The sequence below is a fragment of the Siphateles boraxobius genome, unplaced genomic scaffold (assembly GCF_051911475.1).
Source record: "Siphateles boraxobius isolate OS27281-9 unplaced genomic scaffold, OSU_SipBor_1 6, whole genome shotgun sequence".
Lineage (NCBI taxonomy): Eukaryota > Metazoa > Chordata > Actinopteri > Cypriniformes > Leuciscidae > Siphateles > Siphateles boraxobius.
This window is the reverse complement of record NW_027509186.1, coordinates 23125908-23197996: the sequence shown is the minus strand read 5'-3', so window position 1 is coordinate 23197996 and position 72089 is coordinate 23125908.

Genomic DNA, 72089 nt, shown 5'->3' with positions numbered 1-72089 from the left:
GCTGCAAATCCTTCAACTGGATGGATGAACGTCCGCAGCCCATTCATCATCGCTCTTATCCCCTGCCCTCGCCGCTGTTTTTACATCATCCTGTAGTCAACTTGACAAGTGATGTCCCAGTCTCCCTTTCTCTCTTTTTTCTCTCTTTGCTTTCTCCCCACCCTCTGTCCATATCTCTGTCCGTCCCTTTCCCTTCTCCAGCCTGCACCACTGGGACCAGTGCGGCACTGTCCGCTGTAGCCATAAAAGGCCTATAAAAAGCTAACACGGCAAAGAAAGGGTAATGATGAAATTTAACTGCTTGCCTTGGCGCACCTGGGGTCTGGTGTGGCCCGGGGCCTTAAATCGCTTCCCCCATCGTTGCCACCGGAGGGCCCAGTGCACTGAACCAGAACTGCCCCGCCGAGGTCAATGCCACTGCAGAGAGGGATAGTTATTTCGTTTTAAAGATGTAATATAGATTTTGTGGGATCTCATTTGAGCCTGAATAAAAGAGCTGGCCAGAGGAAGTTTGAAATACAGTGGACGAGAGACTCTCCTAGAGAAGGACAGTAACTGTAGTGCTGTTTAACCTGCAGAAGGGCCGGATGACTGCTGGGATTAGCATTGCATGCTGGTGCTTAGACTTGGCCTGTGTTTATATTAGTATTGGGGAAACTGGCTTGAAACTGGAGCTTCCCAAGCTATTCGTAATTTGAAGTTAAACTATATATGCGATATTCTCAGAAAAGACTGGAGAACTTGTCAGCAAAACATTAAAGACTCGCTAAAAAGTCATTTTTGACGTGTAGTTAAAGCAGTGAAATAGTATTTAAAATTATTTACGTAATAATAATTATATTTAAAAATAAAAGTTCTATCATATTTTAATCACCCTCATGTTGTTCCCAACCCATTAGACTTTCCTTTATCTTTGGAACATAAATGAAGATAATATTTGTAATATTCTCTCATTACTTTTGTTCATCCAATTAAATTTTTGATCAACCAACAATTTCAAACTATATATATATATATATATATATATATATATATATATATATATATATATATATATATATGATGAAAATAATATTAAAAACATGTCTGATGAATGATGACAAATGAATGAAAGTCATACAGGTTTGGAAAGACTTGAGTGTGAGTAAATAATGACTGATGAATTTTTATTTTTGGACTATCCCTTAAAGCTACACCGTAAAACTGCCATTCTTAATGAATATTTCTGTTTTTCAGTTAAAATATTTTAAAATACTATTGTAATTCTTTAAATACACCGCAATTTTTAAACAAGTTTTTAATGTATATTTAAATATTTTTAAAAATATTTTTAAAAAATATTTAAAAATCCCTAAAACAACAAAAATGTATTTGGGAAACAATACTGCAATTTCAGAGAATGTATCTTCGTATCTTTCAGATAATGTTACATTCTCTATAGAATGTATCTTTCAGAGAATGTATTTTTAATTCAAGTAGCCTATATTTTGTCTTATTCCACTCCAAAAGTGAAAAAAAATTACAAAAAACATAAAACCTATGAAAATAAATCCTAATATATTATGCATTGTTTCTTTTCAAAGTCATTAAAAAGTTTATTTTAAGGTCTTCTTGTAAAAGTGTAACTATAGTACGGAGTCATTTGAATTAACAATATGTGCATACTGTATAATTAGGGTTAGGGTTTGGTTTAGGGTTGGTTGCATGTAATTAAGCATAATTTACTATTATTACTACAGTAAGTACATGTGACATGGACTGTAAAATATTTATGGTTACTTTTTGTGGTGTATTTAAAGCTGTCTTGCCTTACTTTTCTGTCACAAAAAAATCACTCAAAATTGGGTGTATGTACTGTACACTAAATACAAGTGATAAAAAACGAAACAATCATATTCCTTTCAGATACAATCATAAAAAACAGCATTTTTACGTAGCATAGCTATATGCTAACAGCAACCAAATGCAGCAATTATGTGAAACATTTTGTAAAATACTTGTTTCATATGAACTGTCCGGATCAATCGGTTCACTAAAAAGACTGAATAGAGAACACTGTCAGAGTGAATTTGATTACTCAGCTTGGCTACAAAGCTGTGTGTTCAAGCAATGTGACAAAAAAAAAAGGAATGAACCACACTGCTACTTGTTGGCAAAAAGTAGCTTGCTACCTAAAAAGCATCTCTGTTTTGAAAACAGTTTAACTACAATCACGCTACTAAAAATATAGTGTCCACTCTCACATGTATACAGTCATACACTGGCTGTATCTGTCCATCTCAGCATGCCTGGCGCTGTCAGGGCATGACTATTTTCAGTTCAGTGACTGACTGGCCCATGCCCAGAGCTCAGTCACATCCCTGAGTTGAGATCCTGGCAAGCTATTGTCCAGGGCTCCGCCTCCCACCTGTCCCTGGCTACGACACAGGCCCTTCTCTCTCTTTTAGCTCAGAGCCTCCTGGCCTGCCGGCGTGGAAAATCACCCTTTGATGGGCCGGCAGAGCTGGCAAAGGAAGCAGCCATACTGCAGAGATATACGAGAACGAGAGAGAGAGAGAGAGATAGAGAAAGAGAGAGAGAGTCTAAGTCCAGGCTGCATTGTCTCCTGCTTATGGAATGTTGTAATCCTGGTAAACAGCTATTGTCATCCCCCATTAAATTTTACTGTTAATAAGTTATTTTAGGGTGTTTAAATTGTTCTTGTATTGTAATAAAGCATTACTATTTTAGTAGTATAATCTGTAGCTAGTTTGCATCCAGTGTAATATAAATTCAAGTCTACAGTATATTTTCTTTATTTTGAGTTTATTTTTAACACATGGCAATAAAAAATGAGTCTGAACATCCATTTAAAAAAAGAGTTTGGGTCCTGGATGTTGCTCGATGAATACAGCATTCTAGTTTATAATATAAAATATAACATTCATATACATGTATATGCAACTGTAGCTAAAATAAAATGTAACATTTATTTTGAATATTTCATTTTATTTAAGTAAATAAACATGTTAACATGTTTAAAAACATGTTTTTATGGTTTAAGATTGAGTTAGTGATAATAACCCTGAGATTTTGTTTTTGTGGTAATCTTTACCTTAAGAAATAAGAAACTATACAGACCATTTAAAAACACAGTAAACTAGACCACCCATCAGAGCTACGCGTGTGGGGTTGCCCACGACAAGCCTATTTACTGCTCTTGGAAATGACTTATTACTAAAAGGATTATCATGACACACATACAAACACAAACATGGTAATCCTCATTAAAACTTGGAAAGCCCCACCAATGCAATCCAACTGATGCCCCTGTAGGATGTGCTACGAGTACGGCAGCCAAAACACAACAGTCCCCATCAGCCAGGAGACATCAGACCCCTCTCATCCACAGAAGTGCTGACTGTAACGGGACGGTAAGGAATAGAGGCAGTGGGATACTGAAGGAGGGCATGCAGGAGAGAGATAGAAAGGAAGCAGGTGCTGGAGGTCCAGAAAAGAGAAGTGCAGAGAGGAAGAAAGAGAGAAAAAGAAACAGAGGAGGAGACAGAGAAATGCAGCCAACGTGGTCGCGGCAGAAGGGCCCCCTGCTTTTGATCTGCCAATTCGAATGTAATAACAGATAAATAGACAGGGCTCTCTGGGATACAATGGCAAACAGCTTGGGCCTGCCAAGGGAAAGAGAGCTAATGCTCTCCCTCATACACAGCCCCTGCGGCAGGCCTGGCTCTCTCAGCCCCACTGTCACACTGAATGATAAAGGAGACAGATTGCTCAGAACGGCAGACACTTTGATACCCAGCAGCTCCTGAGGCGCAGCCGGAGTGCCTCTTTAGCCATTCACAAGTTAATGTGCCAATTTGTTTTCCAGCATGCCTCAAGGAGAATTTATGGCGATGGACTGAGAGCAACGAGTAAATACTAATAAAATGCTCTTTTTGCGGCAATTTGTTTAATTGGCCACAGTGGGGATGGGCTCGTTGAGCTGGAGTGAGATGACCCTGAGAAGATGGCTCTGCAGATGTTTGCCACATCTCTCTTAACGGTGATCTAATCGTCCACCCGCGGAAGCACTTATCACCGCTATACGCGTAAAAGCCTGAGCTAAACGCATACACGTAAATGTAAATAAATAATAAAGAGAAAGTATGGAGGACAATTTTTGACCTTAATGAGGACATAACGGAGGGATGCTTAAACTTTTGTTCGGTGTCCTCCGATTAGCCACGGAGCAAGAGATTTGGTGTGCAAGCTTCTCTTAAAGCTAGCCAGATACCAATTAAAGGCCTCTTTGTTCTGCACATTATCTCTAGTTGCACTGTAAATTAGGCATGCAGATTGCAAAAATCAACTAATATTGGATAAATCTACTACACCTAGCTTGAGGGAGTCTGTCATTTACATAAAAGAATTAAGCATTAGTCCTCCATTCAATCTTGTTCCCCAGATTTGAATAAGCTGCTAAAACCATAATTTTAATTTTACTCCTTCATACACACACGCACACGCACACACACACACACACACACACACACACACACACACACACACACACACACACACACACACACACACACACACACACACACACACACACACACACACACACACACACACACACACACACACACAATATATATATGTTTATATAAAATTAATATTAATACTTAAATTTATAGTATTTTTTATCATTATATAAATGTTTTGTAAAAAAATGTTTTATATTGATACAAAATAATTCTATTTCAGATAAAACATGTTTTTTTGAACTTTCTATTCATCATCAGAGAATCCTGAAAAAAAATTATTGTGGTTTTCACAAAAATATTAAGCAGCAAAAATAGTTTTAAACATTAATAAGACTTGTTCCTTGAGCACTAAATCGGCAAATTAGAATTATTTCTGAATGATCATGTGACACTGGAGACTGAAGTAATGATACTGAAAATCCAGCTTTACTCAAGCTCGGCTATTTTAAATTGCAATGATATTTTATCAATATTACTGTTTTTTCATCAAATTAATTCCTCTGTGAGCATAAGTGAATTAATTAAAAAATGTTAAAAAAAACATTTACAGACTATTTTGATGGTAGTTTGTGATCTTTGTGAACTGATCCATTGGGCCAAAAAGTTCCAGTTTTGTTTAATTGCTCTACAGAACAGAATCCCAAAACTGCTGTGGCTTATTTAAATGATTTTTAGCAAATTGGAGCCGTCTTCTTTCTTTCCCTTTTTGTGTCAGTAGTGGTGTACGTCTTGGAGTTCTGGTATGCGTTTAGTACGTGTCTCACTGTTCAAGCTGAAACTCCAGTGCCTGTAAGAGTTTTTCCGAAACCTCAGAAATCTGGTTGCAACAGTTGATCGCTTTCTTTTTCTGCCCCGTCCAGGTAGTGTAACCACTGTTCCTTTAACTTTGAACTTGTGAACTATGCCTCCAATGGTGTCTCTAGGAACATTTAGTGCCTTCACTTTTTATATTCTTTTTCTTGTTTGTGAAGGGTGATGATATCTTCTCTTAACCTTTTGGATCTTTCTTTTGACTTAGCCACATTTCTAACATGCAGTCAAACGTGACACCCAACAAACCTAGCCAGTTCAAGTGGGTTCCCCAAATTCAACCAAAAATTCAACTTTTATTGACTTCTGCAGTCTCAAAATGATTCAACTCCTGAATACAATCCCTCACAACAGCACAAGTCTGCAAAACAGGTGTTGTCTCAAGCACACCTGATGTAACTAATAAAGGGCTTCATTAGTTGCAGCAGGTGTGCTTGAGCTAGAACACATTACATTTCTGAACTGGCTAGGTTTGTTGAGTGTCATGATAGACTGCACGTTAGAAATAAAGTTAGGAGAAGATATCATCACCCTTCACAAACAAGGAAAAGAATATAAAAAGATAGTGAAGGCACTAAATGTTCCTGGAGACACCATTGGAGGCATAGTTCGCAAGTTCAAAGATAAAGGAACAGTGGTTACACTACCTGGACGGAGCAGAAAAAGAAAAAAACTCTGTCTACAGTTAAGCTTAGTGGTGACTGGTGATGCTCTGGGGCTGATTTGCATCCTCTGGCAATGGAAACCTGCAGCTTGTGGAATGTTATTAATTTAAGTATCAGGATATCCTATGAGAAAACCTCATGTTGTCAGTGAGGAAGCTGAAGCTTGCGTGTGTGTGGACCTTCCAGCAGGACAATGATCCCAAGCATACCACAAATTCCACCAAGGCTTGGTTGAAGAAGAAGTCCTGGAAGATTCTATAGTGGCCATCACAGTCACCTAACTTGAACCCCATAGAAAATGTGTGGTGGGATTTGAAGAAGGTGGTTGCAGCACGCAAACACAATAATATTACTGTACTAGAGGCCATTGCTCATGAAGAATGGTCTAAGATTCCTCAGAAACGCTGCCAGAAGCTGGTGTCTGGTTATACATCTTGTTTACAGCAGGTTATAACAGCAAAAGGGTTTTCTACTAAGTACTAAAGTTGCTTGCCATGAAGGGGTTGAATAATTTTAAGACTGCAGAAATCATTCAAAGTTGCATTTTCAGTTGTATTAAGGGAAACCACTTGAATTTTTTTTTGTGTGTGTTGAGCTATCTCAATTACTTTTGTTTAATTTGTACATTACAAAGAGCTGAAAGTCTGTATACGACTGTGTGTGTATACACACAGTATACAGCATATATATATATATATATATATATATATATATATATATATATATATATATATATATATATAGACAAAGTGTACCTTGGAAAGAATATGTTTTAAAGTCAAAAGGTGGTCACGCCACCAAATATTTATTTGATTCAGTCAAGTGATAAAAAAAGTTTTTTTTTACAGTTTACCCTAACCTAAATCAATCTACAAACAAACAATCAGATCCACTAAGTACAAAATGAAGCCGAAACACACAGGAACAGCACTGCCAAACTGTGGTCTAAAAAGTGCAGAGGCCTGTGGCGCTGTGGAGAGAGGTGTGTGGGCTCTGATGTCAGCGCGGGCCCCGAGCCTGAGTGTGAGAGGTGTTAATGGGCCCACGCAGGGCCACAGCTGAGCACTGGGCTCAGTCTCGGCTGGTGCGCTCAAGGTCGAGGATTATGCCACGTCCTGTGACCAAACAGATGCTTCTGACAAAACACATCACACCAATAGAGACTCCTCCCCTCCTGCTGTGAGGCCTCATTCAGAGCCAAGATGGAGGAGAGCAACCACTCTTTTCAACGTCTCCCACCTACATCCACACACACACACACACACACACACACACACACACACACACACACACACACACACACACACACACACACACACACACACACACACACACACACACACACACACACACACACACACACACACACACACACACACACACACACATATGCATCCCAATCAATACGGCACACTGATAAAGGCGGGAGAGTAGCCGCCTCTGGCCAGCAACATGAGCCGCAGGGCAGCCATGGGCTATTCTTCACACACACAAACTGATGAAACACACTCTCGCCACCTGTGTAACCCCACAAAATACTGAAGATCTGAAGTGACTTTAAAGGTTAAAATGACATAAGCAGGAACAGTTTGTGTATTAAAGGGATAGTTCACTCAAAAATAAAAATAAAAATCTGTCATCATTGCTCACCTTCATGTCTTTCCAAAAATTATATTTAAATATATTATTTTTCCTGAAAAAATCTATTTCCTGTGCCAGAAAAAAATACAGCTATGATTAAATAATAAACTGTATTATGTTTATAGGCCTGTTTAAAAATACTATACATTGATTGGCCCCTAAAAGGACTAATTCACCCACAAACGAACATTCTGCCATCATTTACTCACCCTCATGTTGTTCCAAACCTGTATGACTTCTGAACAAAAGGAGATATTTGAAAAATGTGATGATTAATTAACACTGCATTCAGAGTAAAGTATTTTACCAGATCATGCTTTATCAGTTCATCCACAATATTAAGGTTGCTAGAACAATGCTTGACTGTTTAAGCTATAGAAGAAAGCTCAAAGATTTTAATTACAGGTTTTAGTGGCCACCTCTAAACAAGGCCATTCTTGTCTTATTTTTTGGGGCCACAATGTCCCCGCAGGGATCTGTGGTGATGCAGGCCACAGCGGAGCATGGACAGACCCAGGGGAGGTGTGCCGTGATGGGGTAGGGTGAGAGCAGATGTATAGATGTGGTATACCCAAATGACAAGCCCGTTGGACCCATGGCAAGCCGCAATTAATGACCCATGCACACATTACAGAATGAAAAATGCCCACTGTCCAAGTGGTGCGGCTCTGCTTGGCAGCTGGAATTCTTCATTACTCCAGATCTGCCATGTGCAGGAAAGGCTGGTAGACATATTACAAAAAAAAAAAAAAAAAAAAAAAAAAAACCAAACCTACCATAATCCTGGCCTTTTAACTGAGCCTTTCAAAGTCAACATTGGTTTATTGTAATGTCCCGAGTGGTACTTTCATTTCACTACAGTTTACAAATTAAATGCTGCAAAGTATAATTTGCAACATATTCAATTACTCAAGAATCAAAATACTATGGATTAATGCACATTTCCAACACTTCCCGATTTTATAGTATAAACATGAATGTTTCGCCAATCATTTTTACATATTCGGGTCTTTAGCGACCCTGAGCTATATCTAACACGGATGGATCTCTACCTGTCACGATAATATAACATTAATAATATAATATAATATAAAAGGATATTTTGTCACTTTTTGGAGCTTTTTATAACATCATCACTATCTTCGTCAGAAATAATTTCCCAGTACATTTAGCATCTGAATCATATCATATTTCCAAAACTATCATTTTCAACGTCGATATTTTGATAGCTGACAGCTTTTTCACCAGATCCACCATCAAGTGACAGTGACATTAATAATTGATTGCTTTCAGTACTTGCTCTGCAGTAAATTGCTGAGCCAATTAAAGTTTTGCTGATGATACCTCCTATTCTTTTGTTTTCTGCCTGCGGTAACTATCTGTGACGTGTCATTTCATCATTGTGTATCAGACATTGCTACCTTGTGGGATAAAGGTGAATTTCACTTATTCAGTTATCAAAAATTCAATTATTTTTGTGCAGAACAAAATATACTTGCACTGTTACACAACTTGGGTCGTTAGTGACCTATGCAATTTTTACACAAAAATAAATGGGAAACAGGCGTTCTTTTATATATATGAAAAAATTCTTGTTATATTGTTTATAATGAATTGATTTTGAGCAATACTAAGAAGGTTTATGTCTAACTTTAAAAAATGAATGAGCAGGAGAGTAGTGAATGACGTCCTGGGTCACTAAAGACCTAGAAGGTATGCATTTAAGGGATAAACAAGTTTTTTATAAAGTGTCAATTCTCAAGAACATTTATATTGTATTAGTATATTGTTATATTGTATAGTTCTGTTAACAAAACAGAAATTGTAGTCACAGATAGTTTTTTTATTTTTAGGATCTATAAGTAAAACATTTATAATTTGATGGATTTTCTTGAATGAATTAATTATAAAATTGTATTTTGCTTGGTAAGAGGTGTATATTCAAGTGAAAGGTGAAGATAGTGTTTTAGCTTAGCATTAAGCTATTTGTTTACATGATAAACTACATGACTTGATGTATTGCTGTTAAACAGAACTTAAAGATGTGTATAAAACAACATCTTTTACTAATCGTATTGGGATTCTTTTCACATAATAAGAGCAATTATTTCACTTGTATATACTTATATACGCAAAGCTAAAGCATTACATCTAAACATTTTTCTTGTAAAAATACCAGATTCTGCATTAAGAACACAGCCGTGGTATTTGGCACTATAAAGTGATACTGAGGTTATGAGCTTTGACAGGGAGTCATTTGAGTAATGTGCACAAAATACACTTGTATTGAGTGTATTGAGATGAGTGTTTCATGGTGGGCCGCCATCACCCAGGCCAGGTCTGTGGAGATGGACTGGCCACCGACTACAGAGCTCTCACTAGTGCCAATACAAACCCTTCTGACCTAGAGAGTAAATTACCCAATCGATCGCATTACCGTGAGACCAAATCGGTGACAAATTTCTCTTCTAAATGCTCACATTTAATCATACACAACGCCTAGTTCACAATGCCAGATCATTGTGCATCCTATAGAACATATGTAACACTGTTATGTGACACAAAAGAATGTAATGTAAAATAGTTGTGCATGTGCATTATCAACCTCTTTAAAATAAACAAACAAACAAATAAATAAATAAATAAGCGCATAATCTGGAGATCTAAATTGAATACAGTGTGTAACTGCATGAAAAATCACATTAAAAGAGCTGGCTTATCTTATCAGTGCCATCTCCTATATCAGGAGAGGATCGCGTTATAAACAGGGACATGCTGAGCCACCACTGTTCAGGAATGTTCCTCATGAAATTCAAGGCTCTTCAGGAAGATTCCAATCACATTCCCAGCATCAACAATAAACTTTTAAAGGCCCAGCTGCTCCAGGTGTTAATTGGCATTTATGAAGCTAACAGATCCTTTTTTATTTAGTGACCAATTATCTGATTAGAGGGTACGTTAATTATCAAATTGTGAAACGTTTGATGAAAAATTGCGCAATTTGTTTAAAAATTACTGTTCGGGTCACTTTCAATGTGATTTAACAGGAAAAGATAATTACAAGTAAATTATCTTTCTAAGGACGTCTTATTAAAAGTTAACTAGTGTTCGATGACAATTATTAAGACCTTAATTAAATATAGATGATTGTTTGGCAACTGAATCTATCTTAGGCTATCACAGTTTTAGCTTTGTATTCTGAGTAGTGACAAAGGGGTTATGATACAAGTTTAATATAAATGCCATGGGACTTTAACTGTTTAATAATCTTGAAATATAATAAAGGGCACTATACACGGAAAAATGTACCATGTCATTTTACAGGAAATTTAGCTCCAATAATTTACAAAGTTTCCTTCTCCTGCATTGACAATTTACTATATGGTTTGTTAACATAAGTTAATGCTATATCTACCATAAAACAACAAACAATGCTTTTAATAAACAACAGCATTTATTAAATAACTCTGGTTAATGTTAATTTTGGCATACACGAACACATTTTTAACATTTCAAGTGGCATAAATTAACAGTACACTGCAAAAAAGTATATTTTTTAATTGAAAATGTATAACTTCTAAAAATTCTACAATCATAAAAACAACAAATTTATTTGAGAAACAGCAATGAATAAGATATTAAGAATTAATTTTTGCATTTTCATTTAATTTAATTGAAATGAAAATAAATAATTTTAACAATTTTAATTGGAAACTTAGACAAAAATATTACCTGGGTTTGTTGCGATTTATGTATTATGAGGACCAACACAATTAAAAACAACCACAATCCATTTCATATCTTGAACAATCTTAATGCAATATGCATCTATAGAAGTTTCAAATCACTAATTCTTGCCATTCAAACTGTTTTCTGAAACTTTTGCGTATGTGTGTTTTTGTGTGTTTTCATGTCAGTGGGTTCACACAGAGGGACACAGGTGGCTCAATCTCCACTGGGCTGAGGAGACAATTTGTCAAGACCCCTTGCCATGATTAACCTCCCTCCACATCAGAGCGAAGAAAAGTGGAAGAAGAGGAGGAAAGCAAGATGGAAGTGACAGAGAAGGAAGATGAGAAAAAGGAGAGAGAGGAAGAGCGACAAGCAGGGAGAGGGAGATTTAGGGATGGCTGAGGGGAGCGGGAGGACACGCAGTTGATGCCCCAGCGACTCTGAGTGGGTCGTCTCACACTCACATTTATCCCTCAGAGTTCCTCATCCGGATCCTTTCCCAGGACACATCCCACAGCTCACTGCCCGGGAGAAGTGTATGAGCACAGCTGAGGCGGCCTCCCCTCTATGAAGTTCCCAGGAATGGCCCTCTTTATCAGTTGAAAACACATTCATCAAAGACCTCGTCGAGCGTCTGAACGAGTGGTTATCCGAGCGTTGCCCACCAAAGTCCTTTCACTCATTTGTTTGTTTATTTTCCTGAGATAGGGATCCTTCATTGATCTGGATGGACCCTCCCAACCTCAAAGAGCAATAACCAGCAATAAAACAAGCTTCAAAATTTATATAAGCCAAGAATTGGGGGGTGTGAAGTGAAGGTTCTTGGGTTGTTCAAATTCACAGAAGCTTAAAAAAAGGGATAAACCATGTGGCACTGGCAGTGTTTGGAGAGTTTAACAAATATCTTTGCCCCTCCGCCCTTGTCTTCCCTCCTCCCTCTTCCCAGGATGTACATGGAGAGTGAGCAGCGTGGATTAGAGTGTCAGTGCACTAGAGCAGAGATGTGGAGGGAGGGAGGGAGGGGGGTGGGGTGGAAATAGAAAGGACACTGGCCCGGGCCCCGTCAGTCCATTAAGCAGGGTGTCTAACATCCCATTTCCCTTGCACTTCCTCCCTCCTAATCCCTTTATGCGAAACTCACTCAAGAGTAAGCATGTGTGAAATTGAGGACTTTCTAATACACATTGCGTGGCCCAGCTTGGCCCCTGCGGCTAGAAGGGCATTGCTGGGGTGGCTTTATAAAACTGTGGCAAGCAGAATTATATCATAATCAACAGTGACTTCTCCAGCTATGACTTTCAATGGCACTGACATCTACACCGGGGCATATCGGCCACTGTGCATTAAGACACGGAGAGCTGAGCATAAGGGGGACGGGTCACGCTTACCGGAGCTTGTCCTCAAACCTTTAAAACTCGCTATCTCGTGAATGATGTGTACAGACCAAACTGATCAAATGAAGTCATTGTTCTTTAATCAGCATTTCTCAGAGACATAAGCCATGTATGCTCTGCCATAGCTGGACAAGTCGCCAACTCACCGGGGTTGAAAGAATGCCTCTTAAAATGAATTGAAAATTGCTCGTTTGAACATTGTGAAACATGTTTAAAAAAACGTTGATGTTTGAGCCTTAGACCGATAAGAGAGAGATAGATAGATAGATAGATAGATAGATAGATAGATAGATAGATAGATAGATAGATAGATAGATAGATAGATAGATGAGAGATAGATAGATAGATAGATAGATAGATAGATAGATAGATAGATAGATAGATAGATAGATAGATAGATAGATAGATAGATAGATAGATAGATAGATAGATAGATAGATAGATAGATTGATAGTCGAGTGGGGTGTGGCCAATTCAAATTACAACTCGTGAATTCATCATTTTTGATTTTTGCCCAGCCCACCTGCTCACATCATCCACAGAACTACTCAGCACTCCACTATGATATTCTGAACCATCATGGCACAAGCCTCATTTATAATATCTGTCTTTACTTGACCAGTTCCACTCCCTCATAATGGTTCTTTGCACAGCCACTCGACAGCAGTGGAGTCCTCCATTGATATTTGTTCTTCAATTTGTGTCATGAGTGCATATTATTACTGGATCTCTGCTTTTCACATCTCCAAGTGTTCATAATGCATGTGCCTCTCCACATGAGGACCATTGCGAGCACACTCCGTTGTTTGCGGAATACAACATGACTCCCCCCACTGTGTGGTAATATGGCTATTTGCTCAGTCAATTTGCTGTTCCCAGCATCCAAGCACATGCAAATACATCGGCTGATGTGTGCCGGGCAACAACAGTTTGTGTTACAACAGCTTGTAAACTATTCTAAACAGTACCGTTTTTGAGGGGCTACAATAAAAAGCAGATTCTAAAGAGAGCTTGTCTGGAGTGTGACCTAATGACTCTGCAAAGGCATGAGGTATAAATGAGGATCTATGCCACCTGGAGGTGTTTTGAAATTGCCTGTCATAGCCCATGCTATTACATGTAACATGGAGAGCATCATGATCACAAACACTCAATCAATACCTAAGATTTTACTCACCCAGGTTCACATTCCCATAATCTAAATTATACAACGACTTTTACAAGACCCGTGGCCCATCTTAGTTTTCACTGTCTCTTTCTTTCCCTCTTTCTCTATGTCTAGGTGTCGCTCCTGGGCCACAGCGGAAATGTGGGCAGGTAGTGGAGCGAAGCAGAAAGACATGAAGGAAATGAAGGCCAGTGGCCTGAAGTCAACCTTCCTGTCAGGACAGCACGGCGTGAGGAACACAGCACTCATCTCCTGTGCCAATTACAGTTGTCCCAGAAAATGCCACAGGACAACAGTATAAACAACAACTACACCGAGTGGATAAATAACAGCTACATGTTTATACATAAAAATAATACTCTACACATACTGCTACATAAACAATTAACATGCATTTACAGTATAATATAAGCTACTTTTCAAATAATAATGCATTCGGTTTATATAATGTATTTAGTTACAAATAGAATTCAAAACCTCTTACTTTTCCATGTTGAGTGAAAGGATATTGGAGATGGTATACTATGGCTAAGCATGATGGGTATGTGCATTTTGTGCATATATACAACCGGTCAGGGCTTAAAAGTTTGTAATAAGTCTCTTATGGTCCCCAAAGCTGCATTTATTTGATCAAAAATACAGTAAAAACAGTAATATTGTGAAATATTATTATAATTTTAAATAACTGTCCTCTTATTTATTTAAGATCTTACGGGTTTGGAACGACATGAAGGTGAGTAAATGATGACACAATTTTAATTTTGGGATGAAATATCCTTTTAAGACACTAACAGTTTACAGGCGGTAGCAACAGGCAGACAATTAAGGACCAAGTTCCAATAACTTAGGGCACTAAAGATACCTTTGTACTGACTCACCTGATCACCTGTGTGAACATGCCATAGTCCTGCTGCAGGGAGGCATGAGTACTGCAGATGTGGCCAGGCAATAAACTGCAGTGTCCATAACATAAGACACCTAAGACTACAGGTAGACAGCTGATCATCCTTGCAGTGCCAAACCACGTCTAACCATATGCAACCCAACCCCCTATTTTAATTATTAAAAAATACCAACACAGATTCAAATAAAAGAATAATAGTAGCAAATGTTGTTAAAAGTTAAACATTTACATGTATGATGCATGTTTTCTGCAACTCTGATTCCAGTGTAAAAGTCAGAATAAACATTTCCCCACAGCACAAAAAAGTACATTAACTCTATTGAAGACAAATGTGAGAAAATATCATGTAAAAGTAATTAAAGATATTCATATCCAACAGTAACAATGCAATGACTAGTTTTAAAATGAGCAGCACAATATCGTAAAATTACTTTTAAAAGTAACAATCCCCAACACTACAAGATACCAGAAACCTAATAGCTGATGTAATAACTTAGCTGATCATTTAACTCCGATTTTCCAAGACCATCAGTCAGAAAGCCCCTTGGTAATGGGGGTCACTGTCTGCAAATCATCGTTTTTCTCTTCAGAGACCTGAGAGGGTTTGATCATCTCCAGGCCAGGCCATCCCCAAGGACTCAACATTCAGAGTCAGAGACAGCGATAGCATCAGTGCCCCCTGTCCCTTTCCCTGCACACTGCACGTTCACACTGATACAGGTCCCAGGAGATCGGGGGGATAACAGTGTCGGACCCATGTCGGGGGCTGGGGCTATAGTCCCCTTTGGCCCTGACCCGAGCCGCCTCAAGGAGGGGCGGGGAGTTGCTCCAGCCGTGGGCTCTGTCTGTCTGCTAACACTCAACCATGGCTGGCTAAGATAAGCTTTCATCCCCCCTGTGTGCCCCAAGTCCGACTCCTATATCTCAGCCTCTCAGACACATCCATGATGGAGGCTTTACCCCGTCTCCCGCTTGTTCTCCACGCTGCCCCCTGCTGCACAGGTGCCGGGCCCTGCTCTATGACAGTTGCTAAGCAACATGCTTTGAGGACACCCACCTGCCTTCAGGCTTCAGTGGTCTAAATTTTGTCTTAATTGCAAATTGAGTGGGAGACGAGCAAACGCCCCCTGAATGTGAAATAGATGCTGGCGAACGTCGGCGGGCTAATCAAGAGACAGTGATGGGAGGCAGCCACCGTGATCGGGGTAACACACACTGTGATGTCATAACCATTACCGAGTCATATCATTTACTCCATCATTCTTGACTAATACAGTACTGAAAGAAAAAAAAATCAAGGCTATTAAGGCTAAATATGAAGGGAGGAAAAAGAATAAATCCTCTTTGTCAGAGGCGTGATATTTCCCTTTCTCCGGCCAAAAACTCTCAGACCAAATGCATGAGCCCATTTGCTGGATTCAATTACCAGCCCCTGTACCAAATCCGCAAGAGACTATGTTCCAAAGGATGCTCATTTCAGCTCCTCTCTTGCCAAATCCCAAAAGAAATCTCTTTCATTTGGACAATGCACTTTTTCCTATTTAAAAAAAAGAAAGAAAATCAATATCTGGTTTCAATATGAGGGGACAGGAATCAATATTGCCAACCTTTGGGTTTTTTCTCCACTTGCTTTCCCTCTTCTGGCCCGTAAACAGAAACAATGGAATATGGTTATGACAGGGTCAGGGATGGCTCAGCTGATAGAGCCTATGATTAGGTTCTTATGTTACAATCACCCCAGCGCTTTACTCTACTGATGCCTTTAACCTTTTCATGCCATGTGCAGCTCAAACAAACTCAATAGCAGTCCTTTTCCCCCCGACCCCGACCCCCCTTGCCTCAGTGTCTATGTCCAATGTGGTGGAAGCGGGATCATCAGACGGTGAATGAGGCTTGGATTTGTCACTTTCTTCTCTCTGTAATCCTTTATGAGTACAGGGCACAATGGGGCCGCTCATTGTCCTCCGGTTCTCAAGCTTCATTGGAAAGGGTTGTTTACCAGAGACATGAAATTGGAAAAGTCACTGTACAGATAAAAAAAAAAGTCACTTAGGTTGTGCAAATTCTCATTTCCTTCATTTCTGTGGCGAATCTGATGACTAGCTAATGTTAAAAACGCTGAGTCTTAAAACGCAATTTAGAGATAATGTAATGAAATTTTCCCAAGATCCACATTTTTTAGATTAGCCAATTAAAACAAACCCAAAATAAAGTAAATCCAGAAGTGGGCTTGTCTCTTCCCCATCTGTGCTACCGCAAAATGATCTTGACAATGCCATGGACGTTTTCAGATCACAAAATATCTATACTTGAGGCACAGTGGGCACACCTGAAGATGTTTTGGACCCCACGGTGTCAATGTCTTCAAGAAAGGAATTACTAACAAATTGCTGTGGGCCTGCACATAATTTAGTGGCTGGTGGCAATTTTATGACTTGGTAATGTTCCTAATTACATGCCCGTGAAAGGCTTAATTAATTGAGGGAGGTAGGAAGAGAGAAGAACCCGGATCGAGAGTAATGAAGAAAAAAAGAAACTGGTGAGAGAGGAAAAGTGGCTGGTGTGTTTGTTATCGTGGTTCCACTGCATTGGGTTTTACTGCCTAAGGAGAATTTAGTGGCTCTTTATTTGCTCAAAGAAAATGCAAGTCTCCTGAAAATACGACCATCACGATCAACCCCTTGCTGATACCTAATATTCGTTCTCCCACCCTCTCTGACTTTTTCCAAAGTGGCTGTAATCATATTATTGTAAATGTTGGCGCAGTTAATTGCATCGGGAGGAAAATAGGTTCCGCTTGGTGGGTTATGGAGAATTTTAAAAAGTTTGTTTTCCCATAGGAAGATTGAGTCAGTAATAGTGTTTTTGGGGGGTAGCGGGTGGGGGAGGCAAAGAAGGCGTGGAGACATTCAAATACAAATGTATGATTCCACCTTCAAACTAGACAAAAGAGCTGCAAACTGAAGCTCTCTTATCACAAAGCAACTTTCTAACACACACATACACAACGCTACTAAATGTGTATAAAATCCAAATGAGGGTTGGACTTTCAAACAGTGGCTAAGATGTATCAAGTTTGATCAAAGAAGATCCCGTTTTCCTCTCTTAGATATTCAGATGAATATTCAGATATTCAGTCAAGTCAAGTCAAGCCACATTTATTTATATAGCGCTTTTTACAATAAAATTTTTTTCAAAGCAGCTTTACAGAGATAACAGGAAAATAATGCAACAAAGTTTGTTTCCAGAAGAAAATAGCGCCAAAGTCCAGCTTAAGTAAGTTCAGTGATTTTCATATTTGTTGTAAAACAGTTATTAATTTAGTTCATTAATATATATAGCCACTCTGGAGATAACCGTGATGTCATCGTCCAGCTCAGTTTCGTTCTCATATAATGAGAGAGAAGAGCACAGTGAGGCTGCACTATAGTTTAGAGACGTTGTTTCCAAACGCCCACTATCGCCTGAAATAGGGGCCTGAGCAATTTACGCTAATGTGTGCACAGGTATTTTTGTTTGACGCACCGAATGTTTCCATTAACTGAAAAACCTACATTTTGGTTAACTATTTAGCAGACAAGAAAACAGCTTCATTAAGGGATTAAAATGGTGAATGTAGAAATGGCAAAAGTTAAAAAGTGCACTCAGTATTTTGTTTATGTGTTTATGTCAGATTTGTACACTGTCACCTAGTGGTGTGGATGTATAGCATTATGCAAAAGCAATAGTTTTCCGTTACAATGAGCTGAATTATCGCAACCCACATTTTCTATGCCACTTATGTAAATGAGCGTTCATGATTTTAAATACATTTAAAAAATAATAATAATGATGGATGGATGGATACAGTCTGTGTCAAAAAAAAATGGAACCCTTATGTTCTAAATTCCTATACTCTCCTCCGCACAATCCCCCCAAAAAAGCACAAGATGGGAATGGAAGAGGGGGCAACATTCATCCCCTCTGTCAAAGCGCTATCACACTCACTTCTAATGGCGTCTAGTGCAGTCTGGTTCCAGCCCGTTATCTTGTAAATTCAACACATGTTCCACATAATTCACACTAAGTGTGACAATCAAGGAAACAGGCAAGTACGGGCTCCTTACGGCGAGATCAATGGGTCTCATTCTGCATGGTACTCATTTTTAATTCATTCTTATTTATGGCAGGTGGTTAAAGACAAAGAGAGCAAGAAGGAAAATAGGGACAGCGGGATGAAATTATTGTTGGAAGTTCTTCTTCATGCTGTGGTTTGCAGATGATTTGCTCTATTTCTGTAACAATTTCTGAGATTTGTGAAGTATAATTAAACTGGCAATACAAATAGAGAAATGGAATACACTCTGATATGGAAATAAAAGTCTTCTTCAATCAAAATGAAGCTGAAACTTTAAATGTGTTTTTAGTGATATAGTGCGCTTATATCTGTATATTATAGTGACCTATATTAGACTGTATAGATTACTATAGTAAAAGTGGGGTCCACATTTTTCAAATGTAATAATTTTTTCCAAAATTAAAAATTATGTGAATTTAACTGAACTGACATTTTGTACAAACAAGTACACAGGGTAACATTTAGGGTATGTTCACACTTGTTCACGGTTCTCATGGTTCTTTTAGTCCGGACCAAAAGAACCAAGACAGGAAGTATGTACAATAAATAAGTAAAAATCTAAAAATGAAACAAAAATGCAACATCCTTATTCTTGATATCTCTCTGGTCAGAGAGGATGGTGTTGCATGTCCTACATTTGGTAGAGCAAGAGGTGTGTGTCTCCCAGCAGGAGTGTCAGTTAAGGATCACTGTACCCCCACCCTGTGGAGAGAGGCACCTTCCGCTCCTGTAACAAAATGCTGACAGAAGACCTGATTCTCCATATGCCTACAACCCCTATAACCTCATCACCTCCTCTCTCTTCCAAACCTTACAGCATTTTCATACACAATGTTTGTTTAAAAATAATAAATAAATAATAATAATAATAATACAATGTATTATTTATTATTATTAATATGAATAATAATAATTTAGTGTTATGTGCTGCCACAGTTTGGAAGATTAAATCAATGTTGACATAAATCTACATGCAATCATTTGTACACAACATTTTTGCCTATGCATAAATACATAAATACTAGTACAAACCATGAATATGAACATCTCTATCCTTCCTGAATGGAAGTGATATTAATATGCTTTAGCTGCATGTCTAAGTAAATATTCAGTGTTTATCATGCTGTGCGTGGCTTGGGTGAGAGGGTGAGGAAATGAATTGGAAAATGTTGGTGATTAAAGGTATGGAGGTTAAATGAGTGTGCTATATGCTTCACACACTATTACCACATCAGTTCAGATTGGAGTAGCATTTCTTTCTTTTTTCCCCCCACTTCCCATTTGGAACGTATCCGATTGTGCATTTGTTAATCCAGAATTCAAAGAGCATGATAATGGTTGAAAGTCTTGGTAAATAGTATAATACTATGGCACACCAATAGTATGTGCAATTATGATGGTTTAAAATGATAAGGAAATTTACTTTTTGTGGATGTCATGACATGTGAACAAATTAACATAAGGTTTTTGGCTATTAGGAAAGATGACAGCTGACATTTTAGCTTGTATAATAAAACTTTATTTCTGAATTGGGTTAAGATGCAATTGTGACCTGCATTGTTTGTTTTTTAAAATGAATTTCAGTTGTTACAAAACAGATTTCATCATATGTTTGCTTATGCCTATTTTTGAAAGTGGGAAACATTAGAGAGGACGACTTATCAATAACCAAAAAAACTGGGCCATCTATTGTGACCCGGCCACTTCTACTGACACACACATTTCAATGGTCGGAACAAGTGGCAGCAATTTTCCGTTTTCAATTTGCCAACCACTTGACCATGTGCTCCTGGTACGAGCTCGTCTCCAGCGAGCAGACATACACCTGCAGCCCCTACTCTGATGAGGAGGCCACGATCATCCGCACGCCCTCGTCTGTGTGCACCTCACACACGCCTCATTCACACACTCAGCTGCGGCTTTAAAATTAAGGGACGAATTCAAAGCTGTAAGTGAAAGACGGTCGCAAACACAGGGAGAAATAATAATGCACTCATCTAGGACAGGTTGGGCTTATTCCTTTTACAATAGCTTGTGTATATGTGTGTTTGTGTGTGCACTGCCTCTCCACATGAGTGTGACTCCATTGCAGCCACCGCTGCCAGAGGCAGCTGTTCCACACCATAGTTTTACATCATTGTTCTCATCCCCCCATTCTCTCATTCACTTTCTGTTTCAGCGACTTGGCTGCGGTTTTTGGACCACTCATCCTTTTCTTTGTCTTCCTCTCTTATTTCCCCCCATTCATCCTACATTTCCTCGTCTCCATTGCCACAACAAGGCGAGCCTCCCCAGAGCGTTCCACGGGGCCCTCTCTAGCCGATAAAGTCTTTTCATGTCAAAAACCCTCAGGCTTCGAGGTAAATCCTACAACTTGGCAGACCAATGTGCCAAGTGAGTGTGCCAGGGTCTGCCCACATTGCAACACACCCTTAGTGAATTTGTGTCGCTTTGCCTGAGTGTCATCCCAATTGTTATCCCAATTTCAAAATCTTAATCTTGCACCTCTCCTGTTTTCCACAATGGGCCATTATCTGCTCTTGTTCTAATGCCTGCCTCGACTGTTTAGGAACTTGTGTGCTACAGTCTGAGCTGTGGGCTCCAATTTACAAAATACAGCCTGGGTGCCATTTTAAAAACTTTAGAAAAAAAAGAAGAAGAAGAAAGAAAGAAAAGGATGCATTTATGCAAATGTGACTAGTGTAGCTTCAAAGTGACCAGCAGATGCAGTCACAGAGTTTTATTAACTACCAGACAAAAAAAAAGAAGAAATAAACTTTGCACACACTTGAGTAAATTTCCTCCCAGAATGCTTAGAAACCTAAAACAAACAAACGAACAAACAAACAAATAAATAGTATTATTTCTATTATTATTATTAAAACCTAAATAAAGAAATTTAAATAAGTAAATACATTTAAATAATAATTATAAAATATCATAATAATATCATAATAATATAAATAATAACAAAATAAATGAATAGTAACGTTTTTAAAAAGTGAATAAACAAATAATTTGGAGTCAAAATCTGAAATGAACGAATACATGAATGAAGAATTAAATAAATACATACATAATAATACATTAATAATACTAATAATAATTATAATCTAAATCCAAATAATTACAACTAGATTACTATTATACAAGGTGTGCATGAGTAATAAGTAGGTGTGTCCAAACTTTTCACTGGTATTGTAAGTGGGATCTTTGCTTTGAGGTCATGCTAAGTGAGCATTGTACTCCTTATGACTGTAAGTGTTTAATATTCAAAGTGGCATCATGTAAAAACCTTGATTAACACATAATCGAAACCACACATTTTCATATAACTGTACTCCTGGGTCACTATGTTGTTTGAGGCTTTGTGAGTCAGTCCAGTGGGGAAGGGTGTGGAATGGAGCTATACCCTCACCTTCAGCAGAGGTGACCCTCCACAAGTGCCCTCTCCTGGCTTTTATCTGCAGGGGAGGTATATATAAAAGGCCCGGGAACAAAGAGCGATAGTCAAGACATCACATGCTGTGTGGGCTCTTCTCACTCTGGCCCCCGTCCTTTATGGAATGATTTGCATATTGCATAGGTACTGCTGTTTTTATTGAGGTCATTTTTTTTATCAGTTCTCCATTGCTCAGACTGCACACAATGAATCCAGCTTACTTCAGGACATAACTGACCTTTTTTTCCCTCATTCTCTATCAAGTTGCCCCAGTGCTCCTCCTCTAAGCTGCATTGATCCCTTCATCTCCCTTTTTTTTGTCCTCTTATTTCTTGAAACCTCAAAGTCTCCATTAAACACTGAAAACATCAACATGAAAGATTTATTCTGTTAACTGACAGAGAACATGCAGATAACTTTCTGTCAATAAAATAAGGCAAAATCCTTCTTTTTCAATGCTAGTTTATATCAATGGGTCAAGGTCTTGCTGGTTAGAATAGCCATTATAGCACCTAATGTTATGACTACACCTTATGAGGAAAAAACCCCCAACAACATGTTTACTCTATATTGACAGCCATTCAAAAGTGACCATGTATTTTGACAAAAACTTTTTAGATGTGATGTTGTATTAATTACCTTTTTCTTTACGAAAATCAAAAACCCGGGTTACAGAGACGCACTTACAATGGAATTGAGTGGGGCAAATCTGTAAACGGTAAAATACTTGTTTCAATATAGCAACAATAATCATGTAAATATAATTTTAGTATGAAAAATTCAAATTTTCAGTATATATCTTTTCTGTTACCTTGACTAAGCAAACCCATAAACCCTGAAATTACTTGTATAAAGTTATCCGCTTCACATTTCTGCTAAACATTACTTCCACTTTAAGTGGCTCACTTTATTTATTTATTTTTTGCTTTGTTTTGTTTTCAAATCAGAGGAATTATTTAAAATTATTTTATGTGTGATTAAACATAATGCCACAAATGCTGCTGACTGAGTTATCTTGTTCTGAACCTGTAATATGCTGTTTTTATAAATTATTTCATTAAGAATTCAATCAGAATTGTATTTTTGCATTTTGGCACAAGGGGTTTAGAATATGTTAATGGAATGCTAACCCATTCTAGAAACACACATTCTAGACCTTCTTTCTAGAAATCCTCATTCATGCGAGTATGCACACGTGTATTTGCAGAGACCACATGCAACCCAGACATGCACCTGCAGCTGTCTCTGGTCTCCTGCACCACTGATCTGAGTCCTGATCTAGGACAGCTGTTCAGGGGGATTTAGCCTTTTAAAACAAACTATTCCCCAATCTGCTCCACAAGAGCCCAGGGCTGGGGTCCAACCCTAAGCCCCGGCACTACCTTGCATCTCCCGGAGGGAACGTTCCCCTGAGACAGCCTAACAGAGAGGGGACGAAACGTGTCCCTGTCAATATAAATCAGCATCCGGTTGGCTGAAGTGCACCGATAGGCAGAGTCTGAGCATGTGATCCTGGCTCATAATGATGTGTTCATTTTATTTACGGGTTAATGGCAGCAAAAAGGCGTGAGGCTTTGTTCTTTTTTAGTCTTTGTAAAGGAACTACATATTTCCCTCTGCTATTCCCAATCACAGTTGACAGGGTCATCGCTGAAGATTACCTCAGAATACCCGATTCCAACCAAGCTGCCACAGACGCATCTATCACGCCGAGACACCAGCATGCTAAGTGTGTCTACGTATTTGCATCCCCCTTTTAAATAGGAAACCGAAATCCATCTCTCTTGTGTTTGACAGTCCACATTAAAAAAAGCTGCATGCGAGGAGAGTGCGGTGGAGAGGGGAAACTTGTTTCTCACACTGTTGTGACAGCCAATGCAAATAGCCTTGGTTTCCCAAGAGAGAGAGAGAGAGAGAGAGAGAGAGAGAGAGAGAGAGAGAGAGAACCAGGGGAACAAGAGAGATGAAAAAGGAAACAGAAGGTGAAAAAACAGAAGAGAGACATAACTAGTCGACGGGAAATCATATGAGAAAGCGATCGCTACTTTTGCTCCTCTAAAGCAGAAAAAAACTCTGCTCTACCTGCATGATGTTATATCAATAATTGCTGGGGAAAATTAAACAAGTAAAACAATGAGCTTGCCTGAGGCCTCCATCTCTTCAAATCAGTCTGTGCATTTTAAAAGAAGGTCACTTTTTTCCCCCCTTTGGATTGGTGACATGCGCATGAAACGAGCAGCTGACCTGGGTTTGAATTTAGAGTGTTCATTAATAGGATATTACGCCATATGCTTCTCTCCACTCTCTTATTTTAATGCTTGGCACTGGCTTGAGAATTTGTAATTAGCGGGGGTATAATGAGGGTATCGGAGAGGCTAATACAGGGTTGTAAGGAAGGAATAGATTTGTTCACTGTACTATAAAGCTTTAAAACAAAGCTGCACCTAAACAGAGTCACATTTGGGACACTGGTACGTCAGAGATAATACTGCACATGAACGGACCCAGCCGAGCAAAATAACAGTTTTCGCTAACCCAGCATCTACTGGCAAACCACCATCCTGAGCCCACCGTAACTATACTTCCCCCTCAAACGTAGGACAAACCCAGTGGTACGCCACAAAACCATGACTGAAGCCTGACCCTCTTTCTGTACTTCATAGCACAGCGCTCTAAACTAGCAAACAAACACATTTCTCAAGACACAGCGGTAAATTCAACACAGACGTATTATCCTCTAGGACGGCGTCAGTCAGGAGCGCCGCAGAAAGCAGACAATGAAAATGGAATTATGGAGAAGGCAAAGACTATAATGGACTGCAACCGTTCGGAACACCCCGTGCAGGACTGTGAATCATCTCGACCCAATCATACGCTGGCACCACACTGTAATTCATTGACTGGAATGGTGACACAGCGATAGACACGTGAATATGTTTGAGAGCAGCTTTCCTGAGAGGAAAGCCAGTGCACGTCCCTGTATCCCATTATCATTATGCATCTTTCCCCTTCTTTAAAAAAAAGTGCGATTAGTTAGAAAAGTTCTCAAGCAGAGAGGCAAGCGAGCGAAATAAATTCCGCTCGCGCCCCACACATGACATTGCACATAAATATTCAATAAATTAGCTGCAGCCGTTTTATAGATTGATCAGTCATCTCTGGCATTCACTGACAGGCAATGGTGGGGTTGAAATATTAATGCTGACAAATTAGGGATTTCTGAGTAAATGATGTCACATCGCACGGCTTCACTCAGATTTACTCCTTGGCACGGGGCAAATTCAGCGTCAAAAGTAATGCACTAAAAACCAGACCCCCACACCCCACCCCACTCCTGCCTTAAAATGACATGCATTATTTTATCGTTAAGCAGGAGTCATTCTTTCCCTGTGCCTAGCAGGGGGGGGGGGGGGGGGGGGGAATTAACCTCACAAAGGCCAAATCTGCTGTTGTCTAACTCTGAAATGCAAAAGTAACAATTTACAATTGTATAATCATAGGAATGTACTGTAGTAGCAAACAGAATGCAAAATTGCAATGTGAATCTAAATGTAAGAGGATGGATGGATGGATGGATGGATGGATGGATGGATGGATGGATGGATACTATTCTTCTATTCTAAAATATAGTGCATGGATGTTTGTGTGTGGGTTCTGTGTTTGGGGTGGGGGACTCGTGTGATGCGATGCAGAAAATGGTTACATGTGTGCCCTGGTTCCTGATAGCATCCCTGGGGAAATACACCTGTGTCCGTCAAAAGAGAGGGTCAGGGAGGTCTAGGGTCAAGGAGAAGATTGTACTATGCCTGCACCATGAGATGAGCATGACAGGGAGATGATATACTGATTCAAAACCAGTCAAAACATATTTGAATACAAGAAAGAATGAAATGCACTTAATTATTTGCCAAAACATCACGCACCTCCTTGGGCCAAACTCATCAATACAACACAATCAGGCCTTTTGAAAACTGGCAAATGTTCATTTAAAGCCGCACAAGAAATCTGTATTGCATAATGGTGATGAGGCAAGCATAGAGGGCCTTTTAAAGATGCAGAGAGCCTGAAATTGACCTGGAGTGTCTGTACAAGTAAAGAATGCCTCTGCTCAGCAATACAGCCCAGTTGATCTGACCATAGTCAGCCTGTAACAGATGAGCTCCCTGCCAGAAATCAATAATATCGGTGAGGAATCGCCCCGTCGCGGGACAGCGAAAGATGAGGCTGCTCTTCTCCATCAATACTTGATTGCGAATCCCTCGGTTCCTTCCAGATTCTGGGCCTAGATCAGCATTCAGCTCTCTTGTGTACCTCCAACAATAATAATCAATTGGTTTTTGAACTGTTATGAGAGTCTGATGGTGTGTGAGGTGGGATATTTGGAGTTTGGAGCTGATATGATCTGTTTGAATTGCTCATTTTGGAGGATTAAAAGGGTGCAATCGGGTTTTGCGGTACGGTGCGTCTTGGGTGCCATCGGTTCAACAGCAAAGGTGTATCCGTGTCTCCGCCCTTGCTGCCTGCTAAAAACTTGTCGGAAAATACGAATGTCATTCGGCCCTAACTGTCAGTGGCGTTGATGAGTGGAAATAGACCACTCAACTCCACTCTTAATGCAATCACTTCCCCACGACCCTGCTGCCATCTTTGATGCCAGGCGTTTTGTAAATTCGTAGCAAATTACTCCGTCAGAACCCGGCGGCACCTGTCTGTCAACTCTGAAGGCGAGGGTGATGTCGCCAAGACAGGTGACTGACAAGCAGGCACCAGGGAAAAACAAGACGAAGACGAAGCACAGAAAGAGAAGGGTTAGAGAAAAAAGAGTGGGATGTGTGTGTGTGTGTGGGGGGGGGGGGGGGGGGGGGGGGGGTAGAGGCAAGCTTTTTTACCCAGCGTCCCCTGGGCGTTGCAGTATCAGTCAATCTGAGGGCTAATTCGTGTCAGAGCTTGTATCGTATCTCCTTGAGAGACGAGCAGAAGGTTGCTAAAAATTGAAGTGGAAATGAAGTTGGATGCACAAGAGGATAGGCACAACAATAGTGTGGAGAAATAGGCTTGTATTCTTGATGCACTTTCCATCTATGAGAGGACACCCCTGACCTTGTCTCTGTCCTTGCCACTCACAACTTTGCCTTATATGCCTTCCTGTCACACCAGATTCACACGGCCTTACGGCTCTGACCTATCTCTACTGAGCAAGTTTTACTAGTCTTTCTGTTTCTAACTCTCTCTCTCTCTCTCTCTCTCTCTCTCTCTCTCTCTCTCTCTCTCTCTCTCTCTCTCTCTCTCACACACACTTTGAGTACTTGGAGGCAACTTCACTAAACACTTGCGCTATTTTTGCATGCGGTATTTTAACATAAATGCCTGTTCCTTATTCACTAACCACCTGTAATAAAATTTAACAAGGCACTAATTGTGCTTGGGAAAAAAATACTTTGTGAACATTTAAATGAATGTTCTTTGAATGAATGAATGTGTCATTCATTTCTATGCAAATTAGGATCCAACTTATACACAAAATGTAGCAAAATATATATCATATATTTTTTAATTAAAAAACTGAATGGCATAAACCCTACAACGACTGTACAAAAAAATGATGATTTAAACAGCTTTAAACATCAATACGCAAGTTTTAACAGGTGAATTAATGTAAATGTTTTTTTAAAAATTAAATAAATTGATGCCATTCACTTCAAATGTAAATTCATCACCTGTGTGTGTGACCTAGTAAACCCTACAATATAGGGACAAAATGTCCCCACAAAGATGGAAATATCCTTTGTTATTGTGGGGATTATTTTTTTGTCCTCATGAGGAAAACTGCTTAAAAAATCACATATTTGAAAATGTATTTGATGTTTTTTGAAAATGTTGGTGTAAGGGGATATGAAGTTTGTACAGTACAAAAATCATTATGTCTAAGGAAAGTCACCATAAAACATCAAAACACAATGTGTGTGTGTGTGTGTGTAATCAAATTACATCACTCAATTGAAAGGAATATTCCTTGAACGGAGTGATCCTGTACAGTCTCAGTAAACTGCTAGATTGCAATATTGCGCTGCATACTCTTTCATGGTATGTGCGCGAGTTTAACTGATGAATAAATTGAATGACTTAGTAGCAAATCCACAACATGATGGAATTAGACCCGCCTTTCCCTGCTAATGACATCAATTAAGCAACAGATTTGTCCTCATTTTGAGGCTGGCTTTCCTCTGTTTTGTTTCCATCCCCTGCCTTTGTGGCATTCTTTGTGAACTGGAAAGCAGCAGCAGATATTTCCTGAGCTCCTCCTCTGCCTTTTGCTGCATGTGCTGAGAGTTAATGAGATGCTAGTGTATGTGTTATCACGAAGGCACCAGCAGCTGCCAACAGGTACGTTTTCGGGCTTTACACAAAACAGGCAGGTGGCGGTTCAACGGTTGCTTGCAGGAAGCTTAATATCTCTCTCTCTATCCAGAACGGCATTAACATGGAATGCTACCACCAAATCGTAGAGCGAGCGGCAGAAAATTAAACACTTGAATTCGGATTTTGCCATGCAGCCAACACAAAGACCTTCAATTGAGGAAGGAGTATATGTTTTGAAGAATATTCCGGAGGCTTTTGAGCAAAATCCTGGTCTTCTCTGTGTTAATGACATTGTCAAGAGAAAAAACGGAGGAACCAGCAAGATGCCTGATGTCTGTACATAACGTTTCAGTACTCTTGATGAGATGTAAAACAAAAAAACAACAACACAAGAATTGGAGAGGGCGGACAATTGATCAAGGACGGTTTAGTTAGAATGGGCAGCCATGACCTTTGTTTGGTCCACTATGGATAACGCCAATTATTCTGTCAATTCAGATCCTCAAATAGACTTTTTAAAATAAACCTTTGCCCCAGACACTGGTCACAATTAACACTGTCTGGCTTCCCCTCTAAATACAGCAACAAGCTTGTCTCTAGCACTTAAAATGGTGCTGGCTGCTGGTCATTGAGACTGAAGTAATTAGCACCCATCTGTCTATCTATTCTAATTGTTTCTGTTTGATCTTATGATTACACTGCTTGCCAGAGTATAACATAAAACTGTATATTTTTTTCACTTTTTAAATAAAAATAAAAAATCTTTTTGGCAACAATTCTGAACTACATAAGCAATAAAAAAAATGTATTATATATATATATATATATATATATATATATATATATATATATATATATATATATATATAAACACTTGAATGTGTAAGGGGAGACCATATATAATATTACATAAAATAATTATAAAAATAACTTGTATATCAGATATGAAAATAAGAAGCAGGACTCACATCTACAATCCTCTTAATATAATTAATCAGGGTCACCTTGAATACAGTCTATAATTAATTTACAGGTGATGCCAAGCATAAGTGGACATGTAAGTGTGTGAAATTTTCATGCACACTTGTTTTGCTATTAATGATGATGGTTTAAGAGACTTAACTTTCCCTCTGACTCCCACAACTGTAAAAACAAGCCTGGGAAATCGCATGTTACCCCATCCTCCCCCTCTCCTCCCTACCCCACACTTTCTGAGCTGTAGACGGAGACCCAGCCCCCTCAAATCATGAATAAGGAGTTGTGGCAAGGCATATTTTAGACCTCCATGGTGCTTTTAGTGTCAAGAGACCAAACAAGACCAGAATACATTAGGGAGATGAGAATCAGGGTATTGTTGAACATTCAAATACATTTTACATTGGGCGTCTGCAAAATGTCTCGGAAATGTTTGTATTTTACAAAAAGCACTGGTTCTCCAATACAACATTTAAATATTTTTACATATCCATGCCAATGTGGCATGATAATGTCAGTAATCACATAGAGTGATGGGAAACACTTCCACCTTCACCTTCCAAATTTAAGGGTAATTGAATTTTATTTCTTGTAATTGCATCTTTATTTCTTGTCATTGAGACTTCATATCTAAAAATTGCAATCTAATAATAGATTTTTAAAAAAACTATAAAAAGCATAGTAAAATAATATAATAATAATAAAAATAATATTTAAAAAATGATATTAAACTAACGTTTAACTTGTGACTATTTCTTGATTGATGATTCATGATATCTATAAATATGATTTTTTTTAAATATTATATATGTATTTAATGTAACAGCAACTATTTCTTGTAATTCAAGACTTTCTTGTTACTTATCTTGAAATTGCAACTTTATTTATTTTGTATATCTTAAACTGTTAAATAACTCATTTTATGTTTTACTTCGATGCAGAAACATGCTTCCATCCAAGAATTTGAGAAATTATGGGGGAAAAAAAGGGGGGGTCAGTAAAAATTAATCATGATTTGGGTATTTCCTACACTTAAATTCTGGTAATCTCTCTGTTGTCATAGTCAAAATTAGTGAGAAGATGCTTTTCAGAGTTAATTATTTTACACAGCACATTCAGCCTGTCGGCCAACACCTGTATCCTCTTCTGTCGCATGGGAATCTGCAGCTGTCTTCTCTTCAAACGCAGGGACGATCCAAGGACAACCTGCTTGTCCTCTGATCTCTGACCTTGAACACTGTGCTAATACCCTCAGCTGCCAAATGGCATGGCCGCATGGCAGAGGGGCCTTTGTTTCCGTGGGCTTCACCCTTTGCAAAGGCAGATAAATGATTTCTATTTGTCCTCTGCAGCAAAGGAAGAAGTTATCGATACAATCCACAAATGATGTCAGGGATTTGTCAGTGAAGCTTATGAATGACAAAAACATCCCCCACCACCCTACAAAAAAACACCTTCTCTTCTGGCCAAGAAGATTGAGAGCCCAAACACATTATTGATCCCCCCCCCCCCCCCCCCCATACCTTCTTCTAAATAGAGGCTCAGGCTACAAAAGCAAGAGCAAGGGCTTTTGTGTGCTAAAATGTGGCTAAAAGCTTTCTTTAAAAAAAAAGGAAGATAAGGATTATATAGGTCCACATATAACATCAAACTGTGTAACCACCAGATGAATGCAAGGTGGAGGATGCTGGGTTGGCACACTTCAGGCTTGGCCCAGTTGTTTGGGGAAAAGATTAGGGGGAACAGCTGATAGACATAAGTAAACTTTGCGGCCAGGAATGCGGGCACAGGTACAGAACTGATGAGAAAGGAATACAATACACTTGAGTATGTCTTCTAAATGTCGGATGTTGATGTTGTTAAAAAAAAATATATATTAATATATATATTAATATAATAATATATTTATTAAGATTTTGACCCCTTATAAATGGTCCTCTCCACTTTTGACATTTTTTCATCATAGTTAGCTTCATTTTATTAGTAGTTTAACTACTTAAAATAAAAAAAAAAATAAAAAAGATAAATAAAATAAAAAAAAATGATGGTCTTCTTCCATTTTTTTTATGGTTAACTTCTTTTTGTTAGTAGTTGAGTCTATGTAATATATAAATAAATAAAAATAAAAAATAAAATAAAATAAAATACACTTCCTTTGTGGATGCAGTATAAACTGCATGTTTTAAAGGTTTTATAAAAGGGCTGCCTGCTAGGGCAGGTTTCTGTCCCTGCAACACAAGAACTGCCATCTCAAGGAGAGAAAACAAGAAGAAGCTCTTTGGCAAACACAGTGCTGATTAAAACGAACAGGGAGAGCTGCCGGTGGCAGAGAAGGAAAGGGCAAACAGGCCGTCCCCACAGGAAGTACACAGACAGCAGCTCCTCTCACATTATCCAACTCACACATTCAGACTGAGTCTGCTGAGTCAGAGACAAAAACAACACTGCAACCTCTCAATATCAAACCAAGAACGCAAAAAAATTAACAACTTCGTAAAGGAATTATGTTATTTATGTTCAACAGCAAAAGACCTTTCGGTAAAAACGGACTTTAAAAAAACAATAACAGTAAAATAAATGTAAAAATGCTATGCTAAGTTAATGTCACTTTAATCAAACATGGATTGTTTCAAGCAAATAATGAGAATAACATTTATTTAGTAATACAAACTAAAACTTTCAGTGTCAACTCACCAACTCATCTGCTTACACAAAAAACTTTAATGAATTATACACTATGAATAAAACTTGTTCTTTCGTTGCCTGCATGGGGGGGGGGGGGGGGTCATGCAGAAAATGCAGTGGACGACTAAGGGAGTGATCCTGCCCTTTGCCCTTAAAAAAACAAGGTTAATCCATATCTCACACATTTCTCTTTGGAGAGTCTCAACACAACACCATAGTGTCAATCATGGTCCTGTGAAAAATTGTGCCATAGGATTCAGTGAATGTCCATGCAAGACATTCTTGTAAGAAAACAGTTTAACACTGTTTGTTTCAATGAGGAAAGCCTGGAGAGTGCAAAAACGATATTATTTGTGGAACTATCTTTAATTTAGCTAACCACATACTTGAGGTCTGTCCTCAGAGGTCCAGGAGAACAGAGCCGCTGAAGAGCAGAGAGGACACAACTCCCCCACCCGGCTGATGGCTGTCATTTGTCTGGACACAGAATGGTTTTAATGTCTTGGCTTAAAACAGCAGAGGATCCTGCCAAGATTAAGTATCAGATCTCAAGGCATTTGCAGAGCATGTGAAATCACTCTCAATGGCCTCATTCTCCCCTAATTGAATTAGGAGATTTCCCAGCAAAAAGCTATAGCCCCGATGTGAATTTTTTTTCTTTCTTCCTGGAGTAGTAAAGCTACGTGCCCAAGGTGTCAGGGCCAAATCCTCCGCCTAAACCCATCATCTCTGCACGCAAGTACCATGATAAACATCTAAAGTGAGGGGGGTCAGCCAGGATCCCATGACATCACTTATAATAACAGAGCAGCATTCAGCCTATCAGAAACCAAGGAATGGTGTCTGCTCCATCATTTGCATGATGTCATGTCTATGGCTTTCTGGATGGACAGCACCAAGTGGCCAGGCTATGGTGTTGGAACATGGATAATTGTCTGTCCTCAAGGTCTTCTAGTTATTCATCTATACAATAGTAGGATGAAGCCTATAAGTAAACAATTGATCAAAATAAGAAATTTGTATGTAAAGACAGTTAGAAAAATGATATGCTAATATAAAATAATAAATAAAATAAACATAAATATTTAGATTAATAACATTAAGGGTAGGGAAGCTGAATGTAAAAAATTATCATGAATATTACAATTGTTAGTCATTACAAAAAAAACTAAACATATATTAGTAAAACAAGAATTTGTATAGAAAATGAATGCAGAGAAAAAGAATCATTATGAGAAATGAATATATATTATTGATGTATTTATTATTATATTTACACTACCGTTTAAAAGTTTGGGTTCAGTAAGACATTTTTTTCATAAAAATTAATACTTTTATAAAAAGTGACAGTAAAGACATTTATAATGCTATTACAAATAAATGTTGTTATTTTTAACTTTCTATTCAATCCTGAAAAATATGTATCACAGTTTCCATAAAAACATTAAGCAGCACAACTGTTTTCAAAACTGATCATAAGAAATCTTTCTTGAGCAGCAAATCAGCATATTAAAATGATTTCTGCAGAATCGAATGACACTGAAGACTGGAGTAATGATGCTGAAAATTCAGCTTTGCCACTGACACAAAACAATTACATTTGAACATTTATTAAAAGAGAAAAAATATTGAAAAAAAAATAACAGAATTGTTATTTTAGATATTCTTCTCATTATGTATGTAAATGTAAGTATCGTAACCTACATTTTTAAACATGTAGCCTATGTTAATTTGGTTAGTAGTGACTAAGCAATTAAGTGTGATAGATCCATGAAAACATTTCTCACAATCGTTTCTTTTGCGGTTTCATGGGCTTTGGTTTACGTATCAGCGTAAATCCAGCCATATAGCTCCAGGAATGAGAGCTGTGACACCTTCCCTGCCTTAATCCTGACCTTGAGAGAGAAAAAAAAGTAGCCGAACTTCTCCTTCCCTCAGGATAGAGAGAGGGTTCTCTAAGGGGGCTGACACAACTGCACAGCTGCTTTCTCTATCAACCGCCTGCCCATATTTACATGGGGCTTATAAATAGGTCTCAGCGTTTGGCTGCTGCTTCTTGGAAATACAATCTGTCTACCACTTATCTGAGAGGATTACTGTGCCCGGGCCGGCTACCGCAGATTAAAGACAAAGGAGAAATTAAAGAGGTAGCTATCAACAAACAGAGCGACAACATGACAGGGAATTTATCCCATTTCAGTGATAGCCCATTGACCCTCTGAGGTGCAAAAGATACTGAGCTGAGAGGTAGACCAATAAGAGACAAACACAGGTTAGGTTAGGAAACATCATTGGCATAAAGGTACAAATGAACTGCATAGTGTTTGAGGCTTTCAAACAATGCAGCAGAAAAAAAAAACATGTTGGTTAGATGTGAGAATAATTAATTGGCTGCTAAAACACAAGGATAAGATGCCCATTAAACACATATTGTTTAAAATACATGTTTGAGCTGTTTTAACAGCAATGACGTACAGTATCTTAAAATATTTCAGTGTCGTTGTTTTGTCTCAAGATGCACATCAGAAATGTGTTTTTTTTTCTTTAATTAATAAAAACTACATAAATGCCCTAATTAAACTAATGCCTAATCCTAGCTTAATCTAAACCATGTTTGTGAAACCAGGCTTGTAAGTAAAATTATCATAAAGTTTGCTTCTGTCTACCAATATTTGGCCGAGATACAACTATTTGAAAATATGGAATCTGAGGGTGCAGAAAAATCGAAACATTGAGAAAATCGCCTTTAAAGTTGTCCATTTATGTTTGCGATTGTGCTGCATTCACTCACAAAAATAAATGTTTTATACATTTCCGGTAGGAAATTTACAAAATATCTTCATGGAACATGATCTTTACTTAATATCCTAATTATTTTTGTCATAAAAGAAAAATGTATAATTTTGACCCATACAATGTATTGTTAGCTATTCCCACAAATATACCAGTGCTACTTAAGACTGGTTTTGTGATCCAGGGTCACATTTGGTCAACTAAGAATCATGCAGGAAACCGCCCAGAAGGAGATTAAAGCCTTTGAGTAAGTAATACAAATGTCTGGCAGCTTGAATGTAAGTCAGCTACAAATCTGTGATGACTGGAAAAGTGAAAAATCAGCCTGCCTCTAAAAATGCCCTTAACGCTCGCAGGCAGACAGCAACGAACCTCAACTTTACTTTGTCAAATCCTCCCCGAGCTCATTACTGCCCTGTCCCCATCGTGTTAATTGAAGCCACAGAAACGATGCTCCTCACTTGGTCTATAAAAGCGGAAGTCTTGTCATTTTCTCTGCACGGCTCTCCCTCCAGCAACACAGGTAATTGAATTGTTGCAGGGATCTCTGTAAGATGGCTTGTTTTAATAACTTCACTAGATTATGTTTAATAAGTGTGCCTTAAATGGTCTTTAGTGTGGTCAGAGAGGATGGGGAAGGGCAAATGTGATAATAAAAATAAGAAATAGACATTTTTGTCTTATTTTGGGGCAGATGTAATCGCAGGCATCTTGGCCGTCTGTCTCAGAGCGCAGTTCAACTATGGGACAAGCCTAGAGCGCTAATTCTACACAGCAACTTAGCGGAGCAACTATTGACTCTCAAAGATACTACAACACATATCAGAGCTTATTCACACCTGTTCATCCATCTATGTGATATTCACTGATATTTGTTTTAGAATAGCAGGCCCTCTGCGTTGTAGAGGAGAGGGGAAACTATGTTATGTTAGCTTTAGCTAGTATGACTGTGTTTACCTTCAGCTGTCCTCAGAGTCAAAGGTGAGATTCTGGGTGTTTCTTTCAAGTCAGCACCATTGAGAGTTCACAGCTGTCAGGTGTCATAATACCTTATCTGCCCTGGCTTACAAAACAGACAAATCACACAAACTGTCACACACACAAGCGTCATGCCCACATGCCACCTCAGACTTATGAGGCAAGTGAATTTTGAATGGAATTCAAAAAAAAAGTATTTATGTTCTGCCATCATCTATCATCTAATTATTATCAAAAAGTGATCATTAAGTTATTATCAAAAAGTAAAAAAATGAGGCTTGGTTAAAAATTATTTAATTACGTACAGTTTATATAAATATATACAACATATATAAAATAAGGGGCTTTCGCACCGGAGGAACATTTGCATAGTTCCTATAACTGTTGGTGGAAGTAGCCTACTCACTTTCTGGTGTGTCCGTATCGCAGGAACTGGAAAGATTTAAGTTGTTTAGGAACAGATATGGAGGGGGGAATAAATTAGCTCCAGAGTAGGGTCTAACCCAACTACAAGTGAGTGTACGTTAATTGTCCGGAACGCTTTTGAAACATTTTTAAAAAGCAGCAAACAAAGTCTATAGCCTTTATATTTACTACAAAAACTATAACTCCCTAAACATGGAAAACGTACTCAATTACTAACGTAACTTCGGTTCCCTGAGAGTAGGGAACGAGTATTGCGTAGCTATACGCAGTGGGAAAACTCCTTTTCTCGAGAATATTGAAGCCATTTTTTTAAAACGCAGAGCCGTAATCAGCACAGCCAATGAGCGAGCTAGACGCTCTGCTCTGTGCTTGCTGTGCATCTGCACTGTGTTTTAAAATAATGGCTTCAATATTCGCTAGAAAAGGAGTTTTTCACCCTAAGACCAGACAAAGGTCGTAAAGGGCCCTTTATTTAGGTATAGTGTTGCAGAGGCTCTGGGCCCTCTGGGCCAAGGCCTTTAGATATAAACTACCCATGCCTGCAGAGCAGGGACCTCTAGGTTATAAAATCTCACAAATGTGGACAATGAGGACTAGCCTGCCGCCGCACAGATGTCTTCGATTGGTACACCACTGAACCAAGCCCATGAGGAGGCCATACCTCTAGTGGAATGAGCTCTAACACCTATGGGGCATTGAAGGCCCATGGAGGTGTAGGCTAGAGAGATAGTGTCTGCTATCCATCTAGAAAGTCTATGTTTTGTGACCGGCAGACCTTTAGTGCAGCCACCAAAACACACAAAGCGCTATTCCGACTGTCTGAATGTGGCGGAGCGCTCCAGATAGATTCTGAGAGCCCTGACAGGGCAGACCAGATTCAAATTATTATCATTTTCCGACGGGTGAAGAGCTGATAGCGATATCACCTGGGCTCTGGACGGTGTTGAGAGCACCTTAGGAAAATAGACTTGTCTTGGTCAAAGCATGACTCTGGAGTCGCCACGCCCAAACTCAAGGTATGCAGCGCTTATGGAAAGCGCTTGCAGGTCGCTTACTCTTTTGACCGATGTCAGCGCTAGCAGGAGTGCGGTTTGGAGTGAAAGCAGTTTAAGGTCAGCCGTCTGGAGTGGCTGAAACAGGGGTCCCCTAAGGGCCCTGAGGACCATGGATAGGTCCCAGGAAGGAACAGAGGGGGGCCGAGGCGGGTTGAGACTCCTGGCCCCCTTGAGGAAACGAATGACCAGGTCACTTTTCCCCAAGGAATAGCCGCCCACAGTTGCGTGAAAAGCCACTATGGCCACCACATATACTTTTAGGGTGGAGGGACTCTTGCCCGCGTCCAACAGCTCCTGAAGAAAGGAAAGTACTAGAGGTACTTGACAAACGTGTGGGTCTACGTTTCGTGCTGCACACCTGCTTGCGAACGCTGACAGAGCATTGAGAGCATAGAGGCGTCTGGTAGACGGTGCTCTAGCTTCAATCATGGTATTTTTGACTCCCTCTGGGAGGTCCCTGGGTCCCATTGAGGGGCCATACATGTAGGGCCCACAGATCTGGGCGTGGGTGCCAGATTGACCCGTTCGCCTGCGTAAGGAGGTCCTTTCTCAGCTGTATAGGTGAGGGAGCTGCCTTCAGCAGTTTCGCCACATCTGGAAACCAAATTTTGGATCTCCAGAGGGGGGCTATGAGGAGGACTGAGCACTAGCTTTTCCTGATCCGTTCGATGACCTGTGGGAGGATTGAAACCGGATGGAACGCATAAAGGAGGCGGCTGGGCCAGCGCGTCCTTTTTCTTTGGAATATTGAATATTGGGCAGTGAGCATTGTCTTCTGAGGCGAAGAGGTCGACCTCTGCCTTGCTGAAGGTGCTCCATATCATGTGAACTCTCTGAGGGTGGAGAGACCATTCCCCTGGGGGTACATTGTCTCTGGGTAACATATTCACACCCTGGTTCAGAAAGGTAGCATATGCCCAAAGAAGGAGGAGTCTGGCCATCGCATCTAGACTGGCCGATCTGATGTCTCGACTACTGCTCGAAAGCACAGGGGTCTGTGAGCGTACTGGAGCGAGTAGCCTCGCTTTCTTGTTTTCATTACCCAGTCTGATACCCCGGGGGTGGTCTTCCAGGCCTTGACCCGTGTGGCTAGGGGTTGATGAAATCTGGGGGCGGGTTGCTGTGTAACGGGAACCCGACCGCCCGAACTTTAGGAGCTAGAAAAATATTATTTTCTAGTGTGTTTGGGTTTGCTATGAAGGCAGCTTTTGTTATCAGTGGTGCGTGCTTTGTAACGGGCCTGGTGACTGATTTTTTAACATTTCCAGCTGGCCGAACTGTGAGGGGGGCTCTTAGGGAAACTCAGTTCTCGCTCTGTTTGAGCTGCTGTAAAAACACCGTTTTTCTGCAGTGGTGCGCGACTTACAGCGGGCCCATTGACTACAGTTACATGGTGGGTTAATAGAAAAGTGCTCTTCTTGTGCTTTATTTGGGTCGCTGTTTAAACAGCATTTGTTTGTAGGGGTGCGTGTTTTGTAACGGGCCCATTTACTACAGTTAAAATATCTCCAGTCACCTGAACTGAAGAGGGGACTGAGAGAAGTGCACGAGCAGTCTTCAAGGGAGGTCCGGCGGCGGAACCCTCTCTTTTCCCCCCTGTCATTCGACTAAGAGGGCTTCCAAGGCTCAGGGTCCAACACAAGCTTGGGTCGGGGGCCCTGACGTGCCGGGAACGTGAGGGGCAGGTCGGCGTCCAAGAGGAGAGTTAGCCGTGAGTGCAGGATGGAGATGGGCATGCTCTCGCAGTGCGGGCAGCCGCCATTGGTGGGGTGGCAGTGGCTCAGTGGTTCATGTAGGTTGTCTACTAACCGGAAGGTTGGTGGTTCGATCCCCGGTTCCACCTTACAAAGTGTCGAGGTGTCCATGAGCAAGAAACCTAACCCCAGCTGCTCCCGACGAGCTTGATGGCACCTTGCATTGCTGACACCACTGTCGGTGTATGAATGAGTGAGTGAATGGGCGAATGTGAGGCAATATGTAAAGCGCTTTGGTGGCCATTGGGCCTGTGAATGCGCTATATAAATGCAGTCCATTTACCATTTACCACTGTTGAATGCAGTCTCCACGTGGGTGAGGCCCAGGCATGGGGCGCACTCGCTGTATCCGTCAGTTTCAAGCAGAGAGGCTCTGCATGAAGTGTATCTGGAATGTGGCATTTTAAACAACGCCGTTTAGAAAATTTGTTCTTTGAGGGCCAAGTTGAAGTTGAAGGTGACGAGGGGTTTGTCGACGGCAGAGGCTCGGAGATCAGTGAAGAAGGTGTTCGCTAAAGGAGATTAAATCTGACTCTAAGGCGAAATGGTCTACTTATATAGGCATAAGCCACGCCGATTCTGTCAGGTTCTGGCGCGCCCTGGGATCGACGCGACCCTATTGGTTCACACGTCTCAGCAGCCTGCCACAGGTTGGTGCAGTTGCTTCAGCACAGCCAATGAGCGAGCTAGGCGCTCTGCTCTGTGCTCGCTGTGCAGTTGCACTGCGTTTTAAAATAATGGCTTCAATATTCTCGAGAAAAGGAGTTTTCCCACTGCGTATAGCTACGCAAAACTAAGTGAACGTTCTTGAAAGGGAACAACGAAAGATGGACCAACGCGATGTCCAGGCACTTCTCATGTCCAATGCGACTTTGAAAGGACCAAGTGAAACATGATTATGTATTTCTGTTCAGCTAGCTAGCGACATTGATCATCAACCACATGGCAAACGCTATAATAGTTATTTTGTATGCCATTTACTTTCTCTGTTTAACAGTTATATAATAAAGCATTTGAAAGGACAGTTAAAAAGATCGTAAACTAATAATGGGAGCGCTGTGTGGTCAGGCTCTAGCGTTCTCAGCGCCGTCAAAATAAAAGTCCCACACAACGCAACCAGGAAAATGGCCCTATAGAAAAATTTAGTTCTCAGGGGACAGCCCTGGTGGCTAGCTCCTATAACTGAGTTTCTATAACTACCCAGTGCGGAAGCCCTAATAAATATAATAAATGTTTATATTTTTAAATGGTCCAATGTTTGGAAATATTACTATTTTTAATGTTTTTGTAGTCTATTTCTAAGTCTATTTTGTCTGAAGGCAGCTGCATTTATTTGATCAAAAATACAGAAAAAAACTTAATATTGTGAAATATTATTACAATGTTATAAAATAACACACAGTAACTTATTAATACTATTTAATGTACGGTGAGCGCGTAAACACACAGCAGAAAAAAGTGAAAGAGCACAAGACAATATTACAGGAAGAGAGAATAAAGACAAGTTGATCAGTAAGCAGCAAGGATGTTGCAGTGACACTGAGGTACAGGCTGCCATCTTGCAGACAACTATTTGCATAATATTGTGTGTTGTCATCAGAGTGACGGCCAGCTCAGGCAGTTTTCTGAGGGCCACTTGTTTCCCCTCACGTCCAGCTCGGCTGTGTTCATCACAGCGCTGGACAGGTGGCATTCCCCAGCCCTGTGATTACTGTGTCAACGTCTTTACATGTCACCCCGCGCATGCCATACATATCTACATATACATATAAATGTAAATGTGTTCGTCTGCTTACACGCACCTGGGTCGACAGCATTGACAGCTGGGATTGATTTCGGGACCGTCCTCTCTACAAGACATCCGACAATTTAACGTAATGGCCACCTCTGACACCAGGACTGACTTTTTGAACTGGGCGGATAACAAGGAGAAAGTAAACTTTTGATATTTGTGTGTTTTGATATTTCCTCCCAGAGAATTATTGACTCTATCATTGCTATTTACTTGTTTTGTTTTCCTTCAGACAAGTGGTCATTAAAATGCCTTATTCAGCCATAGTCTTTGACAATTTGAATAACAGCAACGTCCAGGGGGAAAAAAAAATGTCTCAAGCCTACACTTCAAGCTCCTCCAAAAGATTGATTTAAAAATGAAGTGACAACCATTCTGTGAACATGCTCTACATCGACAAATCAGTAATTGATGTTTTGTTTGTAAGGGACAGCAAAGCACCCTGAAGTCTGCACTAAAGACTGTATATATCTCTCCTAATCCCTCACAATAGCATTCACCAAGCCCTTTTTGAAGTTTGGGCTTGCCAGGGCGCCCTATAGTTTTGCTATTCTCTCTGTGGTTGGGCGTATGTCACACTTGCAATGTTGTGATTGGCCTGGAAGCCAGTGAGGAAGTGATGCTGGCGCCTGCTCTGCTAAGCTCCCAGTGATGACGACCTTCAACCAGCACCTTCCGTGTGATCTCAAACAGCTTCTTCTAAACCTCTGACACCTCCACCTACTAAACAAACCACCAATCGAGAGCTCCACCAGGTGACGTCAACTTTCAATCCTAGGCCATGAATAGGGCAACAAGGAATCGATGTCCATTAACGAGAACAGAGTTCAGATGGCAACTGTCCACTTCCATATTTTCCATTCCTTTTAAGGTCAAATGATGCTATATGCTAGTCAGACTGCCATGTGAAGCAACCAATCATAGATTTGGATTTCATGTAGTGTTTAGATGTAAAACATTGTAGGTCAATTAAAAGAAATTGCATGCACGTTAGTGTCAATCAGCAGACCAAGGTTTGTAAGCCAATGTTTAGAATTTAATGCACATTAATACTGAGTGCACTTTAATTTGTTATTCATGTCCAATATTTGAAATGCAAGCAAACAGGCAATTAGATTTTTAACGTATGAGAATGGAAGTCAAATCAACTGAAATCCATTTAACTGTAATGCAGTATTTAACAAGTAAAGCAAAGTTTGTCAAGACTTTGAATGTTATAGACCGATCTACACTGATGAAGACGTTCAATGAAGAGATTATGTCCAACCTAAACAAATAATAAAAAGGTGGACTATATAGTTCTGCTCATGGATATCTAGTTGTGCCTCAATCTAAACTCTGAACAACTCTAACCTTTTAATCATGCACACTTTGACAAATCCAGTGACAAGGTCTTCTACATTGTATAAATCATTGTATCAAGCTGTTGTCTAAGTTCAAAGGAAAAGAAAGAGAGAGACAAAGATTAGTGTCGAAACAAAGGAACAATGGCCGATTATCCTGACCTAAACTTCTACAAGTCAGTGTGTGTGCCAGCGATAACTCAGATGACTTGCCAGTGATGATGGGGTTGACTTAGTTTGGCCCGATCTGCCACCAGAAGAGACCCTCATGTTAGTTTATACGTAATTGCTTTTGAATTGCAGGCTCTTATGAAGTGACACAACAACAGCCATGAAAAGTGTCCCTTAGCTGAATGGCTGAGGGAGCAATGTGAGGCTCACTGGACCCTGACCTGATCCATGCCATGTGCAATGCAGCCGAGGGCCAGAAACATCAGCCCCGATGACGACTTCTGACGCCTCGCAAAACATAGATTGACAACCTCTAATTATGCCTTTCATAGCTACTGTGACACTGCAGTTCACTGAACTATAGCTTCATACAAAAATATATAATTTATATACATTTTACAATATATTGTTCGCTGAAAGTGTGTGTGTGTGTGTGTGTGTGTGTGTGTGTGTGTGTGTGTGTGTGTGTGTGTGTGTGTGTGTGTGTGTGTGTGTGTGTGTGTGTGTGTGTAAATAGAAGTTGTTATTTTGAATAATGTGTTTTTAAATGGGTTAAATATTTTGGACACCACAGATGTTAATTATTGGTGAATAAATAATAGCAGAACTTTCATTTTGGGGTGAAATATCACTTTATTTACAAAAACAATGAGGATCTCAATCGGGCTGTTAGCACTGAAATGAACTAATCAATTTAAACTAAAACATTAAAACTAGAAAACCTCACATTTCTATCTATGTGTTAATAACATGGTCAGCAACATCATAAACTAAATAAAGATGATGTAAAATACCTTGGAGTGATTTTTAATTAGGGACACAAAATTGAATGACTCAACCGGTTCACTTCACAGCAGAGAGTGAAGAGAGTGCTTGAGTGTTGTCTCTGTTCGCTGAGCTGTGTGTGCAATACAATATGACAAAATGCAGATATGCATGTTAGTAGTGTCACCACTTTTACACAGGCCAGGTCATACTTTGACGTACCTGTCATGAAGTGGATGAGGGAGCGGAAGTGGATACTAACAGCTCAGGGCTCACCTTATTTCGCCCACTCTGTCTTTCTTTTTCTGCTGCTCCTTTACTCTGAGTGAAGTCGTACAAGCACTTAATCCCTGGGCCATCTGTGAATGGCTAGTTTCATGTCAGGAATATGGTTTTGGGTAAACGGTTTTGTGAAATTGCATTTGGAGATCTGAGTATGATCTGAGCGACCAACAAAAACATGACAGAAACCTGCCAACAGCCCTCCTCATTAACTCTTGGACTGGCCATGCCTCTTCAGTTTAACATCACTGCTGAGTATAAAAGGATTCACCTTTGAGAGGAAAGTCAATCAAACTAATCACACCTCACAATAAAATAGCCACTACACTTAAACGTGGGTTCTCTTACGAGGATATCTCTCGTACTGCGTAATATCTTACGCTATGGGGAAAACCTCTGTTCCATGAGATATTGAAGCCAAAAATTATCCTTAATTTTCAATCAATGTAAAACGCTTTGCGACAGCATGCAGACATAGGCAAGGCAGCTTGCGTGCCTATTGGCTGACCTGTGGCAAAAGCAGCAGCCTATCGACAGAGGCCCTGCGAGACATGACACCCAATAGGGCACTTCGCGCCAATATACGTCACGTCCCGCCAGAATAGGCGTGGCCTTGGCCTATAAATACAGATCGATAGGCTGATACAAACTGATTTTCATCTCTTCAGCGAAGCATCTGCATCGCTGGATCCGGAGTGAGAAGCCGCGCCGTCTGAGGAAAAGCATACAGCGGGACGAGCCTTGAGTCTGAAGTCGCTGGCATCGCCGCCTTTAGCCGCCGTACCTGCTACGCTTTCCGGCGTCATATCCTTTCCATTAAAGTGTGTGTGTGTGTTCGCCGCTGCTACACACACTTTTTTCACTGTTTCTCTCCCTCCTGAAAGAGCTGCGTCTTTCTCAAGATGCATAGGTCCTGCGGCTCATGTCGAGCCACACTCAGTGAAGAGGATCGCCATGTCATCTGCGTTTCTTGCCTGCATCGCAGGCTATGAAGCACTTCCTCCCGAAGCGCTCTAGTTCCGCAACAGGTCGCTCTAAACAGCCTCCTGCCCAGAGCTCCCAGCCGCAGCCTGCACCACCTGCCGCCGCTGCTTCTCAACGCCGCCAGGCCCGAGAACAGAGACCGCACTCTCGCTCTACCTGAGCGCGGGCCCCGGCCGAGGATCGAAATCAAGCCCGAGGTCTCAAAATTCTTCCTAGCCTCTCTAGGAAAGCGACGGTGTTCAAATCCCGCTGCGGCCGGGTTTTCACCAAAACATTTTGCTCGTCCAGTTCCATGCAATGTGACTGTTCCAGTGTATTTAGCAGTCAACAAGCCGGTTCATTTGCCCGCTTGCCTGCACACAAAAGCCGTTTTTACAGCTACCAAGATAAATCCAATAAAGAGTGTATTTTCTGATGTTCCGGCCACGGCCGATGGTGTTATGAGTGTTGTAAGGATGCCCACGTCCCAGTGCCCATTCCCACACGCAGACACAGCCCGCCACAGCTCAGGGCTAGCACAAATAAAATCGACTCAGGTCGATTGTGCAAACAATGTAGTGAATGTGCCCACAACACAGTGCCCACAAACACTGCACAATGCGTGTCCCTCGGTTTCTGTAAAAACGAAACCGACACACATTCAGTCAGCACAAGCCAACGGTGTTATAAGTGCAGTGAATGTGCCCGCTGTCCCGCGCCCACATTCCCTCACAGACACGCTCATGCTCACCCACGGGGTTTGTCCCGCTCGCTTTCTCTCCACAACCGGTCATAGAGAATTCGAGCGCGACCAGGCTGCCCGCCGTGACCGGCGCGCCTCCCGCCACGCACGTTGTAAACACAGTGTTTATGTCTCAGCACACCCGGAGCTCTGCAACCGCTGCAATGCCGCGGCCAGAGCCCGGATTTCATTCTACCCCTAGCTATTCACGCAGATGCGTGGGCAAAGCTGCCCGGGGTATCAGAGTGGGTGTTGAACACTATAAAGAGAGGCTATTCGCTACAGTTCGCTCGACGACCCCGCCTTTACGCGGCGCGAGTCGAAACCTCGGTGAACAACGAAGTATCTCATCTACTTCGAGCCGAAATAGCGAAACTGCTGAGAAAAGGGGCCATAGAACCTTTATCTCAGGCTCAGAGCGAAGGGGGGCTTTACAGCAAATATTTTCTGGTACCGAAGAAAGACGGGGGTCTCAGACCCATTCTAGATCTGCGACAGCTGAACAGAGTGCTTATGAAGCGCCAGTTCAGAATGCTGACAACCAGGAAAATCCTCGCGCAAGTGCGCCAAGGAGACTGGTTTATGTCAATAGATCTGAAGGACGCCTATTTCCAAATACAAATAGCGTCACGTCACAAGCGATTCTTGAGATTCGCCTTCGAGGGCCAGGCTTATCAATACACAGTCCTACCGTTCGGCCTGTCTTTGGCACCCCGTACATTTAAGAAGTGCATGCTCTCGCACCCCTGAGACTTCGGGGTATGCGAGTGTTGAACTACTTGGACGATTTGCTGATTCTAGCTCGATCACATTCAGAGCTCATAGAACACAGGACCACATTGCTCGAGCATCTCGAGAATCTGGGTCTCACAGGCAATTAGGCGAAAAGTTCGCTGTTTCCCAGCCAGAAAATCTCTTTTCTGGGAACAGTGCTGGACTCGCTGTCTATGACAGCACGTCTATCGCCAGAGCGAGAACTGGACATTCAGCGTGCAGCGAAATCCTTCTGCCGCGGCTCTATAGTCCCGCTCAAAAGGTTTCAGAAGATGCTGGGCCTTATGGCTTCGGCATCGTCAGTGCTCCAGCTGGGCTTGCTTCGCATGCGCCCACTGCAGTTATGGCTGAAAGTGTGAGTTCCACCCCAGGCATGGACCTCTGGTCTGTTTCGCCTCAGGGTCAACATGAAATGCGCCTCGGCTCTGGAACCTTGGAAAATAGCCGACGGGTATCAGTCAGGCGTGAGTCTGGGGACTCCCTCGAGTGTGACGGGGGTGTACACGGACGCCTCCTCATCGGGATGGGGAGCGCTGCTCGAGGGCAGACCATTCTTCGGCCAGTGGTCAGAACGGGAGAAGCTCCTGCACATAAACTGTCTAGAAATGCTAGCAGTAGACAACGCGCTACCGCGCTTTTGTCCCCAGATAAAAGGCCGCCATGTCTTAGTCCGGTCGGACAACATGTCAGTGGTGGCATACATAAATCACCAGGGTGGCGTCAGGTCCCGAAACCTTTACAGGCTGACGGAACGCCTCCTGGTCTGGGCTCAGCACAACCTGCTTTCACTAAAAGCAGCGTATGTGCCTGGTCGCCTGAATCTGGGACCAGACCGTCTGTCCATAAACAATGTCCCAGCAGGGGAGTGGTCGCTGCACCCGCAGACGATCCAATTGCTGTGGGACACATTCGGCAGAGCGCAGGTGGACTTGTTCGCGTCCCAAGAAAACGCTCACTGTCCGAACTTTTTCTCCAAGAGCAGGGATGCGCTGGCCCACATATGGCCCCGCTGCCCCCTCTATGCTTTTCCCCCCGTCTCGCTCCTGCCTCAGGTGCTAGAACGGATCAGGGAAAACGGATGCCCAGTGCTTCTCGTGGCTTCGCTCTGGACTAACCAGAACTGGTTCCCAGTCTTGATGCGGCTCACCAGCACTGCCCTGTGGCCGATACCGGTGAGGAGAGACCTCCTCCTTAAAGGGCTCGATTTGGCATCCTCGCCCGGATTTATGGTCCCTACATGCATGGGCCATCAACGGGTACCCGCTAACCTCCCAGAGGGAGTGTTAAATACAATCACGCAGGCTAGAGCCCCGTCTACTAGACGGCTCTATTCCTCGAAGTGGTCAGTATTCTCTGCCTGGTGTCAAGCTCAGGGCTTTTCACCCGCAGACTGCAGGGTTACGGAAGTGCTCTCCTTCCTTCAGGAGCTGCTGGATAAGGGCAGGACCCCATCCACGCTCAAAGTGTACGTGGCGGCCATAGCGGCGTTTGCAAAACCGATGTCTGGCCAGTCACTGGGGAAAAACGACCTGGTCGTGCGATTCCTCAGGGGAGCTCGGAGGCTGAATCCTCCCAGACCCCTCTCAGTCCCTGTTTGGGACCTTTCTACGGTTTTGGAAGCCATGAAAGGTGCCCCATTCGAGCCAATCCATTTGTCAGACATGAAACATCTGTCTCTCAAAACGGTATTCCTTATGGCTCTCGCTTCAGTGAAGCGTGTAGGGGACTTGCAAGCGCTTTCAGTAAGCGGGTCATGCATGGAGTTTGGGCCTAATGACTCGAAAGTCATACTCAAACCAAGGCACGGGTACGTGCCCAAATCTCTCAACACACCGTTCAGGGCCCAGGTTATATCCCTGTGCGCCCTCCCGGCTCGTGATGAGAAGGAGGATGCGAGTCTCCTCTGCCCTGTCAGGGCACTGAGAGCTTATGTGTCCCGCTCGTCGGTCTTCAGACAGACAGAGCAGCTCTTCGTTTTGTTTGGCGGACGCTCCAAGGGACTGGCCGCATAAAAACAGAGCCTATCCAGATGGATAGTCGATGCCATAGTGCTGGCTTACACTTCTAAGGGCCTGCAGTGTCCTTTGGGTGTCAGAGCGCACTCCACGAGAGGTATGGCCTCGTCGTGGGCGTGGACTAGCGGGATCTCCTTACAAGATATCTGTATGGTGGCAGCCTGGGCCTCGCCGTCTACATTTATAAGGTTTTATAACCTAGAGGTTCCCGCCTTACAGGCTAAGCTGCTGTCGGTCTAGAATTCAGTATTATCTGTCCCGCTGGGCCGGCGCAGAATACTGAGTCATTGCTTATGCACATTGATCGAGAGAACAGCTCCATGGGTGCTGAATAACCCGTACTGTTACCCAGTTCAGGCTGAACAAGTTCACCCTGTCTGTGTGGAACACTGTTAACATAACTAGCTCCTGTAGGATGCTATTTCATGGGAAATGATGCTTGCAGCCTCTCTTCCCCGACTCTCTGTGAGTCTATGGTGATTATGCACTATATGGGCCCCTGGCTACTGCCCTTGGGACTTTAGTGTCGGATCCCAGTACGCACGGCGTGTTGCATTGTGTTCCCCATAGCGTAAGATATTACGCAGTACGAGAGATACTCTCGTAAGAGAACGTACTCGGTTACTAACGTAACCTCGGTTCTCTCTAGAGAGGGAACGAGTACTGCGTATCTTGCCGTGCATACTACAGCTTGGTTCGCTTCAGCGATGAAAACCAGTTTGTATCAGCCTATCGTATGTATTTATAGGCCAAGGCCACGCCTATTCTGGCGGGACGTAACGTATATTGGTGCGAAGTGCCCCATTGGGTGTCATGTCTCGCAGGGCCTCTGTCGATAGGCTGCTGCTTTTGCCACAGGTCAGCCAATAGGCACGCAAGCTGCCTTGCCTATGTCTGCATGCTGTCGCAAAGCGTTTTTTCATTGATTAAAAATTAAAGATAATTTTTGGCTTCAATATCTCGTGGAAAAGCGGTTTTCCCAATGGCGTAAGATATTGCACAGTACTCGTTCCCTCTCTAGAGAGAACCGAGGTTACCTTAGTAACTGAGTACGTTTTTAATCATGGTTCAGATTTATGTTATGCTGTGTAAGAGATCTATATTTAAACATTACACAGTACCTGTCAAAAGTTTGGAAACTTTTGCAAATTACAAATAAGTCTCTTATGCTCACCAAGGCTGCATTTATTTAATCAAAAATCAGTACACTAAAGACTGGAGTAATGATGCTGAAAATTCAGCTCTGCCATCACACAAATAAATTACATTTTTAAATTAATTAAAATAGAAAACCATTATTTTAAAATCAAATAATATTACACAAAATCACTGATTTTACTGTATTTTTGATTAAATAAATACAGACTTGGTGAGCATAAGAGGCTAATTTCAAAAACGTAATGTTTACAAATTTTTGACAGGTACTGAATTCTTTTTTGCATTTTTTTTATTAAATACATATAAGAACATGATATAGTTCAAAGTATGGGATAAGTTAGATATATATTTTTTAAAGAAATAATAGTTTTTTCTTTTTTTTTCTTTCAACAAGGATACATTAAAATTAAAGTTCATTTTAAAAAGACTTTTATATTGTTTCAAAAGATTTCTATTTTAAATAAACGCTGTTCTTTTGAACTTTCTATTAAAGTCACCATCAAAATGGACAATTCTAGTGTGTTTTTTTAGCATACTGACCAAACTGAAAATTCAGCTTTGCCATCACTGGAATAAATTACAAATTGAAATAGTATTTCACAATATTAATAACAATTATTAATCAAATAAATTAAATTAAATTAAATAAATCACCTTTATGGTGAACATAAGAGACTTCTTTCAAAAACATTAAAATCTTACCGGCCCCAACATTTTGAACACAATACACATAATAAATCAACTAAAAATAAAATAAAAGAATATTTTTAATGTCATATACATATTAGATTTAAGAATGGGAATGTGGGATCTGGCACCACCACCGAAAAGAGCTTGTGCATCTTGACAGCAGATGGGAGCTGTCAGTTGCTTCACTCCCAGGAACATTCACTAGGGATGTTTAATCGGACCAGAACCATGCATCAGAGAAAAATTTAAATTCATAGCCCTAACTATCTTTGATATTCAAGAGGATTACACCTTGTGTTCAAATAGAGGCAGCAAAGAATGGGCAAGAGAAAGGAGACACAAAATAGAATTAGAGTCTGCTTAAAGGCTGCTTCATTTATTGTTAACTTCTTCCAGTTCATTAAGCCTAATCCTTATTAGGGTGTAAGTAACACAGGTCTGAATGGGCTGGCCCTGGCCAAGGGGACATGTGCATCTATTGTGGCTCTGCGGGGTTAATCCGGCCCCTGAAGCAAGGGACCATGCTGGGGTCCAGTGCCTCACCAAAAGCCTACGATCCCTCAGGGTCCTGGGCAGGTTGGGGCCCCCAGAGTCCCACTTGCCAAAGCGCATGGTGAAAAGCGTGAAGCAACATCCTTTGTTCATCAATCTGCCAGGCCGGACACACGCAGGGTCATGTGTGCCACTGTTAATACAGATGTAAACGCCAATAAGGCCTCGTAATCAGGACACAAGAGGAGAAGATTGACTTTTTGTTGGGAGACATACGGGACCGTTGCCCCTGAAGAACAAGTCCCTCAAGAGTTCACTGGAACAGCTTGTCTATATCAAACACAGATACAAGTCTGGTTCTCTGACTTTCCTTCACAAGGCTCTGAAAAACTGCAAAAGGGATGGATACATCTGAATAAAATGAATGGGAGAGAGCATTGACGTTCAGCCAGAGAGGTCAGAAGGTGAAATAAACACATTCGCATCCTATTGGGTCAAACAATGTGTGTCAATAACAGCTGCAGAATAAAACAGTGATAATGAGAAATTACACAATGCAATCTATAGTTTAGACTGTGGTATGTAGGGGAAAAAAAGCATTTTTTCATTTAAAGAAATCTTTTAACAGCTAAATCACGTCATCCCAAACAGGAGACAGGTTTGAGCAATGAGATTCTATAAATTGAAAGGTATCAATAAGGCAACAAGAACAATGGCCTTAGATTAGCAGCCATTAGTCAACTGCATTACTGCCTCGCGCATATTAAGACCATCGTTTAGCACCATTTAACGAGACAGAAATCCCAAGTTCTAAATTGGAAATTCATTCCCCCAGGTAATTTTAATATGAGAAACTTGAAATGCATTTGATCTGCCCTAATTTCAATTAATTAGACGGGACGACTGTTTGGGGAGACCCAGAGGGTCGTTAATGTGGGCTGAGGGGCCAAAAGGAACACATTGGAAAAGTATGAAAGAGCCATCAATAAACTGTTAGAGACTAATTATTCCACAAATCGGTTTCCCAAAGTCTTGACTCTTTAACACTAGCCTGTACCCTAATTACTGGTCACAGCATCCATTACTACTGCCCAGCCCACGGTGCTTATGCCACACAGAGTATTAATGACTGTTCTGCGTGCCGTTATTAGAACCCGCGTGTGCGTGTGTGTGTGTGCCCTGAATGTGGCCTAGATGTCCTACTAATACCTCAGAGATACTTTGGAGTCAAATCTGACACCAAGTAAACAGGAACACTTTTTTATATTTAAATAAACATTTGGCAAGTCAAAGGGCTAGTTCACCCCCAAAAAGTATTATTAATTCATCATTATTTGCCCTTCATGTCGTCCCAACACAACAATGAACCCCAATGGTGAACAGATATTTTTTTCCAGTATCTTTTTGTGCAGAAAAAAAGGCATTCATACAAGAATTGAGGGACATGAGGGGGGAGAAAAGTGACAGAATTTTCATTTTTGGGTGAAGTATTGATTTGAGAGTACAATATACAGATTTTTTTAAATAGTATATAATAAACTATTGATATACTATTAGATTATATAATTTAAAATGTAATCACATCCATATTTTCTGGTACAAGTAAGGGCTTTTGTCAGGGTTTTCTCATTTTTATTTAAAGAACATACATTTTAATAAAAAATAGAATATTTATCTAATTATAATAAAATACATAAAATAATCATGAAACTTACCAATTTAGTATGAAATACATCTTAAAAAGAAGAAATGCCCCTAATTTACCGTATGTAACGGACCAACACATTTTTTGTAATTTAACAGTAATTAAGTAAATATTCCACCATATAAAAAAGACGTAAAACATGCAGACTCTGCTCATTTACATGAACTGTCAGATCAAAATGATTAATTAAAATGAATAATAAGTAAGGACCATTTGGGAAAGCACATTTGATGCGCTAAAGCTACATGCATTATTACAATGCGTTTGGTTGTGCTATACAACTATTTGTTGAAAAAAGTAGCTCATCAAAAGCTTCTGAAAACAGCTGATCTACTTCCATGCTTAAGTTAGTATCACTCACTTTTAGTTAACAATAGTGAGGTGGAGAGATCAAGCGCACATGCACTGAACATGAGCTTACATCATGAAGAGCAACCAGGAATATTACACGTGTCTCCGTTTCGCGCAGACAGGAGAAACGTATTCGACGAGCAAGAGCACAGCGCAGTAAAGTCCCACTCAGTCATTTTCACACCAGTAGCAGGTAAGGAGGAAAAAGGTAGTAGGAGTGAGTCAAAAAAGAGAGGGGAGAGGAGAAAAGAGAAATTATGAGAGGATATGAGATGAGAGAGGACCAAGGCTCTGATTACCTCCGGCTGGGTGTCTCTCCAGCGCCCTGCTGAATGTGCTTAATTGGCAGGGTTGTGTGAATAGACAGCTGCCCTGGCCACTGAGCTCTGAGTGGCTGGCGGAGCCCTGCGCCCTATTCTTCTCCGCTCAATGGCACTCTCCTCTTGCCTCTCCGGGACCAGGCCTGAACCACCACATAAAAACCTATCTAATCACTGCAGATTATCTGCCTCTAATGGTAACCCATGAGTAGGCTTCTTTGCCTCGATGAGCCAAGAGGGAGGGAGAGAAATACAGATCAACAAATAAAGCTGATGGCTTAGCGCAGTAGGGGGTCTGGCAGTGGCGACTCTTGAAAGCCAGTTTGGAAATGAATCCATGTATCCGATTCTCAGAGATCAGGGCAAAGTGTAAAAGAGCTACAGGCACACGGGGAACAATTAAACAGCAGCTAGACTAAAAAAAAAACAGATTATGCATAATGTTTATGCACTGACTGACGAGAGTAGATTTTTGGTGTCATAGTTAATTACAAGAGAAAAATTACAGCACTGCATGATAGGGAAACATCAATCATCGATTTCACACAAAAAAAAACAACGTTTGCAGAGACAACTTTAATCTATCGCACACTTCACAGACGTGCACACACATCCATAAACAAGCAGAGCGGCGGCTGGGATCTCAGTATTGTCATTCATCCTCTCTAATGCCTGGCCCAGGGTCTCGTCGCAGGGCAGGGGAGAAGGCAGCACTCTTTACCTCCCGGGGTTTCCATTATTTCTCCACCATTCTCTAAAATGGAGGTCATATCAGGTGCCATTTTCACAACCTGCTTCTCCAGATGCACCATTTTCTCCCAAAATGACACACATTATGCTTTAACGGAGAAGCAAATCTGAAAACGCAGCTCGCACCCTCCACTGGGACTCGAAAGGCAAAAAATACAAACAATAAAATACAGAAACCATCACGATATACACGAATTGTTTCCCTTTCCCACGATATAACCCATAAAGTGAGGGAATTTTGCAAAGTGGCAGCACCCTGTCGACAAAGGCCCCACCTACACAAAAGAGGATTCCAGTCTATCACCTTTATCGCTTTAAGATTTACGTCTTGGAGGCAAATAAACTCCAACTTTAAAGGACAGACACAGACTTTGTTACAGGGGGTTAATTAGACATCATTCATCTTTATTGATTGGTTTTTATGTGCACATTTTATTTACACCATGCAGGCCACATAAATGACATATATGTGTCTTTGAAAAATGGATATAAATCTGATCTACTATTCTCAGAATTTGGGCTGCACTGATACTAAAATTATGTCTGATACCATAGCTGTTGTTATGGCCAATAAACTATAAATTACTCATATTAAAATTCTACAATATTTTGTCGGAATACATTACCAAAAAAAAAACCACTATAAACTAAAAATAATAATTTTAAATGCTACATGTGATTTTAGGCATCACAGCATTATAATGGTATGGAAAACTTACATTTACAAGATTACATTTAACAGTGTTACTAGTGTTTTAAAGATTAACTTCAGCCTTAGATAACGACAAAGGGAATCCAAACATATGGGAACTTAGAAACGCAATTAAACATTCAATATTTAATAAAGAGTTACATCGTTCATGCATCGCAAACTGCATCCTGATCAGGCTGCTATCTGTTTCTATTATATGTTTTAGAAGGCATTTACATTTTTTTAAATGGTCTGTTAGCAATTTGATCAGTAAAACAGATGAAGTGACCTTTGCAAATAAGCGCCTTTTCAGCTTTATATTTCCAAAACATTCAGAGCGCAACAAGTCTCATTTCATGTGCACAGCCTACCATGCGTCACAGACGTTTAACTAAACATTCTTAAAAAGTTAATATCTTGAATATGATAAACACAATCATATTACAAAAAGCTTGTTTAAAAAAATGAAAATGCTAAGACTGAGCATAAGGCTGATGGTGGTTTTCTCACCCGCAGCCACATTCACGCTAGCCATGCTGCGAGTCTCGCTACAGAGCTACGTTCCAACATCATGACCATAAAAACAAATGTCCTGATGAGGCAGAATGATCGAAACCCATCAAGCGTGTCATAGTTCTTCATATTCCTGGACTTTCCTTTATTGCCAAGTTAACAGCAACCTTCCAGCAGTGAGTCCCTCCTGCTCAAACACAGCAGCAGATGCCAGTCTCAGCTGCTCAGTAGCTGGTCAGGGAACTGTGGTTTGGTGGAATACCTGTCTTTGAAAGCAAAACAAAACCAACATCTGTTTATTGCCATGTGCAAAGCACAGCTATGGTAGCAATAGAGAAAAAAAAAACAATGCAAAGCAGTTGTGTCGTGACGCTCTCTCTTCCAGCCATCTGGATAATTGATCGTTTGATATCATAAAAAGAAGGCGAATGTCTCGTAATAGCCTGCTTCTTAAAAAGTCGTTCATCGGTTCACTCCTTCCCTGGCTCGCTTTTTATTCACGTGCATTCCTGGGACCTGTCATGATGATTATGAAAGACACATTACGAGAGGGATTATGCATCATTTGCGGTGAGAGATGATCAATGGCTTGCTTTAATCTGCTATCATGGCTTCATTTACCAGAGAAGCACTAAGAGCTACCTTAGACGAGCCAGCAGGTGACTACGCTGCAGCCATACCCTTGGTATGTCCGTGACAAACACGCTGACACGCCTGCGATCAGAAGATGTAGAGTCATGCAACCGGGTCACCTGCGATGTATGAGCTCTGAATCATTTACTGTCACCTCAACGACATTTCCAGTCATACAACGGCCGTCATTGTCTACAGGAAAGGTCTGATTGCTCCACGCTATCTCTCTGATAGCTTTCTCACCTTCTCCCCCTGCATTATGTAGATAACCTGTGACGATATATATTGTGTACGGGTCACCCAGAGGTTGCAATCACATACTGTGACAGAGATAACCAATCCCGGCACGTCAGCAGTGGGGGGGTGGGGGTGGAGGGGAGGGGTGTAGAAGGCCCCCCTGTAAGGTGTCCTAAGCGTGCCTGTTAGACAATCGTGTCAACCGGGGGTGGTTTAGCCGTGCTTGAGAAGGGACAGGAAAGAGGCCTTTGATCACTGGCAAAAGAGATTAAGGAGGAAGGGGAAAAACAAGCAAAATTTGCCTTGAAACACACAAACATAGATAATAAGCATTAATTAAATTAGACTTATTGACAGTAGAAAAATATTTGGTGTATGCACATATACATACACACACACACACACACATACATACATACATACATACATATACATTATATATATATATATATATATATATATATATATATATATATATACACGTGTTAAAAATATATGAATATGTGTATATAAATATGTGTATATATATATTATATATGTGTGTGTGTGTGTGTGTGTGTGTGTGTGTGTGTGTGTGTGTGTGTGTGTGTGTGTGTGTGTGTGTGTGTGTGTGTGTGTGTGTGTGTGTGTGTGTGTGTGTGTGTACATATAGATATATACATCTTTACGATATATATATATATATATAATACAGGTGTAAATATGTATATGTACACACACACACATAATATATATATATATATATATATATACACACATATATATATAAAAAACATATAAATTACATAAACAGACTTCTATATTAGATGCAATTAATCGCGATCAATCGATTTGACAGCAAATATATATATATATATATATATATATTTCATTAAAGTTGTCCTAAGACAAGAATGCGTATTGTTCAAAATTCATGTATAACTTTGATGAAAGATTTTGATCCACTTCAAATGTTGACTACTAATATATATATATATATATATATATATATATATATATATATATATATATATCACCTCCGACCATAGAAGCTCAAGCACAACAGAAGAGACTGTGATTCCAGATACTGTTTTTACCATGAAAAGTAAATTAGAGTAGTTTATATGCAACTACAACCAATTAAGTGTAACTAAATACTCAATTATGAGTATTTTACTACAATGACAAAGTGAGTTTCCCAACACTGACTGAAAACGGCTCTATAGCTGAGCTCTAACATATGCAAAAAAGCATGATTGAGTGGATAGAATGAAGAGTTCTTTTGAGACAAGCCCAAGAGACACCTGGACACCGGGTACACGAGGCAGCGAGAGCCACAGGGAGTGATATCTGATCCAGCGGTTTCAATAAACACCCCAGATTCACAGGGAGCATCAGGAGACCCAATTACTTGCAGGAGCTCTAAATGACTGCGTGTGTGGCTGGAACATGGTGAGAGGAAGTAAGATGTGTGAGATTAAGGAAAGACTAAGAGAACTGTGTCAGCAACTTCGTCGCGCTCTCATTTCTGCCCAAGGTTCGGAGAAAGAAACAGGAGCAGCGTGGCGGATAACAGCAGGTGGTTTTTAATAAGGGACTGACAGTGACTGTATACTGAAGAAATGTACCTGTTAATCTGCCTGAAGTCTGAGGGGAATTGCTGGGAAGAAGTAGGTTTTCTGTCTGAATGAAAGATCGTTCCAGATTCCACTTGAATCTCCTGTCCTAGCTTTCCAAACGTAGGTTTAAACCCAAGACTCCCAAGCCTGCCTCTAACATTCAAATGAGTCTGTTCTCTGGTGAATGGAGGATGTCTTAATCATCAGAGGCGAGACTGGACAAGAAGGGCAGGCGATCTCTGCATGCTGTGTACTTTGCTGCCCCTTGTGGCCAAAGATGGCACATCAGTCTTGTTGACAACCTGTTCAGGGCTGCTGTCAAGGTTTTTCCAGGGGAACATTTAGACTTTCTCTCCGTTTCAACCAGAGCAGGGGCCTCTTATTACTTTCCCGATAATTACATTCATTTGCAAAACAGCGAGACAATGGCATGGAAAGGACACAGTGCTGCTGGCGAGGAGGAGGGGGTGAAAATTGACAGCGGCAAAGGGCACGCTCAAGTGCCGTATAGGGGAGGAAGTGAGGAGAAAGGGGAAAGTTTAGAGAAAGAAAGAGTTTTGAGTCTCTAACTCTGATATGCTTGAATATTTGTCTAACACATATCAACTTTCTTGTACGTAAAAAGGCTTTTATTGCTTCTTTTATGCTGGCCAATATAGTCACCTTTGACTAGCGATGTATATATATATAGCAATATATATATAAAGTAATATTGATTTATTATAGTAGCCTATATACACACTACATCTGAATTAAATAATACCTTTATCCATAATTCATAATATGGCTGAAAGGGATTTAAAAGGGCACTGAATGACTCTCACTCTTCAACAAAGAAAAAAAAAGAATGTACCATTTTTGGGTACATACCAACTGCAAAATTAAGGGGTCTACTAAGCACCCCTCTGACATATGATGAACTCTTCGAAACACTGGTTCACCCATTTGAATACATCCATCCAACCTGAGCTGAAGCTATAATGAGGCGGGAATGTGAAGGCCTAATCCAGAACTGGAGAGGAGAGAGCATGTGGTGGATTTACAGTGCTGGAGAGCACACAGATCGCCTTGTAATTAGGACGAGAATTTGTCATGCTCTTCAGCAAGGCACACGGATGAGAGCTGCTGAATAGCAATCTTGCCAATGTTTACCCAGAGAGGGGCGGCCGGTGCTGCCGCACGGCGCTGTAGCCACACCAAGATTAATATTTGATGCAGAGCGAGGGAATGTGTGCTTGGTTCCTGTTTATTTAGGATATTGTGAAAATATGGGGAAATTTGCAATTTTATTGGCTTTTCTGCACATCACTCTGGGTGGTGGGAAGGAGGAGGGGCTACAGAGTGGGGTGTTGACCTCTGACCTCTGTACAGATCCTCATTGGGGCATGAGACATAAAGGTGCACAGATATTCGGCTAAGCTCAGCTACAATCACATTGCCACTTCCCAAAGTGCTCTAACAGCAGGACTGACCAAGAATTTAAGCACTGGAGTTTCTTTGACACAGACTAACAGGCTTATACACACAGTGCATGTGTGCTGTAGTGCATGTGTCAGTGGCTGTAGGTAAATGGCCACTAATTTCAGTACAATATATATAACATTGTATTCAAAAAAATAAATCAAATTTAGAATTTTGGAATTTTTGTATTCACAAAAGTATTTACAATTAGAATTCACAAGAAAACAGAATTGACAGAAAATGATTTTGAATATCTAAATTTTTTATATACATATATTTGAATTATTTTACAAAATATTAATATAAAAGAATACAATAACTTATTTTTAACATTAAATATAGCTAATTCTGTAAATAATACAAATATTTGACATCTTTAAAGATATGTTAAGAATAAATAAATATTCAAATATATAATATAATATAATAATAAAAATACGTAAATAAAAAGTTATAATATAAAAAGATACACATTCAATTTTTGTGAATATTAAAAATATGTAAAGTCTTTAAAATTAAGTTAAATCAAATCAGCCTAGAAACACGATATTCCTGCTGTGAAACAGCACTCTGGAACACAAGTGCATGTGAAAGCATTTTTACATCTTAGTCAGTCATCAGCCAGCACGGCTCATTATTCTGTTTATACGATCATTACACAAGCCCTGTTTGGCACCAAAAAGAAGAAGGAATTATCCAAAAAGCTTGTGTGTGGTTTTGCTAAGTAGCCCAAAATCTGACAGTGGTAATTCTGGTGACATCATGGCTTGAAAGATAATGTGAATCAGATAGCTAAGGTCATCACGAGAAATATGAAGATGGAACTTATTTCTAGTATGGAGTCTGTCCGTTCTAATCTTATTTATCAGCAGGGTTACAGCAAAGTCAACTGCTGCAGATTTATGCTGCACACTCAAGAGTGAAACCCAAGAACCATACGACACCCCTTATTTCAGTAAAGCATTTTTAAAAAGTCATTTTAAAAAGACAAGTCTTTATATCAAAAAAGGATTCATCGAAGTGTCCAGGCCTGACTTCAGTGCTGAATGGGGGCTAGCATCGCTAACAGTCATCTCCCCAGGCTGAATGTGATTAATACTTAGTCGTACACAACTAGATCCTGGATTAATGTACACATCTTCCAGCAGAGGCATCTCATAGGGAGCCACATAGAGAGAGACAGAGCGTGTCGGCGCTACAGAAATCATCTTCTGAACCGTGGGTACGTGTGGGTCAACGACATTTTCAACCAGCTCGCAACAGTGAGAACATCCCTCGCTTCAAATAAATAGGCGCTGCAGACAGGGAGTCAGAAATGCTAAGAAACCAAACTTCAATCCAAATCACACTGAGAAAAAAAAAATGAAAAAAACACAGAGGGAGCATATGCGTCTCTCACAGCTGTTATTAGTATTCCAGAAACACGGGGGAGGACCGACAGCAGTCATGTATTTTTTTTGGTGTTTTTTTTTTGTTGCAAATATGCATATAATTTATTGTGGGGAACACAATTTACATGGGTAGTCAATGCCTGTTTTATAGCCTCACAAATAGATGTATGAACTGAAGCATATAATGGCTGAAACCAGCAGGTGCAAATACATTCTAAATCTTCCAAATGTGCAGCAGGAAAAATGTAACCAAGGTATATAAAACAGATTAATTCTTGCATGTTATGTATTGGTTTTTGATTTACAAATCTGATCCGAAGGAAATTCGCAGGCAAACATGACCAGGGTTTGTAAAATGCCATGGAGCCTGAGGGGTGGTGGGTGGACGGCTGTCTCTGGTGCAGACGTCTGTCGTGTAGCAATCGTGTGTAGATTTGAGATGGTAATTTAGAGGTGATATTAGACAGAGAGGGAACAAGGATAGTTAAACGGGCAATGAAAACCTCTGAAATGATGCCTTTTATCCTGGAGCGTGATGGAACTGGTCTTCGTCAAGTGTTTTCTGAAACCACGTTCCCGCATTGTGCACTCGAGGCAAATGCGCGCTTCGACTTTGCACGCATTTACAGCCTGTAGAGGGGGATGACAGCCGCCTGTCTTTCAGCACTTTATCTTCAAACCACAATAGAGGTGACACAAAGGGTTATGGCCGCCTGACAATGACCTCGGCCCAATTCCCTCCTGATAAATTTGAGATAAAACAGCCCTAAACCTCTTCCGTTAACTACTGTGGCAATTGGAAAGACGGTTATTCCCAAGTGCACAGAAATTTCCAGTGAGACTCAATTAATCCCAGAGCGATGTTGATATGTGTGGCAACCAGAGTTTTGAACCGGAATATTTTTAACGCATTAGCCGTTAAAGGTTTACAACGCACATATAAAAACACACCAAAATGAGATTGTGACATAAATCAGCTCATTCATCGTTCAGGCCATAGAGGGAGAACCTGTCTGTGGAAGAAGCAGCAATGCGTTAATGGACAGCTTAATGGTCAATAACAGGCGATAGGGTATAACCTCCGTAAGAGCTAGTATGCTAATTGTACATTTGGGAACAGCTTTTAAAATGAATCACCGACAACAAAAAAGGAGGTCGAGCAGTGCTGGTAGGGGGAGAATTAAGGTCATCGCATGTGTACATGTCCCATAAAGCAGTGCTTCTCACAATGGCTCAAAGGTGTCAAAATGGGTCATGGACAGAATGCTAAGTTCCCCTGGGAAGAAAAAAAACCCCATGAGAAATATGTATACATAAGTTGGAGAATCCAGTCACACTGGACATCCGTGTGTTCTGACCAGAGGAAAACTGTCCCCCCACCCCTCTACTTGGTTTCTCCCAAGGTTATCTCCGTTTTGGGTTCCTTTCCTTGCCACTGTTGCTTTTTGACACTTAAAGGTGGGGTAAGCGATGTTAGAAAGTTGGTCGGACCGACACAGCCAGACACAACAACAAAAAGTGTAGCCAATCAGCATTAGGGGCGTATGATGGTGAAGGAGAGAGAACAAGCAAGAGGGAGATTTGAAGAAAGAATGTAGAAAGAGAGATGGCTAAGAGAGATTACAAAAGAGAAAAGTTTATGAGAATATGACTGGAAAATGAAGGGATATGATCAGGAATGAGCTTTAGGACCCGCTTTGATGTTAGAAAAGGTTTCCAGCACTGGAGAGAGCTAAGCTCCACATCTGAGTAACACTGGTTTTGAGTGTCAATGTTTGCCTGGAGCTGCTGTGCTGTTGGCAACTAACAACAAACTCTTGTTTGCATTTACTTGTGTACTGTATGTTTTTTATATTATTTTTAAATATATATTTTATATATTTATATTATTTTTCTGTATATTTTTTGTTTGTTAATCATCTTTATTTTTCGTGAAGCATTAGTAGGAGCCAAGAACCGAAGGTGCGGGCACCTATTGTAATTGTTCCGGTTCTTTTTCTTCTTCTTCTTCCAACTGGGCGTCTATGGCAGCCTATAGAACCGTTTGCGGGAAAGTTGTTTTGGTTTGACATTCTGATAGAGGACAGTCCCAACATTAAATACACCAATGTTGGTGTCTCTAACTCATTGCCTCTAACGTCACCACCTGTCCAAAATGTCACTTTTATTATGCTAATAACTTTTGAACCGTACGGCCTATCAACAAAATTATTTTTCCCTCTGATTCCTGAGCTCATGACGATTCGAATGCACCATGTGACGTCATTTTCTGTCATATAAATATGTCCGCCATTTTGAATTGTTCAAAAAAACTACTTTTTCAAACTCTTCCAAGACGATTAGTCCGATTTTCACCAAAATTGCACCAGATCATCTTCAGGCAGTGTGGACAAAAAGTTATGGCATTCAAGTTGATTAGTCAAACCGTTTTCGATAAACGCATGAACAAATTTTACGTAGCGTTTACGGAAAAAAACATAAGGCTGTATCTCTGCAACGCTTTATCGTATTGAGATAAATCTTGGTACATGTCATGACAAGCATGACCTGAGGCTACATGCTGCGTTTCGGCACAGTGCCACCTACTGGTCAGGAGATACAGAAAATGGCTATTTTTGCTTATAACTTCTGAACGGTTTGTCCAGAAATCATAAAAGTGGTCTCGTTAGATTGAGGGCGTCATGTCAAGTCCAGTGATATCCAATTTTCCCAGATCAGCCATTTTGGCTGTCGGACATTTTGAATTATGTGCTAAAATGCTGTATTTTCTGTACGCATGAACGAATTGTTACGAAATTCGGTAGGGGTCATCATTACGATGCCCTGAAGGAGCCTGAGAAGTTTCAAAACAGCACCACCTAGTGGTAAAATTTATTTTTTAAATGCTTATAACTCTGGATGTGGTTGACTTATTTTCACTGGAGTCATCTCGTTAGATTCCTGAATCCTTGCCGAGTCCACAGATACCAAACATGCTAGGTTTCATCTTACGGCTTGTGTAGCATTGTGATTTAGCGCTTAAAAAACATTTGCCGATATCTTCGAAACCGTTAGTCCGATCTAGACGAAACCACCATCCGAAGTTTGAAAACATAGGTCGTTGGCTACACACCAATGCCCAAATGCCAAAATATTGATCGTAAGGGGTAGTAAAATTCAATCAAAGTCACGTGTCAGTAATTTTTGACGTGTTTTTTCATATAAATGTCTATAACTCCAAAGCGAATTGAGATATTGTCACCAAATTTGGCACACATATGTATGGGCTCATTCTGAGGACACATGAAAAAAATTGAGAGATTTTGCCTCTTGGTGTCGCGATAATAGAACAAAACATGAAATTCCCATTGACTTCAATACAGTTTTGTGATGTAAAATGCTATACTTAAATGCATTGCTGTAACATTATGAAACTCAGAATTTGCCACCAGCACCATCCCCTGAAGGTACTCAAAAGATTGAGACAGCGCCACCTTTTGGTCAAAAGTAAAAATTTAATTTCCAAAAATGCTAATAACTTTTGAAAAAATATGCATATTGTAATGACACTGGTCTTAATAGATTCCTTGGGTCATGCCGAGAACATAGATACCAATATTGACGTCCACTCTTGCATTGTGTGTGTAACGGAGGCCAACAAGTGAGTTTTGTGCAAATTGATGACTGCTAGAGAATGCAGTGTTTACTGTTTAGCTTCCTTGTTAGTGCACCCGCCTCGAGACGGAGCAATGAAGAGAGAGGTGTGTTTGTTTGGGTTGATTTCAAATAATCAACAATGTTCAGCAATGTCTTTGAGAAATAACATTCTGCACCGTTAATATTCTGTAATATTATCAATTTGACTGCACTGACACTATCGGATGAGAACAAAACTTGAACTGAATGGAGCTGGATGATGACACCTTTGTCTTCTGTAGAGCTGCTTTATAGCAAAATCAAATTAGTTTCATAATTGATGAATTTTGCAACATCGACACTTATTGAACATTATTGAACTGAACTGAATCAACGATGAACTATATAGCTGATTTAAACTTGTTTCATAATTGATTAACTTTACTCAGTTATTGAACTGAACTGAATCAACACTGAACTGACTTCAGCTGAATAATCATGTCTTTTTAGATAGGATTTACAGCAGAACTAGCATTTATCATATTTAATGAAGTTTGCATCATTGATTCTTTTATTTTCCTGTTTATTACTCCAGAGCTGCTTTGAAACAATCTGGATTGAAAAAAGCGCTATAGAAATAAATGCGACTTGACTAATGATTATTTAAGAAGTTAGCACTATGTCTTTGACAAGTGTCAACACCAGATTGTGATTAGCATTAGGGAGAACACCCCCCCCCACACACACACACACACACACATACACACACACACACATCAAGCATGCTGAGGTGTAACATTTCCTGTACATGGGAGGAAGAGGCTGCGTGCTGAGGTGGCCAAAATACGTTTGGGGTGTCGGATGCTGGGCCGAGGTCAGCCAAACCAGTCGTGCTTTCTCTCCACTACCTCACTTTTTTCTGCCTCTCACTGCCTGACTGAACAAACGCTCTTTGGGCAGATCGATATCCCAGCTCACACGCACACGCACCCGCACAGACACACACACACACACACACACATACGGCATTAGCAGAGCGAATCAGTGGCGCTCCTAACCTTAAAACAATCACACGCCACCGGTCTTATTAATCTTTAACAAGGCAATATCTGCCAGCGCCACAACGAATGACGCAAAACAAGCGAAGAGAAAAAAATACATCAAAGTACGTGCGTTAAATAATACATTCGGTTGTAATATGAAAGAGAAAATAGAACCAAAGTTATTCGCTTGCTAAGTGGCTTGTGTGGTTTCCCTCGAGTGAGTTTGAGGAATCCATTTACTGGCAGTTTCATATCGTCATACTTATTCTAGCTCTTCTTGATGCTTTCCAGCTTTTTAATTAAATTCCCTTGAAATTACAAGCCTTCCAATTGTATCTCAAATAGACATCAGCATTTTCTTAAAACATTGTAAAACAGCGTACTTACTGTCTCCAAACATAAAAAGTTCACTCAGAGGTTTCAATATGCACTTGATCAAACAAAATAAACTTTTCAAAAAGTGGACATTAAAAAAAAGTAAAAAAATAAAATAAAATAAAAAATTAATTAATAAAATGTACTCTAGAATGAACAATTCTTAAGCTTAACTTAGGAAAACAAGAAGCACAAAGGCCTAGTTTTAAGTGTTGAAGGAATAGACTTAGACTGAAGATTCCACAATAGGAGCATAACAGATGATTTGTGCCCCTGACTATGGCATGGAGTGTGAGAGCAAATAGATAAATCACAGGTGAATTCTCTGTCTGGTCTTTAGTAGGTCATTGTTTTTGTCCTCAATCCATTAGGGAATAATAGGAGGTGCATTATTAGAAGGTGGGGGGTAAGAGGACCAGTGAAAAGCCCTGAGGGAGGGAAAACCACGTAATCTGGCACAGACGACCATCTACAAAATGAAAACAAATGGGGTGTCATCCCCAGGAGGAAATATATCCCTTTCTATTTTTAGTAATCCGTTCCTTCAGACAAATACACACACATACTGTACACACGTGCATTCATAAAACAAAAGTCCCTTTCTGCTACAAGCATAAGTTTATGTGTCATTCTCAGGTAATGGTGCCATTAGTGTAAGAAAATTTTGATAAAGTGCATCATTACTGCAACTCAGTCACAGTAAGTCTGGCATTCATATACTTATAGATAAGCTTGTACAGTATATTCTGCTTGTATCACCACGTGTCCAGTTTCTGACCTAAAATCAATAGGAAAAAATGAGAAATTATATTTTCTATAAAGGAAAAAGACTTGCATACAACTTTATATAAACAAAATTATAAGCAGAATTTTATTTTATATTAAAATTTCACGCACAATGTTTTAAGCACAAGAGACTTGCTTAAGAATATAGTTATAATGTAAAATATACAAGAATATGTCATAACATACTGGATTATAATATAGAATATACAATAATATAGTTGCAGTGAAAAGATAATATAGCTGTTTAGGTGTTTAAGACAACATCTAGCTACTGGGGTGCCTCAGCGCTCAGTGCTTGGACCACTTCTCTTTTCCATCTACATGACATCCATAGGATCTGTGATTCAGAAACATAGATTTTCCTTTCACTGCTACGCTGATGACACACAATTCTACCTCTCATTCCAGCCTGATGATTCGACGGTAGCTGCTTACATCTAAGCCTGCCTGACAGACATTTCTGGCTGGATGAAGAACCACCACCTTCAACTAAACCTTGTGAAGACAGAGCTGCTTGTGGTCCCGGTCAACCCAACACAACACCACAACTTCTCCATTCAGCTAGGTTCGTCATCCATAACTCCATCTCGGTCAGCCAGGAACCTTGGAGTTGTGATTGATGATCAATTGAACTTCACAGACCACATTTTTAGAACTGCCCGGTCCTGCAGATTTGCCTTATATGTTAGGAGGATCAGATCCTTCCTATCAGATTATGCTACACAACTCCTTGTCCAAGCGCTTATTCTATCCAGACTGGACTATTGTAATTCTCTCCTGGCTGGTCTTCCAGTTTGCACTGTCAAACCTCTGCAACTAATCCAAAATGTTGCAGCTAGAGGGGTCTTTAATGAGCCTAAGACAGCACATGTCACTCCTCTCCTCGCAAAATTGCACTGGTTGCCAGTTGTCGCTCGCATCAAATTCAAGTCACTGACGTTTGCCTACAGAACAACCACTGGCTCTGCTCCCTTTTACCTAAACTCATTATTACAGACTGACGTGCCATCCAGAAACTTGCGCTCTGCAAGTGAACGTCATCTTGTGTTGCCATCTCAAAAGGGCACAAAATCTCTGCCTAACTCAACCAGAGCGGCTGAGTCCTTAGGCATTTTCAAGAAACGGCTGAAGACGCATCTTTTTCGGCAACACTTGATCCATTAATACGAACACTTTCTCTTCTATTCTCTATTTATTAAAATAATAATAATAATACATGTACTGCGTTAGATTAAGTTGGGAAGGGTCATAGCACTTTCATATTGTTGTCCTACTGTTAGTTTAACTGCTTCTATTGTTCTCATTTGTAAGTCGCTTTGGATAAAAGTGTCTGCTAAATGAATAAATGTAAATGTATTTGATACACTTTACAACAGCTGAAACACTGTATTAACCAATCAGCATCCAGGACTGCAAAATGGCTGATAACCCAGAAATTAGATTATCTTTACATTATGTCAAATAATAGTTGAATCTGTTAAAGTGAATAGTTCTTCATAATGAACAAAGAGAGGGAGGGGACACATCACTTTTTATTTATTTCCATACAAGAGTAAAAAAGCTCATCATGCAGGCCAACAATTAATGAATAGCTTAAATGTCATGATATTGGGGGTTGAAGGGAACTTGACAGGGAAGCAGAACTAAAGCACATCATAGCTGAAATAGGACTGTCTTTCTCTCTGTAGAGCACAGACACCCCAGGGTTCAAACTTAATTCACTATGTAAGGTACTCAATCCTCGCTCTTAACAACCGCTCTGCCAGCCTGTCCCATCTGGAGGCCACGGTGGGAGGCTCCACCCAGACGGACAACCTCCCCCCTTATTCTGCCCCTTCTCCTCAGCAGCCCAAATATTAAATTAAAAATTAGGGCCTTTTGTCGCCTTGTTAGGGGTCTGCTGAAGGATGGTAATTGAGCCTTTACCTGCTGGGTTGATCTGGGCGCATGCTGAACGGAGGGGCAGGCTTTTTGGAGACCACCCCGTCCAACCCTGACTCGCTCAGAGCAATTGGTTAAAGAAGGTGTTTTCGAACTTTGAAGCCAATACTTTATTATTTAAAGTATATATGTCGTAAGTAAGGAAAATAATGCATTTAAATATCTTTTTTAAATCACCAAACTAAAAATGTGTTCAAATCTAGAGCTGTCAACATACCAATGGCAATTAATCTAGTGACTTTCAACCAGTCTTTAGAAAGCAAAATATAAATGTATCGAAGCAAAGTCTTCAATTTAACAGTTAAATTTTCCACTGACCCCCAAGCGGCGCTTCACGCTTTAAATGGTAGCCAAACAATCTCCACCAAGTAAGACCATATTATAGCAATTTCACATTTAAAGTGACATATGTTAGCTAATGATCCATTTTAGATGTGCTGTTATAACAAGGCGGCCTAATTGTTATAACAAAACTGCTGAGCACTGCTGATTCAGAACAAGATCTAAGTTGAAGATACTCTCAAATTTCAATAACACATCACAAATACCTGGAGCACATCAATAGATGCATGTTTGGATATGTAAATAAACACCCTGGAATGAATAAATTATCATTGCCGAACATGGCAGGCGAGCGAGGGGAACTGGCCCTTTAAAGCGGTCGCCCGTATTCAAAGCAGGCTGATTTTACTCGGCTCTCAGATAAGAGGTTTGAAAAACAGGAGCCCAATTCCCATTATCTGCTTCCCTTATTGTCTGCATTAACCTTCCCCATGGTAACTTGTTCTTCGTAATGCTACACTTGTCTAGCCGCAACACATCAGCACGGCAAGCCAATTGTGTCATGCAAATGAATCCGGGCCCTATTGTACACCCTGTGAGAGAGCACCGGTTTATCAGGAACATGTCTGCCTGAGCAGCGCAGGATTTTCTCTTCTTACTGGCAGGCTGGGGGGCTTCTGCTTTATTTACAGCTCAATGGTCATCCTTAGAGCTCAAGACAAGCGCACATACACACACACACACACACACACACACAAAGATAATGCATCCTTCTGCTGTCCAATTTGGTCATTTTCTTTTTTAATTGTTACTGTGCTGTGGCTTCTGTGGGAAGGGGGGACATATTCATGGTTTTGTTTTTCTCCTTTCATGGCTCTTTTTTTAAACTCTGGTGTAACTGTTGAAAAGCTTTTCAAAAAAAGACAGCTCCATGCATTTCAGAAATGTCTCTAATCCGCTAGCACTGTCGGCAGAGATTGTGTGCGTGCGTGCGTCCGTGCGTGTGTTGTACAGAACAGCTCCACCAAACTTAACCTTCTCCCCTCCGCTGCCAATGCCTCAGGTGTGTGTGTGTGTGTGTGTGTGTGTGTGTGTGTGTGTGTGTGTGTGTGTGTGTGTGTGTGTGTGTGTGTGTGTGTGTGTGTGTGTGTGTGTGTGTGTGTGTGTGTGTGTGTGTGTGTGTGTGTGTGTGTGTGTGTGTGTGTGTGTGTGTGGTACAGAACAGCTCCACCAAACTTAACCTTCTCCCCTCCGCTGCCAATGCCTCAGGTGCAATGCTGCTCTATAAAATAAAAATAGTATTTATAAATAATATATATATATATATATATATATATATATATATATATATATATACTACGTGCCCAAATATGAACTTTTTCATTGGGGTTGGGAAGTAATGAAATTCTGGCACTTCTGCGCCCAATGAATTCTGAAGAAAAAGTCAAAAAGTGGATTTTTAATCCAAATTATATACTTTACTTAAAATGCATGTACCTTTGTAATCTTTAATCAAAACAACTTCCCCTCCCTCTTCTCAATGACATCCCTTCTCTGATGACGTGTTTACTGGCATGATGAGGGCGGGACAACCTGTCACTCCAACTTCATCTCACAACCAATTCCAAGTGAGTAGTAGGTGGCTAATTCGTAAGAATTCACTCGTACGATTTGTTTAAACTCCAGTGTTGGGTACAGTAGGTTTGGGTGTGGGGTCAGGGGTAGGTCATTTGTATGTATTCATATGAATTGGACAACTTGTAAAATGTATATGATTTAGCAAAAATCGTACGAATTTCTACGAGTGAGGTCGTACGAATTCATACGAATTAGTCACCACGTAAAATACGTACGAATTGCCGTGAGATCAGGTTAGTCACTCACATGCAAAGCAATAGCAAATATAACACATTTAAGTTAATATGTTTTTCTATGGTCACTGCAAATATTATTTCAAAGTGGTCACTAAATGAGTCAGAACTGTCACCGGTGCCATCGCTGCCTCCTTTTTCTCTCAAAAAAATAAATAAATAAATGTATTGTGCTGTAGAAGATCTATGTGATGCTATGACAAATATTGCTCTTGTGTCCTTTATACCTCTCACAGACGTCCTGAGGGATATGCAGATATTAAACAGCCAACACAAGCAAACAAGAACATGCATAATAAGGCTCATAAACTTCTATTCTCATACCGGATGAAGGCTGAGTGTAGAAAACGGCCTTAGCGGCATTTCCTCTGAAAGCCACGCAAACATAAGCTTTTGTTTGTTTGTGTTTGCATCTCTGTGTGCATCCACGTCTCATTTTCCATGCGTTACATCCATGGGTCTCGGTTCCTCCTGCTCTCCCTACTACAACAACCATCCTCTCCCCTCATTCATTTCAGTTCTCCTCCCATTTTTATTCGTCTTTTTTTTATTTAATTTATGCTCAGCATACTAAGCACTCAATACTGGCAGTGTCTGCAGTGGCTGAGATAGCTGTTAATGAGAAGAGGTCCCCCTTTATCTTCTTTATTCTGCCACTATTATCTGCATGCAGTCTATAAGCGCGCAGTTACCTTACTGGCCGATAACACCCAAGAGGCAAACGCCGCTGATGAGCTTTCTATACAGTGGAGCCCGCACAATACCTCTATCGGAGGAGCAGACCTCAGGAAAAAAGGGAAGGGGAGAGGGTAGAGCAAAGAGAGAGACAGAAAAAACCCTAAACCCATGTGACAGACAAGCAGGGCCGGGTCGTGCTGAATATCCAGTGAATTTACAACCCGGGCCCCCTTGAAACACGGCTTCTCGCACGCCTGATTCTCTCCAAGCTGCTGCAGTTTCTTATCTCCCCTCTTCCTCTTCTGCCTCAGAGATAACAGTAATTCTTCTCTATGCTGTATTTTCAACCCTCCGGACCCCCAATCCCAGCCCCCCATGCTCCCGATGCCCCCCCCCCCAACGCCGCCACAATCAACTTACACCAATCTCACTCCTCAACCAAACCCCGTCAAACACAGACGCACGTACGAGCAGGCACTCACACACCAGCAGAGAAACCTCAGTGCGGGATGCAGCAAACGTCTTTCTGCTCAGTCTAGATAAAGGGTTAAAGACTACAGTCGGCCTGCCGCTTTGTGAGATGAGGGGAACGTAAAAAAGAAAGAAGGGATGGGAAAAAAGGGGGACGAAGAAATCAAGTATTCAAGTAGAGATTTTTTTATCAGTTGTACGCCATATAAAACAGTCATTTTTGCCTCTTTCACTTACTTTTTTCATGAATGTGGCTGCAGCCTGGAGTGTTGAAGCTAGATAAAAGAATTAGCGGTTGCACAGAGGGGCCGGGGCGCTAAGTACAGCCACGAATTAGAATGTCTATCTCTGTCGCTCTTGGCTCATCCTCTCTAGCCAGCCTGGCTCCGAGCTCGTAAACAATTTAATCTTTTCACTACAGTTTGGGGGGAAAAAGGAGAATGCAGAGAAGAAGGGAAAAAAACAAGATGTGGACATTACTTCTCTGCTCTCTGTTTCTCTCTCTTACCTCTTCCTCTCAGTGGCTTCTGCTTTAAACAAGAAAACTGACGCAAACATTTGTAAGGCGCTTGAAGATTGAATCTTATTTCTTTTTTTTGTCCCCGTCATCTTCTTCTCTCTGGCTCTCCCTCCCTCCCTCTCGTTCTCATCCAGTGTCCTGAAATTTAAGATGTAGTGCTGCTTCAGCTCTGGGGCCCATTTTAGAGATGTAATGTAATTCATAGCCTATCATATACCAGGAGCCACTCACAGACAGGCTGTTCT